The sequence below is a fragment of the Diadema setosum genome, chromosome 16, assembly GCF_964275005.1.
Source record: "Diadema setosum chromosome 16, eeDiaSeto1, whole genome shotgun sequence".
Classification (NCBI taxonomy): Eukaryota; Metazoa; Echinodermata; class Echinoidea; order Diadematoida; family Diadematidae; genus Diadema; species Diadema setosum.
The window spans coordinates 29236518-29308606 of NC_092700.1; the positions used below are offsets into that span (position 1 = coordinate 29236518).

General features: G+C 38.4%; 1 protein-coding gene across 1 annotated transcript; it reads right to left on the reverse strand.

Moving 5' to 3' along the window:
• Positions 1-10953: 10953 nt before the first annotated feature.
• On the reverse strand, positions 10954-36836 carry LOC140239793 (G-protein coupled receptor GRL101-like). The gene is made up of 22 exons (XM_072319612.1): positions 36692-36836; positions 34943-35050; positions 33817-33933; positions 31168-31290; positions 30478-30684; positions 28853-28993; positions 25823-25945; positions 25088-25222; positions 24290-24424; positions 23084-23203; positions 22396-22513; positions 21336-21404; positions 20643-20714; positions 19876-19947; positions 19030-19101; positions 18262-18333; positions 17412-17483; positions 16247-16318; positions 15039-15237; positions 13663-14322; positions 11797-11968; positions 10954-11207 (listed from the first exon to the last, which is right to left on the reverse strand). Exons 1-22 carry the CDS (start codon positions 36834-36836, stop codon positions 10954-10956), a joined length of 3258 nt encoding a protein of 1085 aa, XP_072175713.1.
• Positions 36837-72089: the final 35253 nt, after the last annotated feature.

Sequence of the window (72089 nt, forward strand, 5' to 3'; positions counted from 1 at the left end):
CTCATCATCACATGTATCTTGTTGATGTACGTCTATCGAAAATACTACAAATTTGTTTTGTTTATGCATTGAATATAATTTCTCCTGTTTATTTAATGGAAATGAAAATAAAGTTGAACTTGAACTTGAACTTGAACCTTATTCATCGATTTGAACAAAATTTAAAGTTTTCAAACTACAAATTTGTACTTCACTAAGATAGAGATGGCCTAATCATCAAACTCCATTTTGTCACCGTGTCTCTTCCTGGTGGACTGAGACACATCGCTACGCATCTGAGTGGGCTTGTTAATCTTCGATCGCCAGTTCTGAGAGAAAAGACGGACAGAGATACTGACAGACAGACAGACAGACAGATAGACAGACATAACAGCGAAAAAAATAGGAGAGAGAAGACGCACTATGCTCTCTTTCAAATTGAAGTAAGGCCAATCTCGTACTAGTAGCCTGACTCTTAAAAGCCCGGGTCTACGGAGTCACCAGTTTAATAGCAGTTAGGAAAGGGTGTATTGAAAATATTTAGAAAGGTACCTGGTAGACCCCTAGAGAGGCCTTGTATTGTAAGGCTAGATTGACATTGTCCCCATTGGACATTTGCTATTACCGAAATTAACGCGATCGGGCATTTTCGCAGAATCCCTCTTTCAATTACGCATGCGCATTAAGCCGACCGAACACACACACACACATACACCCACACACGCACACACACACACACACACACACGCACACACATACACACACACTCAGGAAAAAAGAACATATTATATAAGCTCTAACGTTCACCTGTGGCACATACGTCAGTCATTGAAACATGCACTCATATTAACAACAAACACAAATATAAGAAACAAATTACGATGATAAGTGATTGGTTTGAAGTTAATCTTTTGAATTTGGTAGTTTTATTTGGTTATTCTTTTTTTTTCTGTTCCCTTGCCCCTTACAATGTTTCACCGCTATTTTGATATTTATGAATGTGTACCTTAAAACCTGATTTATTTTCATAATATGCCTGTTTCATTTCGTTCTATTCCGTTTGTTTGTTTGTTTGTTTGCTTGTTTGTTTGTTTGTTTTTATGAAGTAAAAAAGAAGTCAAAGTGATGAGTATGAGTGGTTTCAAGTGATAGGTGACAATTTCCTCATTTCACCTGTATCTTGTTGATCACAGTCATGTCTACTGGCCGACATTGTTTGACGTACAGTTTTCCCGTGTTTTGTTTAACAAGTCATGTTCAAATGTTATCTTTAATGTGTTTGAAGTAATATCTGAAAAAATTGAATATACTATGAAACTGGCACAATGCATTTTCTGTATAACTGGTATTCTTGTATGTGAATGACCTACTTACTTCTCACGAGAGAGAGAGAGAGAGGGACAGACAGACAGACAGAAAGAAACCTCAAGTGCTTACTGAAGCGCTCTTTTTTTTTTTGAACAGTTAGCCATGACTGAGTAGACAATGTTCTTTTTATCTATCCTGTCTTCTATCCTTATGTGTACTGCATGTGTGTGTGTCTGGGTGTGTGTTGTGTGTGTGAGTGTATGTCATGGTGTCTTGTTTATCTACTTGACTTCACACAGAATTATTTGTATGTTGCCATTGTAAAGTATATAGCATTTTCCTGTGTTTAGTAGGCAACCTAATACAAGCACAAGATGCTTTCAAGGCTGCCTGGCTCTCATTATAAACGCAACTGTTATAATGTTTCTAGTGTTTTATTTTACCGAATAAATGGCCTAAATTGGCCTCAATCAATCAATCAATCAATCAATTAAAAAAAAGAAATAACAAACAAAGTTCCATTGTTTGAAAGTCTTAATAGAATAACCGTGCACGTCAACATATCGGATTAGTTATTATGTATGCTAACATATCAAAGTATAATGACCTAAAGCATTTTGAAAGTCTTCATTCATGTATGAGTCAATGACCTCTTGGTTCAGTCAAATATTGTTACGTGCTAACATCAAAGTATGATGACCCAAACCCAATTCAATGTTTTCGTTCATGTACGAGTCAATGACTTCTTGGGTCTGTAAATATATCATGCTAACATCATACATAAAGGGTGATGACCTAAACCAAATGAAAAAAAAAAAATGTCGGAAAAGAAAACCTGAAAAGATGACCTAAACCATTTTAAAAGTCCTCATTCAAGTAAGAGTCAATGTCTTCTTGGGGCTGTAAACATAATATTTCATGCTAACATTATACATAAAGGGTGATGACCTAAACCAAATGAAACAATGTCGGAAAAGAAAGGCATTGTAGACACTCGTTAATTTTTTAAAACCAAAATTGTACAAAAGGGGCTGTATTAAACGTATGTCTGACTGTGTGTGTGCGCGTGTGTGTTTGTGTGTGTGTTTGTTTGCGTGTTTGGAAGAGGAAGTAAACTTTGTGGTTTCCTGATGACTAACGAAAGTACCCATTGCTCTTCCTTAACATGTGTTCGTCAAAATTATTAAATGAAAAAGAGATTGTATGGATAGGTTAATGTGATACACATCTGGCGTGTGTATAACAATGAAAAGAACCCCCCCCCCCCCCCCCAACAACAACAAAAAAAGAGACATTCATCCCCAGTGGACGAAAGTGTCTTGAACGACTTTCTCACAATTTTCTCATAATCCGGTTATTTGGAATAATCTTCCGGACAACATAAAGTCATGCTCATCGCACCTACTTATTCTTTGAAAACTTCACTTAAGCGGTATTTGATACCATCATAATTATGTTCCCCACTCACTACGTTAAGATAACATATATTTTTGGTGAATGGTTTTTATTCAATCTCTGTTGTCTTCCTTCAACTGCGTTTTGCACCCACACCTGCATCTGCATGGCTCCCACCTGATCACTTAATTTCCTCCAAGAGTGCTTTGTCGCAGGATAGTCTTTTTATGAGGCCCCACCCTTTTCAAGCTCAATCGCTCACGATGGCGTTCTCATGCATTCAGTTATCTCTGTTGTTTACTGAAAAATACTGTATATTTTATTGTATGTTTCTGTGTATGTACGCTGATCAGTGGAATGGCTTATATGTATCTATTTGTGTTCAGTTATATTATCGTTTTATATCACCGCATGTACATGTTATTTTTTGTCCTTGTGCATTTGAAATTTTGTATTCAATTTGTATTTGATTGAATGAGGAAATAAATCAAATCAAATCAAATGAATCAATAATCTTACTTTGGGCAAATTTCACTGGCTACCAGTTGAGAAAGAAAAATATCATCTTTAAAACACTCATGATGTGTTCAAAGCAATGAATAAACTTTTCCCCATCCTATATCACAGAACTTATTCACCGGCATAGCTCAGCCCTTAGTGTCCGTCTTACTAAACCTCCTTTGTGATGGTAATCCATTAAAACCATTAAAATGTGGCAACATAGTCTTCTCAGCATCTGTCCTTGTTATCTGGAACTCCCTACCTACAGAAATAAGGAAAATACCTTCACTGTCGTTATCTAATACTGTTATTAAGACTCATCCATTGTCACAAACGTGGAATCTTAATGGAAATACTTTATTTAAGAATACTGTATACAACTGATATATGAAATGCATGCCATAACTTTCTTAATTCTAGAACAGTGAATTTTGTGTTTGTTATATAATTATCTTAATTACTACTTGTACGTTAAACGTATACAGAATTGCTTGATGATTATGATAATTCACAATTATCATGATCTTTCTTTTTTTTTAAATTATGTCAGACTTCATACACACAAACAGCACATACGGGCATACATACTTGCATAATTGTTACACACAGTCATCGTCAATCTATTAAGACACGACTACAGTTGCAAAGTAACGCCTATACTGCTCACTTTCGGTGACACCTTTCGTACGCCCAGAGCTCTGGCTGACAGCCATGCCATCTTTCCGTCGAGTCCGCTGAGGGGACTCCTGATTGTCACGGTCATTACACACTCTCTCAACATTAATTTGAAAAACTGTGAATCAGAATTAAGTGGAGGATGATAGACAGCTAACTACCTACCTCCAGATATCACTTAGAAAATATTATTCTATCTTACTGTGAGAGAGGAAATGAAAGAACAGCCAGCACTCGGAAAAAAAGAAAGGAGAGGGAAAAAAAACTCTCCAAACTAGGGCATGATATCCGTAGCGCTACCCCGCGCTGAGAGATGATTTGCACTTTTCATCACGTGTCCTTTAGCCCCACACTCTGCCCTGGGACTTGTCAAGCCATTCTGTTCACATTCAGGTCTTCTTTCGAACACATATACTAAATTTGCAGGTGTATAGTGTATATTTCCCAAGATGGGTTATTGTGACACTTATAGCGGATTCATGGACTTATCTTATGACCACTTTATGATCTGTTTTGGTTCATCATAGCCCTCCTTGTGGTGTATGCTTTGAGTACAGATTGGCGCAGAAAACCCCTTAGCGTTTTAAACACTGTTCTCTATAGTCCAATGTCCCTGGTACAGACAGAAATCAAACTTTTAAGGACGACGATATGATGCTGCTGCTGCTGCTGATAATAATGATAATAATAATGATGATGATAATAATAATGATAATGATAATAATATTATTATTATTATTATTATTATTATTGTACACTACTAGAGCGCAGCAATCTATCAAAGGAATGCTCACGAAGCTTTTAGGCCTATGGAAACTGAGTTCCTGATGTTTAGGATAGCTATAATATTATAAAACAACAGATCACTTAATTGTGAAGAACAGAGCAATAAGAAACATCTCATTTATAAGAAGAATCATGAGAGGAAGAGGGGTGGAGGAGAGCTTGGAGGCGTGAGAATGGTGAGGGGAGATAATGGAGGAAGTGCTAACAGTAAACTGCATGTATGGGCACGAAAGACGAAAGAACCTTTCCAGTAAGATTACTGTCGCGAAAGAATGCCTTCTCACCTTAGTCTGGCTTCAATCAATCTTACCTGTTTTGATGAACCCGTTTCATGCAAATGTCCGATTCTTTCGAGAGAGAACATCAATATTTGAACGTCTTTTTTTAACCGCGTCGTCTGCGGGTGTCCAATGTTTAGCCCACGGCTTAATGGAAAGAGACACTTCCCTGGTTAGGCAAGTCGACGCATATGGGTTACGTTGTGGGAACAGCACTTGTTCTTCGTGTTATTCACACCTTTTGGAAGCTGTAAAATGTAGAGTTGTAAAATGCCGTATGACTACCGCCAACCCTGTTGATATTGTCGATGTGTGCTGGTGTTTTTTGTTCCCCTTGAAAGAATAAAAAAAAAATAGTTACGGGCTCGCTCAAAGTTGTGCGAAACTTGTAGGGTAGATTTGCAATTGTTCCATTGTTTACACGTCCACCATTAAAGTTACGACTTATTGGAAGGAATTGTAAACCTATTAAGATAGGAATCAAGCGATTTAGGCCGTTTACCGTTTTGTTTATCTGTGCTACTTTAAGCACCTGATTCAGCAAGCAGGCCACACAACCACTAGAGCATTCATTTTGAAACAAGTCTTTACATTACTGTTCTTGTTGTTACAGCTGTTATTTTTATCGTATGGACTCAGGCTCTTCACTTAAACCACGTACTTGTGGCGCAGGGGCTAACGCCAGTTTCCTTACGTCCTGCAAATGCCTTGAGCACCCGGGTACTGCAGCGGGATGTTTACATTTATTACAGGTGTTCTCGCACGATTGTGTGACATAAGTGGTCGTCATGGTAGCAGGGGTCAGAGATCAGCAATTACAGATTTTAGGCCTGAAAGTGCACGCTCTAGACAAACAATATAGTGACCAAAAGTGAGCGAAGTGACCCGCTGACAGATTCTGTACCATTTATAGGAACAACGGAATCATTGTCCAAAGTATGGTTATATTCTGCGTGTTTATGAAATCACCTTTTTTTTTTTTTTTGCAAGTTGATTAGTGCAGCAACTTGCTAGTTATTGTAAGTGTAGACAAGCTTAATCAAATACTCAAAAGTAACTAATCAAATCAATCTTGATATCCTTTCCTCTGCTACATTCATATTACAATGTTTGAAATTATATTCAATGTTGACTCGATTTTTACTTTGCAATTGAAGGGTTCGGTGCAATATAGCGCTAACCCACACTTTTGTCAAAATCGAGTTACATGCATTTTCATAATCCTTAGCCTTCACTCTAACCTCCGTGAAAATATCATATTTGAATTCAACCTGTAAGATGGTAAAAAATGCATGCATTCATGTCTTATCAATGTACAATGTATGGACTTTCCAAACATTCAACAGCGATTATCTCAAAATGACTATTGTGTGGTTTAGCACTATATTGCACCGACCCCTTCAATTATATTTTGTATCTGACAGGAATTAAATTTTCCAATTTTATGCTCTTGGAAACGCCCATGTTAAGCGCTATATGTATTGTTGTTTATATTTATTTTCATTTGCAGTAGGCCTATACTGATTAAAACTCGGCAGTCCCGACCTCTTATTTCTATGTCCACAAACGACTTTACTCGTTACAACTCCCCAAGAATTCAAAGAAATGAACAGAAATCATGTCCCCCCTCCCCCATCTCTCTCTCTCTCTCTCTCTTTATAAAAATCTGCCAAACTGGAATTTGGACCCCTATGGAAATCAGCTCTGCTAATTAAGGTGTTGAAATCATTGATATGGAAATCAATTCAATTCAATGTATGCTCGCAAGCATTGGCTTGTTTTTCAACGTTGGGCGCTAACAGAAGTACAAGAGCGCCATCACCGGTTCAAGTCTATAAACACTCGAGACTGAGGTGATCGTTAATACTTATTATTTCCTGTTCTTCAGTTCTTGACGGTGTATTCTTTCCTCACGGTTGTAATCAGAGGTGAAAAAAAAAATGAACGTGTATTGAAATGAAATCAAGACACGAGAGCACAACCACTTAAACGCACACACAAACACAAACCCTACACGTGTATACCCAACTTGGCTTTTTTTCTTTTTGAACCTGTCAGCAAAAATGATTGTCATAATTCACACGCACACTTAGAACCAACAATCTGACGACACGCATACACTCCAACTTTGTGACGTAACGCAATTTTGCGGACTCTCGCGCGCATGCAAGCTATATTTCCGTTATTTGCTACTGTAGGATTTTCTTAACATATTTCATTTATTTCGAGACCGCCAACGCAGTCAAGCTTTGCTTATGATCCCCCTCCCACGCTCAACCACACACAAACGCTTGTTTCAGATTCTTAGAGATATCCTTTTTGAGGATGGATATGGGTTACGAATTTGACCGTCTATCATGGGCTTTTGGAAATGGACGCCATCAAAAATTAGCCCCCATCACGGGCTTTGGTAAGAGAAGCCAGCAAATTACCCCCTATCACAGGTTTTTTCGGAAGGGAAGTTACAGTATCAAAGCAGGATGACATACGTGTACAGCGCATTGTGGCGAAATGTCTAGCGAAAAGAAGGTTAGCCCGGCATGTTTTTGCAATAAAAACATGCACAGTTGATTGTAAAAAGACATTCGGGAGAATAATAGAAGCTGCATTTCCCCCCCCCCTTTTTTTTTTTCTTTTTAATACGTTTGATACCAACCCTAATCGGAACCCTACTTTAGGCTTGTTCGGGGAAGATTTGAAGACCGTCCCCATTGAAAAAAAAAAGTATATATTTCGAGATACAATACCAAAAGACCCTTTATTTCAACGATTTTTCTGGATTTTCCCCACGAATCGAGCCCCTAAAACGCCTTTCCCGGATATCAGCGGCCAATGGTGAATTCGTTATGATAATCTTATGGAGAAAATCGGAAACAAGCAAATTATCACATTTTTGATTGAATGTAGATATATCAACAGCACGCAGAATCGGCAGCAACAAAGAGCAAACAAGCAAGTAAACAAACAAACAAACAAAAAGAAAAATCACAAGCCCTCAATACAGCTACATTAAGGAGGTGACACAAAAATGCATTTAATTGGAACGGAAACAGGTGATGACTGCATAACAAACAAAACAAATGAAAATGCAAGGAAATACATTGTAAGGGCAACTACTATTGTGTGCGCCACACAGTCGGTTTTGTTTATAACAACACTTTATTCAATAAGCACCCCTTACTGACATTTATGGTTCTATTGCGAAAGGAAACGATAGGCTTTCCATATCATTCTTATTCTTTTAAAGCTAGTTAGAAAAGTGAAATTTTGCAGCACGCAATGCCTCTATGGAACGCCGTACCATTTTCCAAATACATTAGTCTTTTCTTTTTTATAAATCGTATTCATAACCAACTATATCAAATAACGTGTTTGCAAATAAATACTTTAAGTCTACAAACATTAGTTTGTCTACCATCGTCAAGCATAGGCCATCACCTCTGTAAATAAACGAAAAAAAAAATACTGAAAAAACAGCTATGCAATGTAGATCTATTCAGTATCGCCACCATCCCTCTCATTGTTTGTAGAATCCGTAATAATGGCAGAGCATGAATTATCCTACAAAAATATCGTTATCAGTATGTACATTGCAAACGTAGACATAGAAAGAAACAACGAGATAATAAGTACTATGCGTACCTCTTAAGGTAAATCGCTTCAGTAAATTCAGTCAAATTTCCTCTTCTTCCTCTAGAATTATTTCTCATTACTTACATTTAAATGTACGTGTACAGATATGCTATATTATTGTGCTCGACTATAAATATTTCTCTCCTAAAAATGCTGTTGTCTCGCTTTAAAATGTTGTGAGAAAAAAAGAACAACGTACACAGGAAGTTCACCGAGGTTGTCGATTACAGGAGTATCATTTTACATAAAATTGTCAATAAATTTACACTCTGTGAAATCGCCACAATCTCAAGTGGCAGTACATTATTTCTATCGCACTCTTTTTTTTTTTGTCAAAGTTACAAACATTCAGGCGCACATTAATGTGTCATTCAATATTCAATACAAAACTATTGCACGCTGTTTAAGACAATGGCAGAATTACAAGCTCTGCCTCGGTTCTATGCTTGCAAGTCCAAGCACATAGAACTTATTCAGATTTTTAACGTTGCTGAAATAGGCGTTACTTGCCTTCAACAACAATATCCACACATATTATGCCGGTCTCTAGTTTGCTTGGCACACTTAGTCAGCCTCAAGTACAAAGTGTATGCAACACAACATATCGGATCACAGGAAACTCTAGAAAATTGAGAAAAGTGAGATAAACGTAATGGTATTACACTAAAATTCATCGGCTCTATTTTTGTCAGTTTGTCTTGAATGCAACGCTAACATTATTAAACGCAAAGGCAATTGATATTTGATGCCATGAGTGTAGGCGTTTAAAAAAAAAGGAAGAAAAAGGAAACTTGTGCTAACCGTCCGTTTTGCTCATCTTACGTTGAGTAGGGGTGTTGGACGGAGAATAGCTCAGATAATGCCAAAAAATGGCGACGGATGATTTTTGTAATAAAATGGCACATGGCGCACTGACAGCGCATCAGTTCGTGAAATTCCTGCACAACTTCACACCTAAGGACCATTCTTCCCCTGGAAGGTCGCCAGAAGAAGTTGACTGTTAATCGCACGACGTAAGTTTCCATTCCAGTTTTGTGATTTATAATAATTTCGGAGTTACACTTCTACGGGATGAATGATAATCTACATCAAAATGGCACATGTATTTATAACCAAACTTCAATTTGACGTTTTCGCATATTATAAAACACACCTTCTGGTATCAACAATTTTGTCTATCGTGGGCCGGAAGATCACGAGCCCAATTATTCATCACTGACATGACGGGCTCGTCTTAATTCCCGCATGGCTTGATTCCTATTTAAAGGGGCCCTGAAATTCAAATGCATGTTGATTAGTGTTGATTTATGATACCCTCAACATCACTTTTGCGGTAAAACAAATATCTAGAAACATTTCATATATTTTTAACGATTTTTTCTTCTATTTTTCTTCAGATTACTTGGGAACGCCCACAAAAAAATCCTTCCAAACCAATATTCTTGAGATGACATCATCTGTCAATCATTGCTAAAGTACTGAAATGTTTAACAAAAGACATTGGAATGCACCTTCCTCTCGACTCAGCATAACTTGCATGTTTCTGTCATATTAATGTGACTAACAAAAGACATGGCGAGGGAACATGCAAATTATGCTGAGGTGCATTCCAATGTCGTTTGTTAAACATTTCAGTACTTTAGCAATGATTGACAGATGAGGCCATCTCAAGAATATTAATATTGATTAGTTTGGAAGGATTATTTTTTTTTGTGGGCGTTCCCAAGTAATCTGAAGAAAAATAGAAGAAAAATCGTTAAAAATATATGGAATATTTCTAGATATTCGTTTCACCGCAAAGGTGATGTTGAGGGTATCATAAATCAACGCAAATCAACGTGCATTTGGCATTTTGGCATTTGGATTTCAGGGCCCCTTTAAGATTGTCGATGCGAACTTGCGGAACATCTTAATGCACTAACTTGGATACGTCCGCTTGTACCTTTTACCCACATGATAGCGCCACAGCCAAAAATCCGGAGCACCGCCCGAGCTGGCGGTGCACTTCTCGAGGACAGCTGGCGTACGTAATCACGACATGGTGTATAGTCACGGCGTTGTAATGATTACAAATACATTATGGTGTCCGTGAAAATAAAAACGGTAAGAGACATCTTTGTCCATAAATATCACAGAAGTTTTCTGGTTTACCTCTGGCTATCTCTCTCTCTCTTTCTGTCTGTCTGTCTGTCTCTCTCTCTCTTTCTCCCTCTCACTCGATGCATCACATGGCACGACATTGCGTCGACAATAAAATAAAATAGATAAATAGATAAATAAATAGAGACTATGGTAGCTCTAAATATTTTGTAACGTCCGAACTCTATCACGAACAAGTTGATCTCTCGAATGATCTCTACTCTGCCATTCGTTTGTTTCTTCCATATCGCTAGAGGGCTCAGATATTATCTGATGTTCTCAGATTATTGTTGTAGTTCGATGTCAGTGCCGCTTTCTCGCCGCTGTCGTCGTCGTCGCGATGATGACGCTGGTGTTCGATGTCGTTCATCTTCAGCTTCTCCTTCGGACAGGGAGGAGGGAGCTTGGGCTTCACCGTCATCGAGATCGGCTTCGAGTTCGTCGTGGCCACCATGTTGGTCATGCCCCGGCCCGGACGGCCTTTACCCCCGGTCCTACTCATTTGCTTCCGATCTGCAAAGCAATGAACGATTTGATGCACGAGAACGAGAAAATTGTACTCTCTCATACAGTAAGAAACAATAATGCACACATCTAATAGTAATGTCTAATAATAGGAATTTTGTTGATCTGGTTTTGCTTTGATAATACAGTTAGGCACTAAGAAATCGGTGTCACTGCTCACATGGTTTTTATCAGATATTTTGAAAAGTTTTTCAATTAAATTTAGATGTGAAAATTGCCAAAATCAAGGCAAGTTGTTATATTTCAACATAAAAACTGTTGCTAAGTTGAAAGGAAGAGGGAAATTTTACAAAAATGCTTGACATGAAAAGTTAGGAAAGATCAGAACACCCGTCATCTTTATCACCATCTGATGTCCGTGTCTCATCAACATGATGTTCAATCTATTCTATTCAACTGTTATATAATCATTTCCATTTAACAAAAGGGTGAAACAAAGTTAAAAAAAAGAAACAAAAAATCTCCTTGGTACGTTTCATTATCAGGGAATATGCAGCAGTAAGAGTAAATTACATGCGTGCCGTGATAACTTATTATAATTATGATACGAGAATAATAGTTCCGATGCGCTCCATACCTGTAGAGTTCATTGCCAGTTTGTAGTCCGTTGAGTACGTGGCCTGAGACGAGATTGTGCTCCTGGCTCGGTTGAGGAGCGTACGTACGGTTGGAGCGCTACCCAGCGTGTACAGGACGGGGTTGACGGCCGAGTTGACAGGCATGACGAACACGGCTACCCACGCGTATACCTGCCGTCCCGTGACAAGATGGTAACAACTACCAGTTTACATTTTTGCCTCCGGTACCATAAAACATTATCATTATTGAACGCAGTGGTAATAAACGATTCACCTGAAAGGCTACGCGATATGATCCATTCTTCGAAATGACAGAAGTGACACGCAATGAAAACAAAATCATATAATAAATGGATAGATAGATAAATAACTATAAATTATTTGATATCTCATTTCAACGTTTTGTCACTTTATAGAACTTCTTTGGTTGTGATGTACGTTCTTTAATTTGGAAGATGCTAGTTACCTGAGTTTTTACAAATATTAGAACATAACATGAATTTCTTGCATAACTTGAATGAAAATAACAGCTATCAATCCTTGAAACAACAACAACAACAACAACAACAACAACAACAACAACAAAGGTTTACAGAAAGACAAGTTCAATCCAATTCAATGCAATTCAAATCAGTTCAATTCAATTCAAGTTAAGAATTTATCGTTCCTGAAATGTATTTCATTTGATATGTTTGCAAAGGTTCGGCAATATAATTTTTTCAAAAACTTCTTGCATGATTTTTTCTTTCTCTCTTGTGGAAGCGTTTAGATGGTGGTACACACATTACATTTATTCTATAGGAGTTGCACGTTGAGATGAGGATGTCATGAGAATTTCCTATGTCACATGTAATTATCGTATTCCTTTCAAGGGCCTCGGTATAGTGTTGTGAGGGTGAGTTCATGTCGATTGCCATATGTGACTCTGCACCTCAAAACAAACAAAAAGTCACCAGACATGAATTTTTTGTTAAGACCATATTCTGAAAGAGCAGACTTTAAGCTTTAAAATGATGTATGACTCAAATCAAATGGACTCTCCTAACCCATTTAAATATTGGAAAGAAAGCAAAAACTCAGGAAAGTGTGAACTGAGAAAAGAGGCTCTGAAGTACAGTGTCTATTCAAGCGCTTAATCTTTACCAAACCGTGCTGGCTGTGCGATGAATGGGACAAAAATCAGGAAGTAATCCACCAGAGTAACAACAACGAAGGGATTATCAGATTAAACTGAAATTAAATATGCTCCATTAACCTATTCTGTCCATAATTAATGCCAACTTTCAAAGCAGTAGCACTATCCTTTCAAAAGTTATTAGAGTTGAAAGTGAAGAGTGTGAACAAGGTTTTTCAGAAATGAAAAAGGGATTCTTAAGTCACACCTAATCCCACTATTCTACCAAAAATGTTCGAGATAAACTGCTAAAAAAACACACTTTCCTGCCCGTTTCATGATACCAAATTTTAGCATAATGTAAAAGAAGACCCGCTCTTTCAGAAAATATGAAAAAGTCAAGTTCGGCTAGGTTGACCCATTTCACTTATTTTCAGTCCTCACTCAAAATCAGTGTGTGCGACTTTATGTTCGTTTTGAGAGTGCACGGTCACATATGTGTGTGTGTGTGTGTGATTATGTTATGTTTTTATTCTCGAGTTATGTATTGATTGATCTTTTTTTTCGTTTGATTAATCATTGTTGACTGAATATTGTTGCATGCATTCAAGATTAATGTTTTGTAATGTAAAATCATAGAAATCTAATAAACATCACTGAAAAACACAACAAAAAGAGTATGTGTTTGTTTGTGTGTATGTGTGTGTGCGTGTGTGTGTGTGTGTGCACTTATGAGTTGCTGACAACTTACAGCGGGTGGTATAGAGGCGCCGCACAGCGAGGCCACGCCCAATAAAATGATAGGCATCCAGCAGCAAAAGTCCGTGAAGACGATGACCGACATCCGCCTCGCCATCGAGTCGCTGACCTTCGAGCTCAACGACCGCATCGCCGCCTTCTGCGTCTTCCGCGCCACGTTGAACATGACGCCGTACGAGATCAGTATCGTCATGAAGGAGACGAAGTTGATGGCGAGGAAGATGAAGACAGCGTACTCCCATCCGCTGGGCCAATCCGGCGTGATGTGCAGAGCCAGGCATACGCCCGAGCGCCCGTAGAAGTTGCCGAAGTACGCCAGTCCGCACAGCGGGAGCCCCGCGAGAAAAGCTACCAGTGCCCAGGACACGCCCATCACCCAGACCGCGCGCGTGAACTCCATATCCTTGATGCGGAACGGGAAGACAATGGAGGAGAGACGGTGGAGGGTGATGATGGTGAGACTCAGCACGGACAGCTCGCTGGAGAAAGTGGACAGGAACCCGGCGAACTGGCAGAGGGTGCTGCCGCGCCAGTTCTTGTCGTGAAGGATGTAGACGCCGCGGTAGAAGGCATCGACGGCGGCGATGATGAGGAGGTAGACGCCCATGAGCATGTCCCCAATGGCCAGGTTGGTTATAAGGAACGAATGGACCTGGGCGTGAAAGAGCAATAAGTCTAGGCCGAAATAATCAAGATGACATCTTCAGCTTACTCATTTTGCATATTCATGAAAAAAAGATTAGCAAATCTTCGAAATTTCATAACTTCCGTACTTTTAATCCGATTTTGACCAAAATTAATATATGTTGCATTGCAAAATTATCTGATTGACAAATTGCCCTACATCGACGTAAATAAGCACCGAATTGATCAGTGTTTTACTAGTTGCCATGATGAAAAATCATGGGCGTACATACTCGAGCAGAATTCGAACCTACGATGTCCACTAGACCACCGAGCTTCCATCCGACAGCAAGTGTTGGTTTTAATCCTTATAGCATGCAGCAGGTACTCCGTAATTATTCATATTCGTGAGATTCTTTCGTCGAGATGTTTTTATTGCAACTGATTGACAAAATATTTACGTCGATGTAGGGCAATTTGTCAATCAGTTGCAATGAAGACATCTCGACGGAAGAATTTCATGAATTTGAATGTATGCGACTTGTCATATTTTATTCTTTCTTCTCAGATTAACATTTAACTGATGCGGATTCCCCTATAGTTAGTCACTACGAGTAGTAATAACATCTATTTTCTTTTTTGACAGTTGAATTGGTGTTCAAAATCTCAAAATGAATAAATTCAGACTTGACTTCTCACATACACTGCCGACCCTGCCGTCACAACTCGGCCACCACTTCTCACCCGATTATCTCGCTTGCTGTTTATTCTCCAGGCGATGACGAAGGCGTTACCGACCAGGGCCACGATACCCAGCAGCCAGATGCACATGCGCAGTATGACGTTGGACATGAGGTCCTCGCACGAGGAAAACTCGTTGGGTAGAGGGCGGCATTGGGGCACGTGCTTGGCCATGCAGCAAAAGCGATACTCGTCCGTCAGCCTGACACAAATGATACACATACATTTATTTTGAAGGCATTATTTACCATTTGCAGATGAAACAAATACCCAACTTTAGTGCATAAAAATAGTTCTAAAATGTGAGTTAGGGATAGAAACAACCAATGTAAGAATGTTAATCAGTATAATCAAAGTATTGTTAAAAATGCAAAATGTTTTGAAATAGTTATAATGAAATTGTTTCTAGAATTAACCGTCTACAGTTATGGTCTAATGAGGAAATTAATGTTATCTCCTTATACTTTAGGCTTTATTGTAAAATGTTTCTATGGTAGGATGTTTTTGGTACAACTGATCTACACAAATGCATCCAATGTGATAACTCGAATATTTTTGTTTAAATCGCTGCTCCCTATATTAAACAATACCTCTAAGACATTTGAGGGTGATGTTGAATATGGCAATGATCGTCATAGCTACAAAAAGAAAAGCCAAGGGATAAATACATTCATTTTCTATGATAGTTTGAACGAGTTACCGGTGGGACGACAAACTATTTGATATCCGAACCCGAAATTTTGCTAATGAGATTTTTTTTTTAAATGTATACAATACAATACAATTAATACACTAACTATTACTGTGTAAATCTTTCTTCATTTTACGCATGTTACCGACATACATGGCTAAATTCGAAGTACCTTGAGCGAAAAATGAAATAAATGGTGGATTGCATTATTTTTGCATTGACAGCAACTCGAAAACTTTTTTTTTTCAACTCCATGTATGGTTTTTAATCATTATCTGATGGTGATAATGCCTTATCGTAGAATAACATGTTTCTATATTCTTGTTTTAAGTTTTACTAGACAAACGCATGAAAATACCTACATGAGCATGTATATATACATAAATACAATCACATATATTATTATGTACATAATTACGTACACAAAGGAAAGAATATAAGATGGTATAAAAAAGCGGTATCGTGATCGTAATGACAGTATTAAAAGTCGATGGCGTAGGTTTGCGTTATGTTAACTTACAGTATGTCAAGATGCACTAGTCCATTGAACGTTTTTGTAGTCACTACGTAGAGTTGGTTGCCGGTGATATCTCTAAGCAGAGACAAACATTTTTGAAAATATGAGAATGATACCTCGAAGAATGATGGTCAATTTCGAAAGACAAATGAAGATTAAAATAGCTATACAACACAAATGCATGTTGAGTGGATCGTTAATGTGTTCATTTCTAGTACTTTAATAATCATTACTTAAATATATATATATATATATATATATATATATATATATATATTATGTTTATATATTTATATTTACGTACCAAATATTATCATATACATATATTATACATTATATATCATAAAATAAGATATAATAATTTTCTGCTATTTTTGGTCCGATTACTTGGATACGCGCACAAAAAAAAAAACCCTATAACACCCACAATTTTGTAAATGACATTATCCGTCAGTTCTTGCTAATTTGATAATGAATAAAAAAAAAATTAGAATGCACCTTCCCCTAGACTAAGCGTAACCTGTATATTTCCGAAGTTACGATGTCTTTTCTTAATCACAATAGTAGTTGCACAGTGAGTGACCCATGAAGTAATTAACAAAATCTTGGTTTTAACGGTTTTAGTGGGCGCATCCACGTAATCTGAAGAAAAAACAAATAACAGAAAAATTACATATAATATGGTACCTTTTATATGTTCACATCGTATGCAGGTTATGATCAGGGTATTATAAATGAAAACATGGCAATGTGCATTTGCAATGCATAGGCCTTTCAATTTTCGTTGTCTTGTTCCCGTCATAAGATTGCACATTAAATTCACGGGCAAAATATGAAGAAAAAAAAAATACTCATCGTTTTAATTACCATTTTCCTGCTCTGTATTTCAGAAATATGAAAGAAAAAAAAAAGTCGTACAGTTTCCCTTCTCGTATGGAAATCTACACTATCGTTTTCATTTTCAGTGTTCATATAAAGGAACAGTTGTGTCAAGTTCTTCTTACAAATTGTTAGACATCTCAATATAATATTTGTCAAATTTATACTTCGAATTATGTATTACCTTTGGTTAGATGGATATCAAATATAATATAACATAATTAAATTGAATTAAATTCAATTCAATTGAAAAGCTTATCGTAGGTGTGAAGAAAAGAGCGAGACTCACAGCTTCTGAAGTTGTTGCAGACCGAAGAAGGAACCATCGGGAATTTCGATGAGATTATTTAATGACAGGTCACTGGGACAGAAAAAAAAAGAATATAACAGCAGAATGCATTAGAATTGAAGTATTATAGAAACATAGGAACGTACAGGCAAATAAAGCTGCACGTAGGATTTTACATGCAGATTATGCTGTTGTTGTTATTATTACTACTACAGTGAACTCCCGTTAATAGCGAAGTCCTCGACACTGGCAGTTTTCTTTCGTTATATTGAAGTTTCGTTAGTTAGATAGATATATAGATATTGGTTTATTTCATCAAAAGGAAAGTACATAGCAGCCCAGAGGCTGAATTGCGTGTTCTTGATGTAAATGTACAAACGAAACAAAACAGTACAGTACAATAATCACTCACATTAAACAGATGCAAGTGAGCCCTATTACATGTACATAATTATACTACAAAAACAATTCTCTTTCAAAATACAATATTCCATCAACAACTAATTACACATAAAGAATTACAACAGAAAATAAAAGCAATTGATTTAGAATATCAAAAGAGGCCGAACAAAAGAATAAACAATAAACAAAATTGAGCGGATAATATTGGGCCTGAATTTTTACTTCGCTGTGACCGGAATTTATTTTAAAAAAAATATATATATATATATATATATATATGTATATATATATATATATATATATATATATATATATAAACGTGTTCGTTATAACGAGAGTGCATTTTATTATCATTATCATTATTATTATTATCATTATTATTATCATCATTATTAGTATTATTATCATTATTATTATCGTTGTTGTTGTTGTTGTTGTTGTTACTTACAGGAATCTCAGCTGGCGCAAGCCGACAAACGCAGAGGAATTTAAAGATGTCAGATTCTGGCCACTGAGGTCGCTGTTTGAAAGGTAAAAACAACGGACAAATAAAATGACTAACACGAAATCCTCATTCCGTTGTGTAAATGAATATTATAAAAAACGGAAAGAAGACGACACTTACATTTTTTTTTTTGAGATACAATCAAACGACCCGTCCATCCTATTTAAGTATAATACAATATTATGTATAATTTTATGAATATTATAACGTATTATACATAATTATATCAAACTAGAATGTTACTCCACAAAACGTCTAATATTCTTTTCAAAAAAAAAAAAAAGGTTTTAGACTACTGCATGATGATACACAGAGAGTTTGAATAAAGGAAAAGAAAACCCCGCAAAAGCATCTTCACTGATTATTGTTTACCTCGAGCTTTCATTCACGATAGCCGCACAAGTAATAAAGGCGGCAGGATCAGAGGGTCGGGTTGTTAAAATTGTAACTACCTTGACAACAGGCAATTAGCTTACAGGATAAGCATCATTCTGTTCATCATTTGGAGGTTGATTATCTAGTACAGCGGCAGGTCCTTTTATCATTTCCCCCTTTCAGTCTCGTAACAAGTAAAAAGAGATGCACACACACGCGCGCGCGCGCACACACACACACACACACAATTACACAAAAGTCATGCACAAAAATAATTTAGACAACTACGAACGCGCATGCGCACATACACGCAAACACTCGACGAAAAGCACTTACAGCGTTGTCATTGACGCCAAGCCTATGAATGCATACCGCTCGAGTCTGCTAATGGCATTACCTTTGAGCTTGCTGAACAAAAGAAAACAAATAATAATACGAAATCATTTAGGGACGCCATAATGATACACGGCGAGTTATCCATCGAATAAGCAGCTACTGAATCTAAAATCGTAATGTATATCATCTGAAAGTTGAATCAGAGTACCGTTACGAGTCATCGACTATTACCCTTTTTCTCGCTTATTTTTTTTTCTCTCAGTACTGAAGTAATTTGGACAACTTCTTGACTTGAATTCATACATTGCCACATCATTTTTTTTTTTTTTTTTTTTTTAGGGGAGGGGTAGGGACAACATTCAATCCAATCATGTGCATAGATAGAAAAAAAGTATATATAATTGATGTGGTTCAAATTTTTCCCAAAAGAGATTTCCCCATTTACATGTCAGTTCCTAAAATGTTAGCTGTGTGAGTGGTTCACAATATACAAGCATTGCTCTTTAGTAGACCTCTTTTATCTGTTAATTATTTTTTTATCTTTCGCACATTCCAGTGTATTATATGCTTTATATGATATATCAATAATTCCTGATTTATTCTGTGTTATGTTTTTTTTGGAAGAAAAATGAAAATGAAAAAAAGAAAGAAAAATGAAATGTTTATTTTCTCGAGGGAGCATCAAATATATATGTTGCATACATACATAAATGTACATGATAAGTGCAGAAAATCAATGCTTATAATTTATACATTTTATTCACATGTTCAACATTTTTCTCAAAAAAAAAATCCAACTCACGAATGAAAGTTACTCGTATAAGAGGGAAAATTTTACCAACTTACAGATTCCTGAGGAGCGGAAGATTGCTGAATGTCCCTTCTCTAATGACGCTGATTTTATTGTACTCAAGACTCCTGTTAGAAGGATGAATTTAACAAAATTGATGTACAACATAATTGCAAAGCTAGAGTCGGTCTGTAGGTTTTCTGAGGAACCCCAATCGCTCGTGACTACATCGTATAAGAAGGAATGAATATATGGATCACTTTTAAACTGAAAAAGTACACTATGAATCAATTTATAACATATCTATCTGTATATGTAAGTATAATAATAGATCATACAAAAATAACATTATCTAAGAACCAAAAAAAAGAGAGAGAGAAAAAAAAAACAGCAGAAGAAATCTCTCCATATACAATGGATGTACAGCTACCAGGGTTACTGAATTATAGTTAATTTATCAATATTCATATATGAGACAATTTCTTTACACAATTATTATACGTAATTAGTCATATAAACATAGGCCTATATTCATATGAAGAGTTTGTTCGCAAAAACCGATAAGTCCATATTTGCCAAATGGAGATATTTGCGATTAAAGGTTAAGAAAAATAAAGAGAATAATAAGAAAATTTTTGCTTCTTTTGACCATAACTTCAAAAATGTAACTTTATATGTAGTGACCAATATATCATTTAAAGGGTTTTATTTTGTACTTAATGACGGAGACTGTACTTCAAAATCTTAAAAAATGGACTTATCGGTTTTTGTGAACTAACTCTTCATATATATTCGTATATTTATTTCCTCGCGATATACTTACAGGTCAATTAGTCGAATGAGATGAGAGAATGTGTTCCTATCAATGTCGGAAATGCCGTTTCTTGAGAGGTCTCTGTATAAAGAGACAAAAGTACGATGACCCGACCATAGTTAACTATTTACAGGAAGACCTATAGTCACTTAAGAATATTCAAATTGAAGTTCTATTCCAATCGTCAAAATTACAGGAAGCAGTAATTTCTTGGATCTAATTGGCTGATTGATCGAGTTGATAGTGTCAGAAGTGTTTCAATTTCAATTTAATTCAATTCAGTTGTGCTTTATTTTCATCCAGTAAAAGGTAATACGTACAAACTGATAATTATTTTACGTTTGATAAATCACATTGTCAACAATTGTAAGAAATACAAATAATATACTTTTATATAAGTTATACGAGCAAGTGAATATATTACATGTAGAAACAATACATACATACGTAATAACAATTTGACAAGTGTCTACATTTCTTAAAAAAAAAAAATAATGCACCAGCTTTAATAGCTGGACAATTCTGCCTTGAAATTACTGTACAGTTTACGTTTCTTCAGTAACATGTCTTGATATGCATTGACATAGAATGTATTGATTTATAGAGTGTCCTGCCAATTCTGCAAAATAGAAGAAAACACCCATGGATGAGAAAAGCCATTGCGGACTGTGTTTACAGGAATAGCTTGACGTTTATACTTACAGTCGTGTTACATGCGACATTCCTGCGAATGTGTCGTTTGAGACAGCTAGCCTGTTGCCGCTCATGTTGCTGTCCAACGTGAACAAAAAGTAAGAAACAGTGCACATGTATAAATACTGAATTATGCATACTTTGAAAGGTAATACTAAAACAAAATTACAGTAATTATGTTCGGTTTCTTTTTTATCCACGGTACAGCTTGTTCAGTATTGTCATCGCTCTAACAGAGGGCCTTATACTCAATTACACACCTGGGACGAGAGGGACATTGTGGAGGAAAAAATAAATTCTCCACAGGTCCAAGGACGAAGGTACTTGGCGGGATTCGAACTCATGAAAGTCGAGAGTCTTATCCACTACGTCACAGAGCTCCCACTGATCCACATGCTCAAAGTAATTCCAAAATGCAACAGCAGTTATCGTAGTTACATTACTAACACAGAGCAGCCTCATTGTTCTCTTAATGGGACACCATTACAATTTTCCCAACATCGCCATTGCCCCAACACATTCATACGCATGTCCCCAGATGAATGTAAGAGGGTAAAACGTGTATGGAAGAAGTGTACACTCATGTTCGGTTCGGACAGGAAAAGGTTAGAGTGAAGAGAAAGAGTAATTTTACTCGCACAACTTTACAGTGAATATTTGATCAAAATCGGATTAAAAAAAAAAAGAAAACAGGGAAGTTATGTGGGTTTTAGAGAATGGCAATTACCTTCTGGACAACCCCAGACCTATCCCCTGACCCTCACCCAACTCGAACCCTAAACCTAACCCTATCCCTAAACTTTACTCTAATCTTATCACTAACCAGCATTTAGCCGGGGGTAATTGTCCGGGGGGGGGGGGGGACGGTAATTGCCTTGATATGGTGTACAAACTCTGGAAAGCTTTCACTCATTTGCTTATTCATACTGACTGCGCTGAAAATGTTTTGTGAACACTAGCAAAATTTTACGATGTCATAACTTTTATTATTTTTATTATACTCTTTTTTTTAACATACTGTACATGACTTAGATAGAATACATGTGTAAAGTATAAAGCTGGCACTTACTAATAGGTGACTTTGTTATCCACACCACGAAACCCGAAGTGTTTCAGGCCCAGGTCGATGCAGCTTATGGAGATGTCAAAACACAAACAAGGGCCATAGTCAGTTGGGCACGGCTGCGCTGAAAAGAAAGAAAGAAAATAAAAGTATAATGCATATATGTATGTAGAGCAAAGAAACTCGGATACTCACGATAGTTATTCATTGTCTGATAATGACAATAAACAGCAACGACAACAATAAATATGCATATATCGATGTATGTTTTGATTCATCCAGGTAGTACAATAAAAGCGTGTAAACTGAATCCGTTCGACTGGCCTTACTTGTGACAATCACAAAGAGAACAGTTTTGTGGCTAGCTCAGTCACTGTCTGGCTGGCGAGCATTTACCCGTGACGGGTGAATAGGCGATGTTTCTGCCTTTATTGGGACAAGTAAGTCCAGTGGAACATATTTCATTTACACGCTTAACAATAAATAGAATTAAAAAAACCCACTCATAATGGTCACAGTAATAATGGTGATGATAGTACCGACTTTATTGATTATAATGATTATAACTGCCGTAATGGTGGTGACAATGATACTAGAAATCATAGCGATAACGAGAATTGTCGTTGAGAGCAAGTGTACGCAGTCATTCATAATGGACTTTAAAATGTGGCTGGAATGAATTGACTTTACTTACTGCAATTTAGCTCGTCGCTGTAGGAATACTTGCAGTCAACTTTGTTGTTGCATATGTCAGAATCCCGCACGCAATACGAGTTCCGACACTTGAACTCGCCGTCGCCGCACGACCAGTTGCCTGAAAGAACAGAACGTGATGGCGTGGTGATTGTAAACGACTTCAACAGCACACAGACAAAGATATTACAACACTGATCATGCATGTTACAGTCACTCTTACGTAAGCATGATTTCGCCAACGTCTCTATCTGTGCTCTTGAAATACCAGTATTTGAGAGCAGAAAAGACAAATAAAGAAAGAACAGTGCATAAAGCATAAAGTATAGAGTACGCGTTCTTGGGATTTTCAACAATATTCAGGGTGTTCTGTATACACAGCTATTGGCATTTCAGTTGGCTCTTTCTACCAACACACTAAATGCACAAAATTCTACTGAATTGCATGTACACCCACTCTTGAAGAACCAGAATGAGTGGACTGACGCAACTAGCCTTACCGTTTCAAAAATTTAGCCAATGGCGAGCTTGTATTCAAGTCACGTGCCAGTGTATTAAAGTCGTGCAACATGCACGTGGCGTAGCGGTCGCGCGGTTCATACTGAAGTCCATCCATTGTCGGTGCGTTTACGAAATGCAAATTGATCACAGCATACATATCATATCATACATGCAGCAGGGACGAAGGACATATTCGACCCCAATCCAGCTGCAGTTCCGAGATCAAGTAATCGTATGCAGTACATCGACTATTAAACAAGAAAGGCTTTTATTTATTTATTTTTTTTTTTATAGAAGTATTGTTTTGAACCAAATCGATGGACATTGATACGCGGTACTCGGAGGGTAAAACGTGGTGACACATACATTTTCATGGTAAGTGAATATTTCAAAGACAAGGTTGTCCTGTGAATCAAATAACTCTCAATTTCAAGTTCGTGATGTCGAGAAGATGTAGCGCACTACATCGGAGTATTCAGGCCTACACGTTGATGCAAACCGCGCTCCTAGCGCGGTGCGCCCCGTCCGTTCCGCATCAATTTGAATGCCCGTGCGCTGAATTGCTAATGCGCATTGCATTCCTGTGTACGGGTCACATCGCAATAAAAGGTTATTGCCATACATGTATTATATGTCTCTACACACACAAAAAAAAAGAAGAAGACCAAAGAGGGGATGGTGGAGATATCGAGATCGGTATGCTTACCACAATCGTGAAGATGGGACCCGTCCCTGCACCCCGTCTGGCCGAATGAGTCGAAGAAGCAGCGATTCTCGCTGGGAATACATTGATCGTTTTTGCAGCGGAATTCGCCTTCCTTGCAGGACATCTTCTTATAGTCTTTGCAGAAAAGAACGTGAGAAAAAACGTGAAACATCTCACATACTGAATATGATGGCCGATCAGTAAGTTATAGGTCAGTTGGATAACCTCTATTCACCCGAGTAATACAACTTTCAGCACCGTACTGTTTCCATGTAAAGTTGAAACGTAAAGAGGTCTTTACTTTCTCTGGCATAGATACGTCAACTACTGAAGAAATTCTAACCAGGATATAAACCTAGGTTGTGATCAAAGGCCTGGGACGGTTTTCCGATGAATTATTTTAAACAAACCAAACAACGAAGTATTGTCAAAGTACAGTGTGTATTTTTTTCACTCCGAACCATTAACACACATCTGACATAATATGTCAGGCAAAAAAAAAAATAAAAAAATAGATAAATTAATAAAAAAAAAGGGGGGGGGGGCTATGAATTCAAAGGGACTGTCGTTTGCCATTCAGGGCACCGTTTCATGAAAGTTGTCATTCCTGACAAGTTGTCAGTCTTTTTACAATTTCAGTTTTTTTGATTGGCTTGGTTTTGGTTGGCTGGGCAACTCAGGTTATTAACTGTTACTATGGTGATTGTCAGAGACTATGAGAACTTGCAGTTTGTCAGGGTTGATCACTTTCATGAAACGGTGTCCTACGAGTCACGGTCTCATACAGAATGCCTTTACCGCATGTATCCTCGTCTGAAGTGTCGATAGTAGCGTCTACGAAGAAACAGTCGTGTTTGTAATCACACCGCTGTGACATTGGTATACACTGACCACTCCGACATTTAAACGTGTTGGCCGGACACTCGAAAGCCTCTGCAACATAAAATCGACATGTAAAATTGATAAACAGACGAATGTACATACAAACATAACTTATAAAGATGTGTACACTGTGTATGAAACATACCTACAGTCAGTGCAATTATCTCACTGCGATTACCTTTTTCAAAGCTTTCGGTTTGCTGAGATTTTCGGTTGTAGGAATATCTGTATCTGATGAAGATCTATAACAGATCCTCCTTTGTAGATTCGCTTGAAGTGGGAAAGCATGGTACTGTGGTATTCTCCCATGGTGTATGTGAGTTGTGTTTTTTCTGCTTGTATTTCCCGACTGTCTTTTATCGGTAGAAGTAATCATGCGTTCTTCTTGTCCAGAGATGGCAGCGTCGGAACGTTAAGATATTCAGAGCATTTGAATAGATGATCCAAATTTCCTTTATTTTCACTAATATCTACAACCTAACGTTTTTGCAGTCAATAGATTAGCATAATGTATTTTGGGTAGATTTACCCTCCAGCGTTCACGTCCTGTGTTTTTACAATATCTGACTCGATGAAAGACATTAGGACCTACTATGATAATCATGTTCTAACAATAAATGTTTTCAGTATGATGATAAACAGACGGCCTACCGCAGTCTGTCTCGTCCGATATATCCAAACAATCGATCCTGCCATTGCATCGAGCGGCCAAGTCGACGCATTTGCCGTTTGCGCACTCAAAATGCACCGACGGGTTGCAAGATGGCAGGGCCGCTGGAAGAGGTCAAAAACAATAACAATTAACAATAAACGAGGGTAAGGGATGAGTTGATAGAGTATGAAAGAGGGAAGAAAAGGATGAAGAAAGAGAGATGGAGGCAGGAAAAAAATACACAAGAGAAAGAGGAGGGAAGTGTACATAATTGTAGGCTGTGACTTCCTGTGATGAAATTTATTACGATTGAGACTTACAGCAATATTCTACGTGATTACTGTAGCATATACACTCTTATTTCTGCGGCGTCAAGAATAACTCGGAAAGTGTAAAATGTGACTCGGAAATGGCGCCAGCTGGGAGTCAAATCCTTCCGAGTGAAAGCTACTCGGACTTCCGAGTCACATGATTTCACTCGGATTCCGAGTCACTTTCCGAGTCATTTCTGTGGCGTCAAATTAACTCGGAAAGTGTCAAATTTGACTCGGAAATGGGGTCAGTTAGGTGCAATCTATTCCAGGAAAATGACACGGATTTCCGAATCAAAAGGTCACAATTTCACTCTGATACGGTGTCGTTTCCCGCATTGTAAGTAACCCATTTTGGTGTAGTAATGACTCGGATTTGGTGTGCACTTTTCTAGAGGAATGCGGAATGGAGGAATATAGGAGTTTTCATCCGTGAATACCCACCTCATTCACAACACTCATATAAATAATTGCCTGAAACATGGTCTAAACAGTACGTCAGTTCTATTTAGGGCAAAATGAACTTTCGACACGGACACATTGACTGGTAATGGCGTAGCCGTAGGCGGCCGTACGGTAGCTTGTACCTTTTGTACGTAGCCCTGGGCTATATGCTACTTGTATACGTTAGAACCAATCTACAATAGATGTGAACCTACCTAGCTACACCTTCACTGTACATGCACGGAACCTACCCGTATGGTACGATGAAACTAGGCGAAGGGGGTGGATTGAAACTTATTTATTACATGTTATTAGAATAGGTAGGTTCACATGTTTCAGGCAATTATTTATATGAGTGTTGTGAATGAGGTGGGTACTCACCGATGAAAACTCCTATGTATTCCTCCATTCCGCATTCCTCTAGAAAAGTGCACACAAAATTGTCCATCTTGAAGACAAAAAGTTGCAAGACATCTCGCGACCGCGGCGGATCGTCGAGAAATGACGCTTTTTTTTTTGCGGGGGTACTACGTCACATAGGACACATGACATGTTTTGTCCAATTGTAGCGCGCGTATGTCATATACACCGCGCTGGGTATTTCTGATGTGACTCTGCGCAGGTGTAAAAAGTCCGATAACCAAAATGATAACTCGGATTTGAGTCAGAAGTACACGGTTGGTGTTAAATTTACACGGATCGGAGTGAAAAATTTTTGACTCGGATTCAGAGTTGAAATTTTGACTCGGCAGAAATAAGAGTGTAAAGGATACTTGATATACGTTCACCATTGAAAACAGAAATATAAAAGAGCAAAAATGTAACCACGTAGCCTCAGAGGTGAAAATGTTGTATATGATCAATGGAATGTTTACAAAGACCAGAAACATCTGCTTGCTCTCTCTCTCTCTCTCTCCCTCTCGTTGATGCTGAAAATAAGAATGGCGGGACTCTTAGGTCTCCTAGTCGATAAGGTTGATTTTTCAATGGGGGCTTGTCCGGGAGCAAAACGTAAGAAGAAAAAATAGGTAAGAGGCATCATTCTTGCATCTCTTACTGCTTTTATTGAGATGGTGAAGTATCTCCCTTGGAAATGCTGTCAAACACAGAACTAAATGAAATTTATTCGTAAGAAATATGTGCCACATTACAGATTTAATACAAATGGCGGGCAAGTAAGTCTTACCCCGTTCCTGTCATTACAATCTGGTGCAACAATCTGGTGCAAAGCCAATCCTACCCAACTATACAGACTATATACTATACAGACTAATTCATGTGAATAACTTGAAAAAAGAAACCCACAAAATGTGCATATTGGTCCGATGACATCAATGTTAACAATAGATCTAGAAAAAGGTTAGTGACTTGAAAAAAAAATGTGAGCAGAGTCTAACGAGGAGAGAAACACACACAAATATGCAATTGGCATATGAGACGTACACTTAAAAGGAAATGCACATTTGTATTTAATGCTTGATGTCTAATATTAAGCCTGATAGGTAATGCATGAATATTTCCGGATGTATGGGCCTATTCAGGGCAAAATACAGGTGAATGCATCGAGAGAGCAGGTCACAAAAATTAAGACAAGAAACATTTGAGGGAATTTGCGCAATAGCACAGAGTACGTACGACATGCCTGTTCATCGGTACCCCCTACGCAGAACGGTCGGCCACTGCAATACGCGGAGTTCGGCAAACATCGCCTATCGTTAGAGTCACCTCCCTCGTTGCAGCGTGTATGGTTTTCGGAGATGCACTTGGCTGTGTCGTTGCGATGAAAATGGAAAATAAACAGATACACAAGACGTTACTGCAAGTAAAGAAACACCACTATTATCACTGTTATCACATTAAACCGGCTCATACCAAGAGAACTACTGATATATGCAGACTGCATGATTATTTACATTTTTTTTTATTAATTCTAGATCAAATTATACAAATTTGCGGGGATAAACGAAAAGAATATGTTTAAACCTTGAATAACACAGCCTATAATAGCCATACACAAAAGACACAAACACACGTACACAGACAAACATCATAATTATATTCATGTGTGTATGTGTCCTATGTATTCATGCATTGTTGTCAAGTATGTACAAAAAATGTGCATGTGGCATTCAAAAACATTACCTTCATATGCCTCTGAAAAAGCAAAAAAAAAAAAAATATCCACTCAAGCCACACATAGATATTGCATTTCTAATAATGACTTAAACCTTTTTATTAATGGGTTAAACCATTTTTCTTTTTCAAACTTCTTACAGCAGTGGGTCTCGTCCATTCCTTCTGGACAGTCAAGGTGTCCATCACACACATACTGCTCTTTCACGCACGGTGCTGGCAGGCCATTCCTGAAGGAACACAGGAATCCATTCGTCTGGTAGTTGCACATTTCATGCTCGGCTGGAATTAAAAGAGATGCATAGATATGTATAGACAGATACGAGACAAGTCAGAATTCTGGAAGAAAGTCAGTACTTCACATTTTTCCAACGCTTCATGTTTCACTCCTCATAAATCTTCCTATATTACCACACTCTTCTCACTATAGGCTTGGCATAGTTTCCTTGTATTCTTCATTTTACATTGACCATTTTACTCAGTGGTCCCTCAGTTCATTCCAGAGTTAAATGGACTGTACAGTACTGGTTGAGGTGAGGATTCAGCTTGTAACGTTTTGCGAGATATTTAGAAACCACTCTACAAAATGTTGAAGAGCATATAATTCTAAGGGGAATCAAAAAGTTTATTTGATGAAAATCGGTTTTGAAATGACTGACATATCGAAAAAATAAGGTAAAAAAGATATCCTAATAAAAGTCGTGGTCTGTCAGTTTTACTATAGGATCGCTTTATGGATATCTCAGCAATTTCAAGACCAATTTTTATCAAAGAAACGTTGAATCCTTCTTGAAATTACACTTTCTTTCATATTCCAAAAGAGGTTTTTCATTATCTCACCGAAAAATGTCAAAAACCTGGTAATAAATCGCTACCAAAACTATATGATCCTTTTAGGTTCATTTTGTTGTTGTTGTTGTTGTTGCTTGTCTTTATCAATGAGCAAAGATAACTGTTAAAGCAAAGCTTCACATCAGAGGAAATGTTCCTTTCTAAGCACACTTAACTTTTCAGCATCAAGCCATTATCTGAATGAAAGTCGAATAAGGAGCGACAAATTTTCTCTTGTATTTCAGAGCTACTGGGCGATATATTAAACGGAGAAATAAAATCAATGTGTCCAAAAATACGTTCACCATTGAAAACAAATATACAAGAGCAAAAATGTAACCACATAGCCTCAGAGGACTGAGGCAGAGAATATGTTAATGTTTAAAAAGAAAAGAAAACTGCTTGGTCTCTCTCTCTCTCTCTCTCTCTCTCTCGTTAATGTTGAAAATAAGAATGGCGGGACTCTTAGGTCTCCTCGTCGATAAGGTTGATTCTTAATGGGGGCTTGTCCGGGAGCAAAACTTAAGATTTTTTTTTTTCGTTCGTAGTTAGCGATACTTGAAATAAGCCCGAATTGTACCATCGAAACAAAACAGTTGTATGATGAAATTGTTGGAGGTGTCTGTGGCGGTAGAACGTTGGGTGGTAGAAAACTTAACGGTGTACCACGTATTCTTCCTTGGGTATGTATGTGGCCCTGAAAAGGGCCAGTTGTAAAGCTAGATATCACCCACATACGTAATCCAAGTTGCTTTAAAGGAGCAAGCTCCCTTAATGTTTAGAAATGTTCTTTGATGTCAACTAAAAAGACCATTTCAGAAGGGCTGTTCATGACATTACTCATTATTGAACCATGCGTCTATTTACGTTATTTTCTTCAGATAAATTCCATCTGCTCATGCGCAGAACGTAACTCCGATCTATCTTCAACTTACAGCAGTCAACCTCGTCCTGGCAGGATTTGCAGTCGCAGACTCCATTACAGCGCACTGATGGACGCAAACACTTCCCGTTGGGGCATCGGTACTCATCTGGCGTGCATGTACAGTTCGTCTCATCCAACTCAGTGTCCGGACAGTCCACGTCGCGGTCACACCACTCTTGCCAGAACACCCGTTTGCCATTGCAATGAATGAAGTCATCTAAGAGACGGTACATTATTCAAGGTACTGTGAATGAGTTTATTTAGGCCTACATATTCGTCTTTGAAAAATCACATCTTTATTCATTTGCTTGGCTTACCTACTTAATGCATCTAAGGATGATGATGATAATAATTCTTCACGGCGACCGGTACTTTATATAACTATTCAGTTCGTTTTTACATATTTAACACATTCGTCGGCTTTTTCTACTGCAATCGGCACTTTATACGTGTTATACGACTAATGCTTTTAATTACAACTTCTCCCCTTTCTTCTCTTTCTTGAAAGTTTCCATCGCCTTTTTTTTTTCTCATCAATTTATTAGTTCCCCTCCCTCTATTCTCTTCAGGGTTCTTAAATCACCTTAAACAGACCGCCCAAGTGGTAATTTCTCAAGCATCTATAGCGGGCTGCGGGCTCACTGCGAGGTGCTCTCCATTGCTTTCTGCGCGTTCCGTGCCATATTTTGTCTCATCTTACCGTGTGTGCACCGGGCTTCGTCGCTACCGTCTATGCAATCGCGCTCCCCGTCGCACACGAACCACGTACTGACGCACTGCCCGTTCGCACAGGTGAATTCGCCTTTCCAGCAGCTCCGATGAGCTGTGAGGAAAAAAAAAACATAAACACCATCAATGTAATCACGTGACTCTACACTATAATGCGTTGGATACGCCTGTGCCAAAGGTTCAACACGTAACACTTGTACGATAATGCAGGTTCCAGTTTTAGGTGTTTGCACAACGGCAATCGTCCAAGAACTTAAAGATCCCCACACACATGTAACATGAAAATACAAGTGGTTTTGAATAGAAACAGGGCACCGTTTCACGAAAGTTGTCAGCGCTGACAAGTTGTCAGCGCTGACAATTACCATAGTAACAGTCAGTGAGAAGAGCGTCTCAACCAATCAAAACCAAGGATTTTGCTGAAATGGTCAGCGCTGACAGCTTGTCAGTGCTGACTATATTGATTAAACACCCCCAGCAGGTCACTGACGGTAGTGACAAAGTGATATAGCGGGTGTTTTTTTTTTCCTTCTCTTATAGAGGACATTGAGAGCGTACACATGGATGTGTAATATCCATCTTTCAATATGCATACGTATAATTATTATTATCAGTCAAAGTAGGCAAGTGGTATCATTCGTCAGGACATAATCTGCGCTTAGTTTGGATCACAGACATGACAGAGGGGCAAAGTTTAAAGGTCACTCCGAGCATGATATGGAATAGAAATTGAGAAAAACGAAAACGATTTTGGGATTTTGGAAAGTTTATTGAAATCACCACACAGACACAGACACACACTATAGACACATCAACGCGGCCGTCATATGGCAAAAGGGTGTATCTTTGCTCCGCACGGGGAGAAATAAAGTCGAGAAAAATCGCTCTAAAGTTTGGGCATTTACTCTTGCTCTAGAAGACATATAATTGGATGCTTGCTGATAGAGTTTGTCCCAGGCATTGCTATATACTTATAATATTATTTTCTGACATTTCTTATATTCTTAAAGTCTTTATCAGAAGAATTAGAGGCATTTTTAAAAATCTAGATACACCCTTCAGCCAAAAAAAAAAAAAATAAATAAATAAATAAATAAATTGGCCAGTGGCGCAACAATCTTCATAATTATGTCAAAGGGTGTATCTAAAGCTACACTATGCAAATCCCTTCTCCCGGCAGATTTCCATAGGCAAAATGGTGTATTATTATATTGATACACTTTTTGCCAGCAGAATACAGCGAGTGCTGCATTGGTCATGATATGGCAAAAAAGGTGCATCTCTAATATGGAAAAAGGTGTATCTTCAGCCTACTGTCGCATGACAGTGCGGCGTTCGCAGTATAGTTCGGCATTTACGTAGTTAGTACGTTCTTGGATTACTCAGATGGGGGGGGGGGGGGGAGGGGGGTTGTGAGGTTAGATGGAAAGAATCGGGGAGTATGCCATTAAAGTGACGAATGGCTAACTACGCGTGGCATAACCATTGCGATAATTAGAGGCCCCTGATTCAAGTTTACTGTCGTTGAGCAAAACGTAGATATATCACTTCGCACCGACCGTTGACAATAGTGGTAAGTATTCTCTCTTGACCGTCAGGATTAACAGATCCCCGTTACTTCCATTTCTCAATCGGTTTAATTAAAGTAGGCCCTCTTCAGTGAGTCCTTCTACCATTTGTGCGGGAGACAAGCCCGTCTGGGCCGGGAGGTCAAACCCACTGTGCTAATGTTGTTTATAAACAATCTTACTGATTGAAAGTCGGAGCGGGCTTGGCCCGTCCGACATGTGTTATTTTCGACTATTGAGGGCGATGTGTCATTTTTTTTTACAAAAGCGAAACAAAACAAAACAAAACAAAACAAAACAAAACAAAACAGAAGTTGGTTGGTCTGCCTGGAAGTATGTATGATAAAACAGATGAGGATAAGTAAATTCTTCTAATCATACAATTTACAACACAACTTGATCACCCCACTAAACCTGATTGTTTATATGAAAATTCTTCTCCTCGTCTTGTTACATTGTTACAAACAATCTTCCAGAGTGACGGTGACTCAACATACAAACATTCACCCACAAATGAAAATTTATGAATTAAGGAAATTGAAAATATTGTTTGAGAAACAAACAATACATGACAAATATATTAACACATGATAATTGATTTCGATGGTCCTTAATTCGGAAATTTTTATTTGTCGATAAATGTTTGTATGTTGATTCTCCATCATGGTCTGCCTGCAATGCGTTTTCTTTTTCTTGCTTCCCTTGTCCTTATACCTTTTTGCTTTCCATAGACTTCCAGAGATATTCACGATTTGCGATCATTTTCATTATTTTGTATAGATTCTCATCATCATCATACTCTGTGACCGATGTTATGGGCCCGAGGAAGAGATGGTGCACGGCAATAAACATGTCACACGAGTCATCATCAGCGATAACAAACAAAAAACTATCTCACCATACTTTCTTTCACAAGCATCAACTGAGCTTCATTCTTGCTCTCGAGTGTCATGTCTGTCCAAAAAGTCTCGAAGATTTTCTACCACACGTGGGCTGAACATGTAACACCTATTTACATAAATACATCGTCATGACACCGAGTAACTTACGACAGGTCTCTTCTTCATCAGAACCATCGCCACAGTCATCGATGAAGTTGCACCACAGGTCATGCGGGATGCATAAATGGTTCGTGCATTTCACATACGCCGGCAAACACGGGAAAACGTCTGTGTGAAAACGATTAAAAATATATATTTACATATCACTATAACCCCCCCTCCACACACACACACACCACACACACTATATATATATATATATATATATATATATATATATATATATATATATATATATATATATTACATGTATATTTAAAAATAATATATACATATATGATTTTAATATATCTGTGTATATAATGGATAATATTGTTTTTTGTTTATTTATTTACTTATTTATTCATTATATTCTTCTTTCATGAAGTTATTTCTCTAGAGTGGTTTGCAACTTTTCATTTCTGCATTCTGCCCATTTCATACACCTTTATCATTCAAATGTAATTTGTATTTGTTAAAAATGGGGTTACTGTCACATGCACACTGGAAAGTTACTTTGGAAATGAAATGTCATATGAATCGAATTTCAAACGACTATTGCACATTTCATCATTTTTGTGATTTTAGTTTGGTTTGGTCTGGTTTTATTTCTGCACTTTCTTTCTCTAAGTACAATGACAAAGCAAGACAAAAATGTCACACAGTGTGAAAAAAATAGAGTAAAACATACGAATCAATACAGGAATTGTAAATTTCGTCACAACATCGTCTCTAATAACATATGAATTAAAGTAACATTAAGCATACTGTGAATAAGAAGAATTCAATAGAGGGGACCGTCATCATAAGCCGAGCTTGACGTGGATGAGGCCCTGTATTAGTTTTATCATTCGAAGAAATCTTATCAGAATCGAATTATCATCAAAAAAAAATTTGAACTCTTTATGAGGCAGAAAAGGGGGAAATCAGTTCTTCAACCAACAGACTCATTGAACGCTATGTTTAGCTTATGTCTGATGTAACGTTGCACAACGGTGACAGTACCATTCGATTAAAAGGCAAAAAAAAAAAACCAAACCAACAAACATACAGTGTATCTGCAATATGGCGCACATTACTGTATATAGCGCCTCTATTCACTGTGAAAAGCTACGGAAATAATACTCATTTCACTGACCGCATCCCTTTGAGTCTGCGCAGTCGTCCTCACAGTCGCAAGAGAGATCGCACCTCTGCTCAATAGGAATGCAGGAGTTGGTACACTTAAACTCGTTGGCTGCGCAGTCTACAAACAAAATAATAAGCTTAATGAATACATATAATATAAAGATATAGAGACGATCGATGGTCTAGTGAAAACGACGCCTGTCGAAAGCAATCAGGTTGGTTCGAGCCCAACCCGAGTTTGGATGCCCTTTGCTTTTGCCACGGCTTAGCTGCTAAAACACTGAATAATTGGTGCTTAATTACGTCGATGAAGGACAATGTGTCAACTAGTTGCAACAAATGAATAGTATTTACATATTATGTGGTACTAATGCGGTTTAAGAGATGGAGTTCCAACTGGCAGTAATTATTCATAATAGTTGTCAGTTTTCTATTGATGTACAAAAGAATTCCACGGGTGCATTTGTGCTTTTGATGATCGGGGTTTGATGCCGCCGTCTGAAGATTTATTTTGAAAATTAACATATCGTTGGTCTTACTTTGCTTGTATTTTAGTAAATGAAATAAAGTCTCAGTTGATGATAAAGCATATAAAAAAGTCAATCCCGTCCAGAAACATGTACAAAGTGTAAATCAGTGCTGTATCCTTTATCACGTTTCTACTTTACAGTAGTAACTCCATTCTCTTGAATCTCCTTGATGACACACAGGTACACAAACATATATTCAAACGACATTATAATCATTTACATCAATCCAGGAATAGAGACTGCTTCTGGTGTAATAGACAGCGCATTTGAACATGAATATACATGGACAGTGGGCTATATGCATGTATTATTTATCATTAATCATTATCAATTCATTGGGTGTACTATATTTTCTTTTCTCTTGTTATACTTCCTTAACTCTTATCAAAAGAACACATGACATCTTTCTGCGAAAAGAAGACCTTTACTGTAATATCTAATGTCTTTATTTATGTTCAACTTCATTGAGACTGGAACCTTCAACCTTCTTGCCATGGAAATGGGAAAAGTCTCATACCCCCCCCCCACACACACACACACAAACACCATACACGCACGTACGCACACACACACACACTCAACTAAACGAAGCGAATCAGGTCAAACGACGACGGCGATTAAAGGACAAGTTCACCTTCACAGACATGTGGGTTGAGTGAATGCAGCAATATTAGTAGAGCACATCACTGACAGTTTGAGGAAAATCGGACAATCCGTTCAAAAGTTATGAATTTTTGAAGTTTCTGTTCAGACACGGCTGGATGAGAAGACTACTATAGCTTGTGATGTCACATGAGTACAACGATATAAAGAAAGTATAAAGAAAATTCAACATTTTTTCACTTTTCTCGAATAACAAAAGAACACTCGACTTCTCTCTTTCAGAAGGCAAGGGGAATAATATTTCCCTTAACATACGTCAGCAACGAGTCGAAGAAATGTGCACTCTATTCAAAAAACAAAGTTTTGTGAAATTCTCTTTTTATTTTCCTTGTACCGTTGTACGCATGTGCCATCATACACTGTAGTAGTCTCCTCATTCAGCAGTGATTGCGCAGATGCTTTAAAAATTCATAACTTCTGAACGGTTTGTCGATTTTCCCCAAACTTTCACCGATGTGTTCTACTAATATTGTTGCATTCACTCAATCCATATGTATATGAAGGTGGACTTGTCCTTTAAAGAGATTAAAGAGTGACATACGATCGACGACAATTTTCTCGCTTACTACAAAGGGAGATCGCCTCGTCCTGACCCAGTTCGCAGTCGTACACGCCGTCGCACGTTTGGTTCGACCGGATGCACACACCGGGCTCGCACTCGAACTCGCTGTTGACGTCGCATTTTCGAACGGTGATGCCGTCGACTATCATCACTGTCAACACTGAATAGATGAAAAAAAAAAAAAAAACACGATTTTAGATAAAGCAAGTTCTAAGGGTAAGAGCCCCTATTGATTCGTCAATTTGTATGATGTAATATGACTTAATATACATGATATAACAATGCCATACAGTGTGTTTAAGACGTAACTACTGTAGTACATGGTTCCAGATTTTAGCAAGTCCAATCTCAAGAAGAAAGTATACAAGGACATAAACACAAAGCAAAGTGCAAAGCTATGTATCAGCACACTGGGCACTGGGGCAAGTGAATTACAACATTTTTCATGAGTATGAGTGTGTTTATCGTACTGTGTAAAAAATATCCATAGCATCAACGGCGTAAATCCATACTGAGGAGTGGGGGGGATGATCGGCGATAGTCACCATCACCACGATAACAAGCCCATAACCGAACCGGCGCAGCCTTGAGGGGGACGGGGGGTGAGAGAAGGTTGGTACCCCCCCCCCCCCCACACACACACACACACTTTACAGGGATCGGATGTCTCACTCTTTTGCATGAAATATAAAGTGGGAGGGGAGTGATATATTTCTGACAAACTGTTACAAGCGAGCTTGAAAATGTTGATATTTTACAGTCCCAAAACTGCAGTTTGTGACTGTATTTTGTCCGCTTTGGAAATTATAAGGGGGGGGGGCACCGGGTGAAACTGCCGGCAATTACTGACAGCAACATCAAGAGAATGGCATAACAATTAAATGCGAGCGAGCGAAGCGAGCTTGAAAAGTTTGACATTTTACAGTAAAACAACTGCCGTTTTTGGCTGTATTTTTTCGCTTTGGAAATTAAGGGGGGCGCACAGGGCGCAACTGCCGGCAGTTCGTACTGGCAGCAACATCAGGAGATAAATGCGAGCGAGCGAAGCGAGTGAGCTTGAAAATTTTGACATTTTACAGTCCCAAAACTGCCGTTTGTAGCTTTATTTTTAGCTTTGGAAATTAAGGGGGAGCACGGGCGAAAACTGGTGGCAGTTACTGGCAGCAACATCATGAGAATGGCATAATGATTAAATGCGAGTGTGCAAAGCGAGTGAGCTTGAAAATTTTGACATCTTACAGTCCCCAAAACTGCCATTTGTAGTTATATTTTTCGCTTTGGAAATTAAAGGGGACGCACCGGTCACAACTGCTGTCAATCACTGGCAGCAACATCAGGAGAATGCCATAGCGATTAAATGCGAGCGAGCGGAGCAAGCGAGCCTTAAAATTTTGACATTTTGCAATCCCAGAAAATGTCGTTTGTAGCTGCATTTTTTCGCTTTGGAAATTAAGGGGAGGCACACCGGGCGAAAACTGCTGGCAATTACTGACAGCAACATCAGGAGAATGGCATAATGATTGAGCGAGTGAGCGGAGCGAGCGAGCTTCAAAATTTCGACTTATTACAGTCCCAAAACTGCCGTTTGTAGCTTTATTTTTAGCTTTGGAAATTAAGGGGGGGGCACGGGGTGAAACTGCTGGCAATTACTGACAGCAACATCAAGAGAATGGCATAACAATAAAATGCGAGCGAGCGAAGCGAGCTTGAAAATTTTGGCATTTTACAGTAAAAAAAACTGCCGTTTTGGGTTGTATTTTTTCGCTTTGGAAATTAAGGGGGCGCACAGGGCGCAACTGCTGGCAGTTCGTACTGGCAGCAACATCAGGAGAATGGCATACGATTAAATTTTACAGTCCCCCAAACTGTCGTTTGTGGCTGTATTTTCGCTTTGGAAATTAAGGGGGGAGCACCGGGCGAATTGAGTGCTGGCAATTACTGGCAGCAACATCAGGAGAATGGCATAATGATTAAATGCGAGCGAGCGAAGCGAGCGAGCTTCAAAATTTTGACTTATTACAGTCCCAAAACTGCCGTTTGTAGCTATATTTTTCGCTTTGGAAATTAAGGGGGGAGCACCGGGCGAAAACTGCTGGCAATAACTGCCAGCAACATCAGGAGAATGGCATAAATAAATGATTAAATGCGAGCGAGCGAAGCGAGCGAGCTTCAAAATTTTGACTTATTACAGTCCCAAAACTGCCATTTGTAGCTATATTTTTCGCTTTGGAAATTAAGGGGGGGGGGAGCACCGGGCGAAAACTGCTGGCAATAACTGGCAGCAACATCAGGATAATGGCATAATGATTAAATGCGAGTGAGTGAAGCGAGCTTCAAAAGTTTGACATCTTACAGTCCCAAAACTGCCGTTTGTAGCTATGTTTTTCGCTGTGGAGATTAAGGGGGGAGCACCGGGCGAAAACTGCTGGCAATTACTGGTAGCAACATCATGAGAATGGCATAATGATTAAATGCGAGTGTGCGAAGCGAGTGAGCTTGAAAATATTGACATCTTACAGTCCCCAAAACTGCCATTTGTAGCTATATTTTTCGCTTTGGAAATTAAAGGGGACGCACCGGGCACAACTGCTGTCAATCACTGGCAGCAACATCAGGAGAATGCCATAGCGATTAAAATGCGAGCGAGCGGAGCAAGCGAGCCTTAAAATTTTGACATTTTGCAATCCCAGAAAATTAATGTCGTTTGTAGCTGTATTTTTTCGCTTTGGAAATTAAGGGGAGGCACACCGGGCGAAAACTGCTGGCAATTACTGGCAGCAACATCAGGAGAATGGCATAATGATTAAATCCGAGCGAGCGCAGCGAGCGAGCTTCAAAATTTCGACTTATTACAGTCCCAAAACTGCCGTTTGTATAGCTTTATTTTTAGCTTTGGAAATTGAGGGGGAGCAACGGGCGAAAACTGCTGGCAATTTATGGCAGCAACATCATGAGAATGGCATAATGATTAAATGCGAGTGTGCGAAGCGAGCGAGCTTGAAAAAATTTGACATCTTACAGTCCCCCAAACTGCCATTTGTAGCTATACTTTTTGCTTTGGAGATTAGGGGGGGGGGGGGCGCACCGGGCGCAACTGCTGTCAATCACTGGTAGCAACATCAGGGGAATGGCTTAGCGCTTAAATGCGAGCGAGCGGAGCGAGCGAGCTTTAAAATTTTGACATTTTACACCCAAAAGACTGCCATTTTTAGCTATATTTTTGCGATTTGGTTTGTCCCACTTATGGGGGAACCATCCCCCCCCCCCCCCCATCGACGCCTCTGCATATGAGGGAGCTTTTGTTAAGTGAAAGATATGCTGCACACTCTTTGACAAATTAGGGAAATATACGTCAATCTCAACAGTGTGCTTATCGAAAGGGATCCAGTATATAGCGGAGCTTTTGCATGTTTATGATTGCAATTCAACGATTTGGTGCATAGTTCTGGCGGTATTTGGACAATAATTCCATTAAGAAATTTCGAAATTTGTCCTCATCGTGGAAATTGCTTGGGGGATAAATGATTTGCCTGCCTAAACACTTTCGTAGGGGCGGGGCAAATGCCCTTTGCCCTCCCCCCCCCCGAGATATTTTCGACGCCCCTGATCTTCCCTGGGTATACCCATAGATGTATCTTGACTGAATTATCAGTCACTGTCGTTCCTCATGAATGATTCAGGAAATGGAGGGGTTCAATTATGGCAATATAGTTTTGCTATTGTTTGTTTGTATGTTTTCGTACATATTTTGCAGATGGTCCCAAGTTACTCTCGTCTTAGCATGTTTACATGTAGGCCTACACTATTTGACGTTGTCAACGTCTGAGCCATACCTGACAGTGTACGTCCATGTCCGCGAGCGAGCGAAGCGAGCGAGCGCTTGAGAAAATTATGCATTCGATTTCCTACAAGATAGAATACTGTTCAGCTCTGTTACCTGTCTGAAGGCCGGCGTACAAACGTCATGCAATATGCCAAAATTGATACAATCACATTTCTGCTTCCTCCATTTTTTTTCTTCAAAATTCAGGGGGGGATGATTGTACAGGCCATCCCCCCCTCCTCCATTTCAGGGGGGGATATATCCCCCCCCCCCATCCCCCCGGGATTTACGCCCATGCATAGCATATACATTAACACTGCCTGATTTTTTCCCCCAAGTCTATGCTCACCAGACCGACCGACCCCAGTGCGTTTTTTAATACGCAGTTGATTGGTCAAATGTTTCTTCATAGTTGCAACATTATATTTCAACCTTTTGCATCTTCTTCTTTTTTTTTTCTAACCATTTGAAACATGATATCACAAAAAGTGTTGGTTGATTGTAGGCCCTATGTACAGTATTTTATCCTTTTTGGTTTGAGGGCTCCAGCCACAAGCACAAATTTGCTTCTTAGGAGTCCTGGCATGTATTTGTTTCTTGTTGCATATTGTATATTGTTTTATATTTTGTCAAATAAATGAAATGAAATGAAATGATGATGCAGCTCAGTCCATTCGGTTTGTTTTCTTTTCCTTTCCATTTTGAACAACATCAGTGTTAATGAAAGAAAGATATTATTCTGAGGGGTGAAGGTTAAGGTGTGAGTTTCTTCAATTTGTCTCCCTATACAAATCAAATTCGTAAAGATCGCAACTGCTGATCTGTAATTAATAAACATGTCGGAAAAAAGGAACCAGTGGGACTCGAACCTGTCATCTACGGCTTTACAGATCAGCAGTTGCGAAGTTAACAAATTTAATTTGTAGAGGTAGACAAATTGAAGAAACTGACACCTGAACAACAGTGTCAACAGTGCTATTTCAAATGTTCATTGTTATAGACAGCAAAGAAATTAATACCCGTTTACAGAGAATCATAAACTAGGTTTATTTGTCGATCTGCCAAAAAAGTAATGTATTAGCCATTGTTACCATACAATCATTATCATGATGGCTACTCGGCGGCGTATAACCTAACGGAGTGTGAGACACGCATATAGCATATGAAAACATGTAGTAAAAATGGTTTGCATTTGGTGGATATCATGGGGATGGCAGATAAAGACAAAATTTGCCACAGAAAATAGAAGAAAACAGACATTCTCCAAAAGTCACAAAATATCACGACATATTCCATACTGCTTAAATGATGTGTCTGAAAGTGTTATATATATATATATATATATATGTATATATATATGTATATATACATATATATATATATATATATATATATATATATATATGTATATATACATATATATATATATGTATATATATATATATATATGTATATATGTATATATACATATATATATATATATATATATATATGTATATATACATGTATATTATATATATATATATATATATCCCTAGTTGGCACCTTAGGGAGACAACTGGTCATCAAGGAGACAATTTTCGTGTCTCCATTGCGTAAACTGCCATTGAACATGTATTAATAAATTTGCATATAAAACAAATGGAAATGTCTTCCAAATGACCCATCTAGGAGTATATATATATATATATATATATATATATATATATATATATGTATATCTTATATATTGCATTTCCACGCGTTGCTCGGTCTTTGCCTTTCGTCTACATAGCATGAAGCGGAAAGGTAAAACCACGGCCAGTGAAGAAACCGTGTTACACAGAATAGAGGAAGCAGATCCCGTGGGACGCGCGTTTCTATATTTTCATATAATATTTATGATTAAAAATCGTCTTAATACAGGTAATTGCCTCTCTTTCACACAATATGAATGAAAAAATCCCAGGGCTGCTCTGAAATAGAATATTTGAGCTGTGCTGGATGGGATGCTAGCGGGACTTTGGCCCAGGGGCGAAATGAACCACGGCTTCAAGCGCTCACAACAGTAGAATGGGGACGGATTTTTGCGTTGAGCGGCCTGGCTTACACCGCTGATTTAAAGGAGGGGTCTTGAATTCAATTTCGCTCGGACATTCTCGACAGGCAATTTGATATCACTGAAAGGAATTATCTAGGGTAAGCAATTTTCCGGTGAGATCCTACAAAATATGTATCATATTTATTCTATCTATCTCATGTCGGCTTACCTCAGGCATGTCAGGGTACAGTACATGTGAGTCAAACTTTTTAGGTAAGTTAAACTGACCATTGGAAGTGTTAAATCTCTCTCTCTTTCTCTCTAAGGGGGAGGGCGGTTTTCATTTGCAGTTCGAGCGGATATCTGGGAGTGTCATAGGGATAATAATGGATATACACTTCGGGGAAAAAATGTTTACACTACACCACACACACAAACACATGTAGGCAAATGCACATAATATAAACATATGACAAGAAAGCGAATTCACTTGAATGGCACTCAGTATTTACGAACTTCAGTGCTTAGACCCTACTGGGTGTTTCGAAGGTGCGACTTATCTAAAATCAATGCAACATTGTCGCCATGCAGGTCGTTTTGATTCTCTGCCTTTCAATACGGTGACTTCATTTAGTCATTTACTTTGATCTTTCCAAGCCTTTACACCGTCATGTTGTCAAAAGTGTTTGTGGTGACGTTACATTCCTGTAATCGAAGACGCGCGTAACTTCTTGGACTCGCGTACTGCAGTACACGTGATTAAACCAGCGCGATCAATAAGGATCTAACTCTCGCATCGGACACATCCGGACTATCAACATGTCATTCAGAAGACTTAATCGGCAGGATGCGAAACATGATATTGAACACCCTTATACTTACGAGAAATAGAGGAGACCTCATCAACAAAGTGACAGTATTTCCTTACAGTGGCCCCATAGTCCGAGATGTCTCACCCATGTTTCGAGTTATGAATAGAAAAGCGGGGAACAGGTGTTAAATTCGCACCAAAAGGGCAGACCCCTCTTTTCTGATTTTTTTTTCTTTCTTTTTAGAAGATGGGGGGGGGGGAGGCTTCAAAATGTACTATTGATTTTCCATAGTCCATGTTCCGTCCAACCAATCCTGAAAAAAGTAATTCATGAAATCGACACACGCTTCCTTTGAAAGTAACACCCATAATTCGTTTCACTTTTGCCCTGGAGGAGAATGTTCGCGTTCATGCTCCTATTCTTGTTGTTCGAAATGCAGCATTCTCCTAAAAGTGCGACTCATCTGTTGAATACAGATCTTTCCGTTATCACGTGACCCTCATTAAAGCTCGGACTATAGTTTATAGGTCTCAGGAATTTCGCAAATGACATGATTTGGTTTTAATCGATATAGAAGAAAATCAGGAAATCTAACTTCTTTTCAAGCATCAGACAACATTTATCTAAAAATAATTTTGAAGTTCCCATAGAATTATAGGCAGTTCCGTATCTTGAAGGTGGTTTCTGAATAGATTGCAGAAAAGTTAAATTATGAATACACTTCCATTCCTGTAACTATCTGTTCTACGGATCTCTAAGTGTATAAAGAATGATTGGAAGTTCTAACCTTTCCTTCTTTCAGTTAAGAGTAATACATGTATTATGTACTGAGCGTTGTATTCATTAAATTGAATGCCCATTTGTGTAAAATGCACGAGTTGCACGATTGACTGCGGTGAGTGTTGGCAGTGAGTTGGCTCAGTCGGTAGCGCGTCTGCCTCACGATCCTAAGGGCCCGGGTTCGAAAACGAGTCTAATGGCTGAGCAATGTTGTGTGTAATCACACCGTCCCCTCTAGTACGAGGCAAAACACCCTGTCCCTCGGATGGGACATAAAATGGAGGTCCCGTGTATGAGAGAGTCACAACTCATGCACGTAAAAGATTCCGCTGTGGCATAGTGGATAAGACTCCCGACTCCCGATCGGAGGACCCGAGTTCGAATCCCGCCCAGTGCTTACGTCCTTGGACAAGATGATTTTACCCACTGTGTCCCTCTCGACCCAGGTGTATAAATGGGTACCTGGCAACGCTAGGGTAATAATAATAGCAGGGCCCTCTGGTAGAGCAGTGGCAACACTGAAGAGGCTACCCTGGGTAAATAAGACCTTATCATCATCATTATCACTCATCGCAAAGAGCAGGGTGTTTATAACCCGAGTGAAGACTACTGGTCCCACCTCACATCCAACTGGACCCCATGGAAGACCAGCTTAGTGTAGCTGAATATGGGCTATCCAGCCATCTTCACAGATGGAAAATGAACAATAACAATAACAATAACTTCAAGTTGCATCTTAAAATCCAGCTTCTCCTGCCTGTGTTTATCTGATAGTGGGCATTCGCCTATTTTCTTCTATAAAGGTTTTGGGAGGATAAATATTACACACTATAAAATTCGGAATATGGATGCTTGGGTTGGCGATACTGAGATGCAAATATCTTCAGAACAGAACGCGATTGTGATTGGATTAACTTGCGGTGAGGCAAAATACGAAACACTTGTACGAAACACTTCATATAATATTGTATATATATATATATATATATATATATATATATATGCATACATTCATACAGACGTTCGCACGTTCGTTTGCCTTCGGTACGCCTCGTCAATGCGTTGTTAAAATACAATGTTTGGAAAAAGATTGCATGTCTACATAGACATACATATTCTTTATTTATATTTGCATATATATATATATATATATATATATATATATATATATATATATGCTAGAGTGATAAAGATGAAAAGAACAAATGGAAATTATTTTTGCATTTTACCCCAACAATCAAACTCAATACGATCTGACGATCGAATAATTTGCGTGCTACTTAATGCCAAGGTTGATGATTCAAACACGAGACCGAAATATACGAAAGATGTGTGCCTATTGTGCCCGCAAGGTGATGTTTGTTCAATACTACAGTCATTTATTCTTGATCACACACTGTAATTTCTAAAAAGTTATTTTTGAATTTCCATCACTCTCTGCAGGGACTACTTCATTCCCTAATGTATTTAACGGAACGAAATAATCAGGTAAGGGCCCCTTTAAATTCCAAAATGAATGATCAAACATAATTTGCTATAGTTGGCGCAAGTTCTACGTCAATTTTCTCCCAGACAAACACACATTATGATTGTCATCGTAACATATCGGTGAGCGACTAGCAGTCCGACGGTTACTCTCCGCCTCGCTAGCTCCGTTCCATCTGCTATGTGACTTGCTTCGGTATTAGAATGTTTGCTCAAATCGACTGAAAAGCACTGGCTTTTGGCGCACCAGATAACCCACCACTTTCTGGCTTAATCCAAGTCCATATTTGAAGAGCTCCCGAATGCAGAAAAAAAAATCCAATGCGATGTTTGCACAAGAGCATCAATACCGCAAAAAAATACGATCATTGATTAATAATCTAGTTCGATTGTTCATGCAATGTACATTCGCGCCAATTTGGCCCGCGTGTGCGGACTGGCGCCGAACTATGAAAAGCCATGTTTGCACGCATTAAAAACAACGACGAAACACTTCCAACTTGTCGTATTAAAGGATTCCATTTATAGGGCACCGTATTAATAGTCGTACGATGTTTGTGCTCCTGATATCAGGGTATGGGAGGAGTAAGAAAATGTTTACTTTATTAATTGACTTAAAGCTCACTGTCGGTGAAACAAGTAATCCACTTAAACAAAACGACCTTGCACTCTTTTCTGAGCAATGGGTAATCGCATAGATTCGCGTAAAAGCATTCTAGATCAGTCATTAAATGCAATTTGCTTTAATTTCTGAAAAGAATGTAAGTATATAATTATACACATGAAAATATACAATGTAAGCTGAAGGACATGCAGAAGGGTAAAAAAACAATGATTTTTTTTTTTTATACGATAAATTTAACATCCACGCCACCTTGCCTATTATGTCGGGAGTACCCAGAATATCTGCGAGAAGACCACCTTGAGAGCAGTAATTGTTTTTAATCAAAGCAGAGTTTCGGGCTATTTTCAAGTGAGCAGTGTTTCAACATTTAGTGACCTAGTTTTCTAAGGTGAAAGTCAAGGCATTGATTCATGGCTAGTAAATACAAATTGAGGACGTTTAGTCGTTTACCCTTTTTTCTTTCTTTCTTTGTCATTGTCATTTCCGAGTCAGGTGTCTCTTCACTTTTTTTGTTTTGTGTTCGTTTCACAGATAAACTTTGAACACAAAAGTGAGATTGCTTTGCTTAACGACTGTTTGCTTGTGATATTGCTATTCTTGCTATTGTTGTTAGTTGTTTATCACATGGGAGCTAATAATCTGCGCATGCGTGACGTATATAGGGTAAAGATGTCTGGTCTGTAATGCAGTTTTATGGCAAATTCAATTCAATTCTCAACACATGTGGTTGTTTTTTCCAGCAATCATAATTCACACCCGGCATTAAAAAAAGAAAAGAAAATATAGATGATTTTAACACTGACATTTAATTGGTCATATATTACATACATTATCATTTACCATTCCTGCCATTTTATGACAGTGGCGGAACTGTTACTATCTGTCTCTTTCTCTGTCTTCTGTTTCTATTTTTTTATTTTATATCTTTTTTTTTTTTTGCTCCTGTAATACTAGATGGCGTGTTCATCCGTCACACGAAAACACATTACATACAATAATGACATGTATACTGCAGACAATTTTGCAGAGTTCCACGCCGGCTTACAACAAGGTCAGCTGTGGAGTTGATAGAGGTCGGCTTGTGCCATTTTTGACACCGTTACGTTCCCCGCGAAGTGAATAGACGTAGGAGAGCAATTACGACTTTTTACTGTTCTCTAATTGTTTGCTGATGGATCGGTTCCATCTCATGATTGGCATTTGATGGAATGTATCATCGTCGTAAATCCGTGGCTTGGTTCCAATTACGCATGAGATAAGACATGAGAACATTGTAGCCATAAATCGTTTCATTTTTTTTTTCTTTCGTTGTTATCGTGGGCGTCCAAAATGAATGTTGTCTTGCTACATTATGCCTGTTGCAGAAAGGGAGCCTTATCAGGAATGGCTCACAGCACGGTGTGTGTAAGTGTAAGTGGGTTTCGTGTGGTTTGGATCAACACCTCCAACTCTACCCCTTCCCCTCCCCCTCCCCCTCTCCATCCCTTTACCCTCCTCCACCCACCGCCGCGATGTGCAAATCTTCCCGCCTCAAAATATAAATATTCATCAGTTGAGATGACTTTGGGGTTTCTTTTCAGTGAAACGGTCATACCGAGGGTTTGGGTTGAGGATCAATATTTAAGTAGTCACCACGGAAGCTATTAAACTGCTTTTCAGTGTAAAGCCATGGGACCAAACCAAAGGATATCAGCCTCTTCCATTTGTTTCATATTTATATTAAGACTCTATAGGAGGAAAACAATCATTAGTTTTAAAATAATAATTTGCCGATAGATTTCATTATATCGTCACCTCGTTAATTTTTTCTTCCTCTGACAAATGAAATAAAGTTTTTAATTGAAGTGATGTGAATCATATATGGCAATATCATTGACGATGCCATGTTATCTTAAGTGCGTTCGGCTGTTACAGCTTTTAATAACTTATTTCCTTTTCCAAACGAGTTTATTAAATACTACATTTTAAAGTATTATAAATACAGACATAAAAGTATATACATCTACCTCTATGACATATTTTTTAGACATATATGCTAATGAGACAGCAATTGCTGCATGGGCTTTACTATTAGAGTTGTTTGTAACATACCATGTAGGGATAGTTAAAAAGGTTAGCTTGTATTTGAGTCGTAGCACCATAATTATATCATGATATTTATTGGTCATAACGTTCTTGCAATAAAATTACCCAACCTTTCCATTCGTCTTGTTCTTTAATAGCTGTGCGATAATGACTTCAGACTACAACTTGCATCTTTGATGAAGCATGTCCCCAGAAGGTATTAGAAGTTATAAATGATATATGCCAAACAACGCAGAGAATTCCTGGTATTGCACAGTATAATGGTTATGTGTTCAGAGCCAGAATGATGAGACAAAAGCAGTTCATCACGTCGCCATAGACAATTTATTAGCCATCTACGCATCGTGGAATTTTTTCTCTGGCGGGAAAAGAAAAGCCGTCTGTTGTATAGAGAATTGGTTTCACAGCAAGAAAACCACACGCTGTTATTATTTGATGTTTGAATGTGTGGGGCAGTGTATGCCGGCATGTTCTTTTGGAGTGTGTCTGTCTATTGTGTGGTGTCTGTCCATGTATATATTAGTATAGGGTATGTTTGCGCGTGTTTGTGTGTGTGTTTGTGTGTGTGTATTATACAATGGGAGTAGAGAACTCTTTTCGAGCACTGTTTGTCACGCTTCGGAGGTTATTTCGGCGGGGAGAGCAAGGCGATCGTCAATCCGAACTGTCAAGCAGTACTGTGGCATATTTATTTTCGTAATGGCGGATGGCGGACAGTCCTCATTGGCAGTTACTGGGAAGTTCGACTCTTGGAAAAACCTCATCCCATCCACGCACCAAAAGGGAAAAGGCGACAGAAAAGAAATCCATGGCGGAGATGGAGCTGTTTATCACGGATGGAATCGTTGTTGTCACGTCTGCGAAAGCCGTTAAGATTATCATAATTCTGTCGCTTCTAGATGTCTACTTTATTCCTGGTGACAATCCTGTAATTTCCTTTGTTTTTTCATATTCCCTTGAAACAAATTTAAAGCATGTGAGTAGGAAATAGCCGTCTACGAATTATGGTCCTTCATTTTATCAACTTCTACAATTCAGTGTAAACCCTAAAAGAAATCTGATCGAATCGGACGCGAATCGCATCGTCGCAGACGGATTAGGTCTCGTCAGATCTCGTCGAAGTCTCGTATTTCACGCCGCACCACAAGTGACACCTCGTAAACAGTGGCAGTATCCGACCATATGCCACGGATGACGTCACACGTTATGCTATCTTCGACAGCTTAATGTGCCAATGTGCATGCCGAGATCACGCTCAGTCACGTCTCAATACCACTGCCCAAAGGCTAGAGAAAGTTCCGAACACAGGGCTCAACATACACCATTGTCAGGGACATTCTCTGTGCTCACTATCATACACTTACTGAACTTAATAAAAAAAAAAATCACTTAAAGGGATGGTACAGTATTGGTGGAGATGAGAATTGGGCTTTTAACTTTTTGCGAGATACCAAGAAAACACTTATGATATAGTACAGAGTATAACATTTTAAGAGGGATTCAAAGTTTATTAGATGAAAATCGCGCTTGGAATGACTGAAACATCCAAAAACAAAGTAAAACAAAGCGATCGTAATAAAGTGTGGGTCCCACACTTTATTAGAATCGCTCTGTTTTGGATATCTCAGCCATTTCAAAACCAATTTTCTTCAAATAAACGTTGAATTTTCGTGGAATTACATGCTCTTTCATATTTCATAAAAGGTTTCTCATTATCTCACCAAAAAAAAAAAAAAAATGTCAGAAACCTGAAATTAGGTCTCAACCAAAACTAAACGATCCCTTTAAAGCTAAAATTGGATTGTTTCCGAATATTACCCACTCAGTTCATACTCGTCATCGGCACAATGTTTAACAGAATACGCATGCGCCTATAATACGCACAACAAACAACAATGAATTTTCAGTTCCAGCAAAGTCCATTAACCTGAGCTAATTTGCGTCTCAATCAATTAAAGTGTTTTCCCAGCGGACTTTTGGATGCATAGACCTTCGTTTCTGCAGAAACGTGACTGTCAAACATTGGTGATTGGTTGTCCGGGAAGAGTACTGTATCTGTATAGCTCAAAACCCTGAACGTTAATATTATATGTATGTTTCCGTTTGTTTGTTTTGAGAATGAGGGAAATTTGAAGGAATATTTTTGTATGTAAAATAAAAAGCACAAGTACACTTTCCCAGTTTTACGAGATAGCTTTTATGTAGGCCCCATTATAATATTTCTGTTACTTCCTGGCCTGTGTGTGAGAGAGCCACAACTCTCATGCACGTAAAAGATCCCGCTTCATTCATTCATCGCAAAGAGCAGGGTGTTTAACCCGGTGAAGTGGTCCCACCTCACATCCAACTGGACCTCATGGAAGACCAGCTTAGCAAAGCTGAATATGGGCTATCCAACCATCTTCTCTGATGGAAAATGAACAGAAAACAAACAAACAAACAAACAAACCTTTATATAACCATTATCATTTGTGTCCAGTATGTTCTTTTTTCTTTTTCTTTTTTGCTGCAATCAAAAGACATGGTTGTATACATTTTGTATTCTCACTTGTTGTATATACTGTCAATGATATTTATTGTTATTTCTTTGAGAAAAAATGAAAATGACTTGAACTGAACTAAATCACCTTTCAGAGTACAAAGTATAGAAGATAAGCAGCGAGAAGGAAAGGAAAGACATCGTTTGAAACAAACTTACCCAAGCTAAAGAGTGCAAAGGCGCTCTTCCATCCAAACATGATGAGGGTGTGTTCGAGACGTCTGTTTCGCGCGATCGATAAAGCGAGATCCTCCGCGAGGGGAGACTGGTCGGGTCGACCGGATGTCGCAGAATTTAAATGTTGTGGGTTGGTAAGTGGCTTGTTACCCGCGCACTCAGATCAGCTGGAAGTAAAGAGGAAAAAAAAAAGATGTCTTGTAGTCAGAGGAGAGACGTCGAATAGGCAGAAAGAAATATCTGGGGAGGGATATGATTTTATACTTATTAGGTGCATCACGAACACAGCGAAAAAACACAGTGATTTGGCAGTTGACTTTAATCAGCAATCTATGCAAATAATTACAGGAGTCCTACTAGCAATCGATTCTTCTTCTACGAATCGCATGAAAATGGAACACACGCAGTTTCTCATTCAACATTGAGTGAACGAAAAGATGATTTAAAAGGTTACTTGATAAGTATAAAGACACATGGACTAGTATTCTGCAGAACTTTCCCCATTCATTGGTTAAAATATTTTATCTTTATCCCCACAGCGTTCGACTTCCCGATATTATTACATGCGCATAGATATTTTGTATTGTGATATAAAAAAAAAAATGTCTCCTTGGCTGCCCATAACAAGATGGCGATACTCGGCATGAATCGCAAACTCGCATTGGCGCACAGTCCAAATGGCATCATACAAGTTGCCAGAGATAGTTACTTGGGTTTCACATCATGACAGCGGCAACTGATCATGAACAGCCATGACAGCAGCACCTGAAAAGAACACGGTAAGAATTCTTGAAAGAGAGAATGCTGTATGTGAATCGGGAAATGTGGGGCGCTGGAAAGTAGGGCGGAAGTGAGAAGGAAAATCCAATGGCAGACGACACTCGAGAGTACAGGTTACATACATGTAGACGCGGGGCAGGAGCGTCAAGTAGGCCTAAAAAGTGTCACATTTAAAGATCAGTACATTAATATGAGTTTCGGAATTGTTGATCGAATACAGGTTTGTTTAATGGCACGTACATAGGTCCACTTCATGACAAAGTCTCTATTGAGATAATTGCTACGCATCTATACATCCGCCCCGACCCTTCCCCCATAAAAGATATAAACCACAATCAAAATTTTGAAAATTTTATTCTAAAAAATTGCAATATGATGCAGTATTATATGCTGTAATATACAATCATTATCATTTCGTCACATTAACCATAAAACATAGCCTTTGACTAAAACAACAATAACAACTATACTACTACTATTAATCCTACTATATACTACAATGAGTCTACAAGTATACTTCTAATGTTACTATCATTAGGCCTACTACTACTACTATATTACTACTACTACAGACTACTATTACTACTACTTCTACCACTACTATGACTTACTATTCTTAAAATTACTGCTACTTTTAACATTCTTCCTGATACTTTACCACGGTATGAAATACTGTTCGTAGTTGTGAAACAGATATCTTGTTTAATTTTCCTTCCATATTGCTTTACTACTGCTTCTACAACACTGCATCGGATTAAATGATAATTTGACCAGCTAGGTGCGATGATTAAATGAAATACTATTAAAACAGTATGAAGGGAATGTTGCTAATAATCAAATGCAATTATGATAAAACTGTACGCAGAGAGACATCTCTGCCATTAGAGAGCGAAAAATCATTATAACTCTATACTGAGTGATGACATCCTTGAGTCATGCGTATTCGGCGAACGAGATAGACACATATGTTTTGGAGAAGTAAAAGATGATAACAGAAAATAATTTCATCAAACGTTTTACGTCAGGGGTATCGTATTAGCATCTTACACGATACCCCCATTGTAGCGAAGTCCTCGGGACCGGCGGATTTCTTTCATTATGACGAAATTTCGTTATAACCGAACAGTGTAGTGCATAAAGATAAATTATATACAGTATAGATGATAATGTTGGGACTTGAATTTTTGATTTCGTTGTAAAGAGAATTTCGTTGTAACCGTGTTAGCTCTAACCAGAGTTCACTGTATGAAGCAAAATGGTATCATAGTGTCTAAAAAGAGATGGGAAAGACTATAAACCACGAAATGAACGAAACAGAGATTGTATATCATTGTCAGAGTTTATTACTCATGAAAAGGGTTTTTCTTGAAATCGGACAGCTCGATTGTGCAATGCATATTTTCACATTTCCCCTTTTAGTATTTGCTGATAATAACTTCTTTAAAGGCATGATTTACCATTTGCAGATGAAACAAAAACCCAGCATTAGTGCTTTGAAGTAGTTCTAAAATGTGAGTTAGGGATAGAAACAACAACTGTAAGAATTTGAATCCGTATAATCGATGTTAAGTAATGTTCAATACACAAAATGTGAACAATAGTTTGAATGATTTCAGACTAAACCGTCTACAGTTATTATAGATGGTTTATTGAGAAAAATACTGATATCTACTTATACTTAAGGTTTTATTGCGAAAATTTTATATGGTAGGATGTTTTGTAATACGACAGATCTACACGTATGCATCAAATGTGATATCTCGAACATTTTTAAAATCACTGATCCCAAAGGTAAACTGGACCTTTAACCCTATACCCTGTATCTACCTTATTTTGGAAATAATGGATGGAGTCAGTAAAATTTCTGCGAAAAAAAGAGAGTTTGTATGCATGTGCGTGCGTGTAATAACGTCCATGTCTGTGAGGAATTGACGTTGCTTACGCTATACATGTCGGAAACACAGGATTAACATGCGAGGACGAGCTCTCTGAGGGACTGGACGTGAAAAGGAACCAAAAAAAGAAAAAGAAAAAGAAAGGGAAGAAGAAAGCAGCCAGTGAAGAAAATAGAGACAGGATAAAACAACAACAACAAACTTCCAGCCAAGGCACTTTCGATACGCGCGGTGAAATGGGTCATGCCAATAAATCAGCGACGCGTGGCAAGACTTGGAACAGCCCCTGATGTGTGTATATGACCGACAAGTTTGCATGTTTCATATCTACCAGCTCATATCATCATCATCATGTAGCATCGGCAAGGTGGTCTTTCCTTTCCACCCGCTGGAAATACACACCATAGCATCTCTACCGCGGTGTTCGTCTAAATGATATTCCCTATACGCCCTTGCTCAGAGAACTCCTGAGATATAAAACCGTTTTTATCTATGTCTTCATAGATGTTTATTGAAATAGACAAGAAAACTCGTTCATGGAAAAAAAAAGAAATAGCGAAGGAAGCTGTCTTGTTATGGTATATACAATTAGGCATATAAATCCCACATTACATGTATAGCATAATACAGTACAGATTAATAATGCGCATTTCACGTGTACAAAATAGTAAAGAAACAGTCATAAGGGTGCACCATATTTTGTGACTTATCAGGAGTCAAACCGAACAAAAAACTAAATGACTGTTTTGCTGACCATCTTATAGGAACCATTGCAGATGTGCAACCTCCCCCCCCCCCCCTCGTCTGCTTTACCTTTTGTTAGTATTTCCGTTGATGATGCTTTTCCCTGCCATCAGGTTCACTATGTCTGATTGCTCTTCACAATAACAGCATTAAAGCAGTTTCTCCATGCATGCAAGTTTTTACATCCCGAAGACCAAAGTTTCTTCGAGTTTAATCATACGCTGCATTTATTGTCCGGGACTCTCAAAAACACAAAACTAGAACAGTAGCATGAATTGCTAAGTAACAATTGCACGATATTGCCCCCCCCCCCTCGCAAAAAAGAAGGAAAACAACAAATATACTGATATGGTAAACCAATCAACTCGCTTAAATTGAAAAAAAAAAAAGAGTCAAAATACATAGTAATCCCTCTGGCCTCTTCTGCTACCGGGGACTGAGACGAGCATATTACCATAGCCGGCTCGCCTCATTTCAGCGACGAGCACCCTCGAACTGTTCGCACTCGAGCTCGATGTCAGTATCGCATTGCTCCTGCGAAACCCGAGCGCGATCTTGACTTTGAGTAGAGCCCGCCGGAATTCCCTTCGTTCACGGCACAAATTCTTTCATTTCTCTCCCTCTCTTTTACAATTGTTCTATAGCCCTCGATACTGCTGTCTAGTAGTCTTGAGGTCGCCCCTTTATTCTCTCTTACCCCTGAGAGCTCTTATCAATTTGCGATATTCCGATGGAGCTGTGATATCTTATGGCATCGCTGTACCCCTCCACGATCTTGAACGAAACAGAGAGACCAAAAAAAAAAATGAAAAAGAGAGGAAGCTTCAAATTATCTTATACCTGGCGCGTCAGAGATTAAAAAAAAAGTAGATGATAAATATCGTCAATCTGTGCATCACCAAAGGCTCGGCCTTCTTTCTAAATTCTGCGAAATCATGAAATGCGTTCTTCGAATTACAGATGCTTTGCCTCATTTTGAGGTGATCGTCAACATCACTTGATGTGGAGACAAAAGAAACAGATCCGGTCTTCCTCTTTTTTTTTTCTTCCTCCTGGGACTATCATTTCAGTGACAGTATAATGGTCTGTAAGGAAACACTCATGTTTAAAACCTGGAAAACTAGTTTATGGCTTGGACCACAATCAGGGGCTGGCTTCGATTGCAGACGCTGAAGAAAAGATGGAGCATGCAGATGCTGATGATGATTTCTTTTTCATTAATCAAGGATGGGCAGATATATAGATATTAATATTATTGAGGAAAGCAATCTTTTAAGCAAGTTTTACTGTTCACCTGGGCTAGTAAAGGCGGGGGGGGGGGGAGAATCTCTTTATAATTTAGAAGAAACAGAAATTTCCGAATTTTAAAGCTGTTTAAATTGCGTGAGAAACTGAATGAGAAAAATAACCCGACCAACACAAAATAAAACACAGAAAGCACACACACACACACACACACACACACACACACACGCACGCACACACACACACACACACACGAACACACACACACACACACACAACACACACACACACAATCACTTTAAAATCCAATATCGAACACTGACGGGGTTTTTTTCTCATTTTGTTCCCCCTCCTAAATGACTGGGTTTTTTTTTAATGTTATCTCACGTCCGCCTATATATAATATGATAATTATACATACGTACCTTAATAAAGCTCTGCGAACCGCGTAGAGTATACCCATACTTTTCTCCCAGAATTTTTTTTATGATTGTTTCCATCGTAACAGAAGCTGCATTGCTATCATTATTCATTTTCAAAACCTTCAGTGTTTAGTTTGTGTCACGTTACCTAAATAATGTGAACTGTGGAAATTATGAATGTGAAATTTAAGTGACATTGTAGATGGTCTGTGTAAAAGGCTCTTTCATCAATTTCGGGGCAGTCCCGAAATTTGAAACTCGCTTTCATCACACGCACTTTCAGCTGGCATTGAGGTAAACATCTTTCAGTGACAGCCGTCCTATTTTCTTGCATTCGAATTATCTGGATATCGATATTTGTTTTCTCCTTAACAAGATGGAATTATTTTCAATCGTACTCGAGGAAAAACGTGCATTGCTTACAATACGGTAATGTGGCTTTACGCACGCCGGAAAACCCCCCGGAGGAAAATATTCAATGTCTAATGAGGCCTTATTGAGTGTCAGCGGTAAGAAATTGACTTTTCGCCTGTAGTTAAAACCCTGCCAATTTTTTGAGTATACTAGTATTCTTTGGCTTGCTGACAGACGAAATGAATTGAGGTCGCGCACGATCTCACAACGCAAGCATGTCTCGATCATTACCATCGCACGCACTTTGAAAGGAGCACTATACAGTTTAAGGTATTAATGCCGAGGAAATTACATTTCATTTCTATGGAAAGCCATCTCCAGGGAGGTTTCATGGCCAAACTGTATTATTTTTTTCTTTATAACTCGGGAACATAAACTTGTATGATGAGAGGGACAGGTCATTCATTGCTGCCAGAGTTAAATTGACTTACCCAAACCTCCACGGAAATTCTAAGTGAATTGTACTCGGAATATCATGACGTGAAAGGAAAGGAAAAGGATCTACCTGAAATCTAATTTTCGTCCTTCTCTGTAATTGTGAGTAACTTATGTTTATACTATTCCCTTGGCTTCTCTGCATGTTGAAGGCGGAGCGGACAAACTCCAACGCACGTACACGAACACACGAAGGCGTATGGATTGCAAGCAACCTTTTGTTAATAAATTTTCAAATTCAAATGAATTAATCTGCATCGAAAATAATACAAATGAAATATAGTCGTTTTTTCTTCAACACAATAAGGCATACAGTGTGAACATCCGAACATAATTGAAATCTAAGTGTACAATTGGCTTTTTCGGGAAAATTGTCTCACAAATTAGAACACCAGCTTCTCTGCAAAATGGTAATGATTGTCTTTTCCCAGTGGAAAGTCGTTTCAATGAGCTTCATTGAATTTAATCTTTAGCATTCAACCTGGAAATGAAAAAGTGTTACAACCATGAAGCATGCACGCCCTCAACATTCTTGTTAGGAAATCTCTAAAAACAGTCACGTCACGCACGAAGTAACAAGATTTTTTTTTTTTTTTTTTTTTTTAGGTTTCCGTGGAGACATGCCCGCAACTCATGGGATTAGAATTCCAACTCATTCATTGTCTCAGTTTCGTAGTAAAATCAATGATGGGCAACGTGGAGGCGTGATGATGAATTGTAAGTTTTCACTGAATCGCTGTTTGATTTTTCCTTTTTTAGACATTATAGTTAGCTCCCATTTTGTTGTAAAATATGAGGGGCTCCCTCTGCCAGAAGGATGAACAGTTTACAATATTTTACATCTGTTATTAATTTTGCAGAAATAGAGCAGAGAGAAATAGAAATGTTGGCATTAGATTTATCTTTTGCACCTTTTTTTCTGGCTTTCTCAGTACCGTCAAGAATGGGATATGGAAACGATGATGTTAAAAGTAATCTGAACAGAATTCTGAAATAAACTGCATATGCATGCATGTTTCTGCAAGATAGGTCAGACAGCTCGAAAAAAAGAATCAGAAAGTCAGATAGTTTAAGAGTACATGAATATTGAAAGCTTTCGCGTGTCTCATGCTGGCGGCGTTAGTCTTCGTATCGAGCGGCGCCTTCTTTTTGAGTCAAGGCGCGCGATTCCCGAACAGTGTCGATGCCCAATGATCGGGGTCGCACACTTCCGACAGTATAAGAGCCGTAGCTATATCTTAAAGCCATCAGTAAGGCGTTTTTGCCGCGGATCTCTGCGGATTCCTTCCTCTCGTAATATTGCACACTGAAAGTTAATACCATGTGCTATCGACTAGGATGGACCCGTCACTGCCAGGAAAGATCGTCATCGGAGTACTTAACCGCGGGAATCGTCTACGCGATATCGATTTCAGTAAGAGAGCGGAGGGGGTGGGGGGGGGGAATAAAGAAATGCGTAAGTCACGTAAGTCTGGCCTTGACGTTCGCGCGTTGTTTACACACAACTATACACCCTTGGCCAGCATACAGAGGGGTGTGTGTGTGTGTGTGTGTGTGTGTGTGTGTGTGTGTGTGTGTGTGTGTGTGTGTGTGTGTGTGTGTGTGTGTGGTGTTGTTCATTTTCCATCTGTGAAGATGGCTGGATATCCCATATTCAGCTACACTAAGCTGGTCTTCCATGGGGTCCAGTTGGTTGTGGGGTGGGACCACTTCACCGGGTTAGACACCCTGCTCTTTGCGATGAATGAATGAAGCGGGATCTTTTACGTGCATGAGCTGTGACTCTCTCATACACGGGACCTCCATTTTATGTCCTATCCGAGGGACAGAGTGTTTTGCCTCTTGCTAGAGGGGACGGTATGTTTACACACAACATTGCTCAGTCCAGACTCGGGTTCGAACCCGGGCCGCGTGATCGTGAGGCAGACGCGCTACCGACTGAGCCAACTCACCGTGTGTGTGTGTGTGTGTGTTCCACCTGTTGCAATGCTACTGGCCCTCGTACAACTCTGTGTATCCCTGATTGTGATCTGACGAAAGGAGGGTAATTCCTCACCGATCGATATCCAACTGCGTCGAGTGAATAGATTGATATCGATACCTTCTCTCGATTTTTTTTTCTCGTTCGTAAGACAAGGGCCTCCATCAAGCTCAAGTCGCGATATCGAAAGATACATCAACGACTCACTTCGAAAAGATGCGCAAACATATCTAACAGACAGAAGACGTTCGCAAGAATGCGAGATTGGATCCGCATGACCACACAGCGGGGGTGTTCATTAGGCCTAACATCGACTTTGAGCAACCACAGAAGCAAAATGGTCTGTCTCGGGAACGTCACGCCATATCGTATAGAAGAAATCACACGACTTTGTTTTAACCACCATCCTTAACGATTTTATTACCTTTGAAGCACGAGAGATTTAGAGCTTTGGGTAGGCCTACTATGCAAAAACATAGTATATTAAGTACAAGATACTAGATCCTATTAGTATGGCATTTGTATGTACCAAACTACTAACATTTTCAGTTGACGCTCAGGCACCAGAAATAGGAAAACCTCAAGCATTTGGCGTGATGAAGAACAAAAAAGTGGGGGGAGTTTGGAAGTAGATTGAACAAATATGCCGGTGTTTTGTTTTTGTGCAAGAAGAGTAAAAGAAAAAAAAAAACAATGATCAGATAATGGCAAAGATGATAATATGATTTTCGCAATTATCATTATGACAGTGGCAAATGATATGTCGGCATTGAATACACTGATAAACTTAAAACAATCGTTGGATTGATATCAAACTCTAGGTATCTTACTATTCTGGTAGCCAATTAGAGCCCAATTTGTGATTTACCCGAGCTTTCCGATAAAGGTTCTCGAAAAGATATTGTTTCAGCAGGTCATTGCTAATCCAAAATAGTTTTCTATGTTTACAACACGGTTTTCGACCAAAACATTCACTTCACCTGGTGCACCAAATGTTGCTGAAGATCTTGTTTGTGTGTCTTGGGCGAATGATGTGTTGTTAGTTTAATATCATTAGATCTTAGAAATTCCGGGCAATATTGAAAAAGCATTTTGCTTGAATAGATCATCATGCTCTCGAGGGACATTGGTCATTCACTTTTCATTCCTTTATTTATTCATTCATATAGCCATTCCTATAAAAAAAAAACACATACAAAGACGGATCGTTCATTGACATCCACATATTATTTTGAACGCATATCAATGCAAATGAATTTTTCCCCATGGCACTACATGGTACATGGGCAAAACAGGGTATAGGTTCATTCAAAGTAGTGTGGCGAGTATCATTAATATTATGACTAAAATGGTCACAAATTAATTCAAAAAGACATCTAACTTGATATCAGTGTAGTTTCAACTGATTAGATTTCACGTGATTATGCTGCCTTGATATGTATTTCCGGAGAAGAAAGTCAAAAATATATGTGGTGGGTTAGTAAAACAACATAATTATTTCTACTACGAAACTATATGGATGTAGAGATGACCGTTCTATATATAGCTTGCTACAAGAGCTGTATAGCTGTCAATAAAGCGCAGAAGTTTTTCCGCCATTTCAATTTTATTGAGACATCATTTTGTGAGAACCTGTCAAATGAGGACGTATCAGCAATACGGTCAACCATCATGATTATTATTATCTTTTTGAAAGAAAGAGAGGCAGAGAAATAGAGGATAAAGGGGGAAAATCCACCAGCAGTGCCACCCATGACAACAAAAAGGAAATTCCGAAAGTACTAATGAACGGCTTTGGCTGAACGCTTTTTCTCAAACTGCTTAAGTGAAATGGCCTATGGTATTTCGCGTAATTGCTCGTTGCAGGCAATAGATGCATGCGCATTCGGGGGGAAAGAGAAAGGGTCGAAGATGTCTGGGCGCGCAAAAAGGGAAGGTCTTTAAAAGATATAGGGTCATTATGACGAATTTCTCATGATCTCGAAGTGCGAGGGGAGTCAACGAAATTCGAGCATTCGTGCATTCACACACAGGCACACGCACGCATGACAGCGGCGACGGAGACAGACAGAAACACACACACATACATACACACATTATGAAAGTATTTAATTTGGACAAACTCGATCTTGTAAACACACGCACATATACAACGCACATAACCTAACGATTTATATGTTTATGAGTATTTCTTCAATATGAATAAACTCTTAGGCATTTACACACACGTATGCACCCATACAAACACACAGACAAGTGCCCTACAGTTTGACACTTCTTTTATTGACAAAGATGGTTATTTCGATGTTGACATTGATTTATATTTGCACAGTATTGAATGTCATCATCTGTGCGTGTGTTGATAACTAACGACAACACATGTCAAGCAGTCATCTATCCTAGAAAGCATGGCTGGGAAATAATGAGCCTGATTATGGTTTCTTTATGCTGGCACCCATCTCATTATCTTTCTAGTCCAAACACATGAAAAATGATCTTGGCAGAGAGCAGTATTTTACGTTGAGCCTTCTGTGTCCACGCGGAGGTCGACATACATTTTAGCGGTATCCAAACAATATAAAGGATTAACCTTAAGCGCAAATATGTGTGTATGTGAGCGCGATTTTTCCCCTAGCGATAGAACATTTCAGATAATAGTTATTCTTACGAAGAAAAAAAAATGCGTCATATTAATCTTACAAATGTAATCATAATGTTAACAAGTGCAACTACGATATATTTCTTAATATTATAACACATCAGAAAAGCACAAATCCAAAATTCGGATCAATTCTCCCAATAATGCATGTTGATCCATCTTTAGTGGACTTTTTGCGTGTTTTGTTTTCTTCAAGTGATAATACGACGCCTTTATAATCGACATAGTCAGAGAATGTGTTTTCTATTTCTAATTCACTGTTGAACCTTCAATGAGATCAACTGTCTTTCAAACTGTTTGAGTTTTTTTTTTTTTTATTGCATGTGATATCGGGGGAGCCATCAGATCCTTATAAGCTTGCAACAAATAGGAAAGAACCTCGTTATCTAAATGAAGTGCAATCTAGAAGTTCGAGTCACGGACCTTAGAGGGAACCCAAACTCAAAGAGCAACGTGGATTGAGTGAAAGCAGCAACATTAGTAGAACACATCAGTGAAAGTTTGAGGAAAATCGGACAATCCATGCAAACTTATGAATTTTTAAAGTTTTAGTGTTGGAGCCGCTGGATGAGGAGACTACTAGAGGTTATGACGTATGAGTGGACAACAATATGTTAAGAGAATTCCACAAAAAATTCAGTTTTCATGAAAATTACACATTCCATCACCTGGATACTGACATATGTTAAGGGTAGCAATTATTTCCCCTGCTTTCCGAAAGCGGTTAGTCAAGTGCTCTTTCATTATGCTAGAAAAGTGAATTTTTGTGGAATTTTCCTCAAACTTTCACTGATGTGTTCTACTAATGTTGCTGCTTTCACCAAATCCACATTGCTCTTTGGGTTTGGGTTCATTTTACAGGGGATTGAAACCCAAATATACCTTTCAATTGACGGAATGAAGGCATGATTAGTAGAACACAACATGTTCCAGGGGTACATCGAGGCTATAGGGGAAAGACGATAGATTCTCTATAACAAGGGGGAATGAAACCCAAATAAGTGAATTGTGTGGGAACGCGGCAATATTAGTAGAATACATCAGTAAGGTTTTTCAGGAAAATCGGCCAATCCGTTTACAACTTTTGATTTTTCGTCTTTTATTTGTTGTTGTTAGTGCAGTAACCGCTGGATGAGAATACTACTGTAGTCCGTGACGTCTCGTATGTACAACGACGTGCAGAAAATAGAGAGAAATCCAAATTTCTTTTTTAATGAAAAGTACATAATTCCCTCGACTTGTTACTGATATAATGATAATGTTACTCCATTACCCCCTTCTTACAGAAAGAGGTAAAAGTTAAGTGCTCTTTCAGTACACTAGAAGAAAGGTGAAAATATGCTGTATTTTCTTATCGTTGTCCATACATGCCGTCACAATGAGCTGTAGTCTTTTTATCAAGCGATGGAAGTACCAAAAGCTTTTAAATTGTCAACTTTTGAACGGATCGTCCTATTTTCCTCAAACCTCTCTGACGTACTAATATTGCCGCCTTCTCTTAATGCACTTATTTGGGTTTCCTTCTCCTTTTTAAAGGTATAGAGAATCTATCGTCTTTTCCCGTAAAGCCTCAATATATACCCCTGGAACATGCATTCCACGCAGGAATCTGCCTATCGATGGCACGTTATCACCTACTGGAGCGAGACCATTCCGAGAAGATATTTCTTGCAAACGACAACCATATTCCGGATATATTCCTATACCTCCTCGTGGTGGCCTCTATAGTCTCACAGTGCTGTTATTACGTTGGTCCAGTAAAACCTAAGGGCAAACAACGACGGCACATTAGCGTTGAAATCAAGAGATAATGAATTCCACATCATTCCTCCAAACAGGTTTCTATGAGACATACTGTCACGGTGATACAGATAACCCGCCGTAACCTTTTCTACGCTCTAAAGTACTGCCCACTTGAATTTTGGAAGACACATCCGCAAACATTAAGATCAAAACAAAAATAAAACCAAGAGAAAGAAAAGTAAGTATAAAGCAAACAAACAAACGAACGAACGAAACTGGGTTGCCGCCCACGGTCTGCCTATCCAAATCGACATGTTCAGTATGCACATACCTCGGCCTTTCAGCCTGTGTGTGTGTGTGTGTGCGCGCGCGCGTGTGTGTGTGTGTGTAAGCGCGCGCGCGCGTGTGTGTAATTGTGTATGTGACTGAGTAATAAATGAAGCCATGTCTATCACGCTTTAGAAAAGTGAATAGCTGGCAAACAAACGATAAAAAAATCAGTGAGGTAATGATCTCTTATACACCTATATAATATATCATGTTTTGCTTTGGTGTCTGTTTCTGGCCAAAGAGTCTTATCCGAGTCTCATTATGCAAAGGAATCCTCTACTCGGTTTGGATGGTACTTAAAATCTATACTGATGTGGGGAATGATGGTTAAAGCTGAAGAGTCCACATCAGGGAGGGTGGGGGTATTTCTTATTCTTCTTATTCCTTATTGCGCTTGACACCACGACAGTTAATGCCAACTCAGGAAAAGCAAAGACACCATTGAAAGCCGCGAAGTCAAGACCACATGATGTGGCTTCCGTGCCCTCGGGAAATCGCCCAATTCAGGGGATTTGATCCGAGCTAACAGTGCGTGACGAAGGACTCAATAACTTGTCACGTATGTTCCTTAATGTGTCATGTTTCAAACCTATCTCCCTCCCCCTCCCCCCCCCCCCCCGCCATTCCCTCAGTGTGTTAGTGGATGTTATTTTCTCTTTATTTTTAGAAAGAGTACTATTAAAAATACACCTTCTATTTTTCCCTTCTGGGCCTTTAATACCTCATCCTTCATTTTCCACAAATAAAAAACTCTCGCTTGCTCCCAAGTCACATAAAATGAGAAGTCGTTTTTTAAAGGGATGGTGTTGTATTGGTTGAAGTGAGGATTTTCCACAAATAAAAAACGCTCGCTTGCTCCCAAGTCACATAAAATGCGAAGTCTGTTTTTAAAGGGATGGTGTTGTATTGGTTGAAGTGAGGATTTGGCTTTTAACTTTTCGCGGAATACCAAGAAAATACTTAAGAAATAGTAAAGAGCATACCATTCCAAGAGGAATTAAAAGTTCGTGAAAATCGGTTTTGAAATGGCTGAGACATCAAAAAACAAAGTAAAACAGGGCCCTCGTAATAAAAAGGTGGGGATCTTTCATATTTCATAAGAGGTTTCTCATTATCTCACCAAAGAAATGTTACAAACCTGAAGTTAGGTCTAAACCAAAACCGTACGATCCCTTTAAGTAACGCATATCGTTCGGGCTTACCGCAGTTGTACTGATGTCGCTAAAATAATGACATGACGGGGAAACGTCGCCTTTTGGGTACTAGAATGACTTTCAGGGTAGCTTGTATGATGGCGATTACAATTTATAATTGTTACTAAACCTCAAGCGACTAGTACTATATATCATAAAGTCGACAATGATTAACTGCTCTTAAGGAAGAAATGAATAATCTGAAGAAGAAGAAAAAAAACAAGAACCATACAGGGTATTAGACCAACATGGGTAAATGAAAAAAAGAATGTATTGATACGACGCTATGTGGAGAAGATACGCTACCTCTCTAAACCTCACGGGAATATAGAGACATGCTTTAAAGCTGAGAAACTTTGGATGTAGAAAGATTTCTCTGTTTTTTATACATATTTGTATGTCTGTGTACAACCCATTTAGAGAGATATGTAGATATATAGATAGATTGAGAGAGAGAGAGAGTTATTATGTATAAATAAAATGTATTAATATAAAAAAATGTATTATTATCCGACGCTATGTGGAGAAATATACGTGAACTATCACAACCTAGCCGTAATATACAGACGTACATAAAAGAGGAGAAATTTGGAAGTAGAAATGTTTCTCCGTTTTCATATTTGTATATCTGTGTATATAGTGATTTTGAGAGAGATACGATATAGAGAGATGCTACATGCATTTATTTATCAAAAAGGTACATTTATACAAATACACATATCCATATCTCTATATATAGACATACATATACATGTAGAAGTATATATTATATTAAAATTATGTATCGTGTATCGAGTCATGAAGAGGAGGTGTCTGACGCACTTTCAGGTGTGCAAGAAAACCTTTTATTACGTGACATTTGAAGTGCAGTGACAGCTTTGTTGCGCCCCCCCCCCCCGTATTTCACGCATGATTTCTGAGCGCGAGTGTGTTTCGTGACTACGCTATTCACGGGTTGTCTGCCATGCTGATGTTAATCTTTTGAATTACGTGTGAAGGTGGATGTTTTAGCGTATATTGGCTCTCGTGTATTATAATCCGTGCTTGCTAAAAGTGCCAGAGGTGACACATACAGAGAATGTATTCTTCCTGACTTCATTCACAGTCATGCATGCAGCAATAATGGTATCAGTAGTCATTCCCAGTGATCTTTGTAGAAAAAAAAGGTCATTCATCAAGGGGGAAGAGCAAAGAAGACCAAAAACAAAACAAAACAAAACAAAACCGAGAAACAGACAAAAAATAGCTGAGAAAAACCACATAAACAACAACAAAGATCGTTCTCTCACTTGAGACGGGAATGGACAATATTGAAAGAGAATGTTAAGGTATGGTCACACTTATTCTTCACGAATGGAGATTTCAAACCTATACAAATAAAAGTTTCCTTTACTGCTACAGTGATTGATATAATCAATGCTGGTCATACAATATAGGTATATATATATATATATATATATATATATATATATATATATATATATAATATATATATATATACATATTTATATATTTATATATATATATACATATTTATATATACATATATATATATACACTGTGTGTGTGCGTGTGTGTGTGTGCATGTATTTTATACATGTATGAATTCACTGCATTCATGGAAATAGAAGAAACATGGCCACAACATTGGAACAGCTCTCCTGGAATCAACAGCAGCGTTACAAGACCGATGGCGCGTTTGAGCCTTCTGATTATCGCAATGTCTTTTTGAACAGCTTTTTCCTCCCCATTCACACTTACTAGGTGGAGGATTCACACGCATCTAACGTTACATTCCCGGCAAGCGCCTCGGCGTTGCGGGAATTCAGAAACAGTTCGTGACGTTGGCTCGAGTCGGTAACACGAGTGGCGGCAACTACGGTTGAGATCAATCAAACTTTAGAAGGCGGCGGGTCACGGACAGCTTTTGTACGCCACAGACTTATATAGCTGCAGTAGATTTACGTCTTCCGTGGATATGAAGTTTGCACTGTATGGGGAGGCTTACTGACCCGCACTGAAACGATTTTGAGGAAGTATTCCGTGGCCTGCGTACTTCACATCTTGCACAGACTAGACCCACGCAGCGGATGTTGCTCCGATTGTTGTGATGTGAAGCGACTTGTTTCGTCCATCAAGACATTCCTTACCAAATTGTACATAAAGACACAAACAAAACAAACAGACACACAAACAGACAAAATAGACAACTGGTGATATCAACCTAATCACGAGTTATAAAACGCCATTGTATTTCAAACATCTCGCAGATTTGGTCATTTTTAAAATCTTATTATTGATTTAACGGAATGCATGACGTTATTGTTTGTTAAGGTTCATTATTTTCAATGTCACTCTCATCAGATTGCATCTTTAAGGTACATGTATTACGTTATAATGAAATCATATTGGATTATATTGTTTTATCTTACTTCGTATGAATCTTTAATCATGTCATAAAATACAAATGTGTTTTATATACATGTAAACATATACATAAACATTTCTTATCAGTTAAATCTGTTATAAGTTAAAAATGCTTCTGCATTCTTTTCTTTTTTTTTTCATATCAGTACTTGGAAAGGGAATAGCGACGGTAATTTCGTTGCTCAGCGAAGATTGCCCAGATCGTCTGGTCAGGTGGCCAAAATGGTCAGTATTTGGTCTGAATGATGTCAGTTCTTATCCAACCCGATGCAGGATATGCAGAGTGTATGTAAGAATACTAGTAACAGTAAAACAGCCAAACCCAAAAAACTGCTTATTTACAAGTAGATTATCTCCCCTTCCCCTCTTGATGTTAATTGGTTCTAACGCTGACGAGTTATCCCTACCGCAGACCTGAGGAGATAGTACACTGCAAAAAGAGCGTTGTTAGATTTAACACCATGGGTGTTAAATCTGACACCAATCAATTGTCAATAGAGGACCACACCGACAGGTGTAGAAAGCATGTTGAGATGGTGTTGAAAAGTGCTCACCTAGCACTTCGTGGTGTTACTTTGACACTGTAGCTAATGGTGATATTTTAACTCGGCGCTGATATTAATTCAACAATCATGACAATGACACTACATGGTGTTAATTTGATATTGCTGGTATTGATTTCAAAGGTATAACACCCGCCAAGCATCAATAGGAGACCACACCAGCTGGTGTTACTGTGGTGTAAATGTGTTCACAGTGTTTTGTTTGTTTTTTCAAAAATCAAGTTCTTGTTCGCCTTGTTGATGTTCAAAATCAACAAAAAAATAGTAAATAATTTCCTATCTAAAACGAAAATATATATATATTTTGAATGGCACCCGAACGTGTTAATCATATATTAGGATGTGACATATTTCTACCCAGTGCAGAGCAGGGAGCATACAAATAAAAGTAAAACGTTTGCTAAAATTCAAAAAGGTGCCACTGAGATAAAGCTGTTTTATATTGCTGCGATCTTCATCATTGTGACTGCGTCAACTTGACCCTGAAATGTTAAATCAAACCAAATTGGTTCACGACTTTAACTTACGTGGAGGCACACAGCGACTTAACGGTGGCGACCTAGCATTGGCTGTATATCAAACTAAGCAACTTTTTTTTTTCTTCAAAGGAAGAAAAACAATCCATGCTCATTGCTGATGGTGATGATATGCACTATGCAGAAGAACATCGTAACAAGCAAATAGAGTAACCACACACGGAAAGCACAAAACAAAACAAAAAAATAAACAACAACAGACGAAAGAACGAAGAGCGGGAGATACGGCTGAGATTGCTTTTCCCTTCCCAAGGAAACCCCCAAGTGGCGTAATTCCATTATGAAACGCTAATTACGTGTCATTTGCGCCTCGCTTTAATTAGACGCAGGAGTTCGAGCCAAAGTATTAGGGTTCAAACACCGTGCAAGAGTGCCCTGAACATCGACTCTCCCTGTTCTCCGCACTTTCTAAGAAATAAAAAAAGGGATAATACAAATCAGAGACGGAGAGAGAGGGGGATAGAGAAAGTGGTAGAGAGAGAGAAAAAAAAAAAGAAAGAGAGGGAGAGTGAGAGAAGGAGGATATATGGACGCCTGACCCTCACGTCACGGCTGCTGATTCGCTAACATTTCCATATGGGCACTCCTCCATTATTCATGTCGCTTGGAGTCGCGTTCCTCCTGTCTTTGTTGGATGATTGCGGAGTAATGCACCGCGTACTTTGGGGTCTCCGTTTGCCTTGATTTCTTTTTTCCTTTCTTTATTTCCCTCTCCACACTGATTGTTTCTCGGTTAGTGCTCATCAGTCCTGAACTTCCATAATATTGAGGGATTAGAATCAGGGGGCCCCATTCTCCTCTGTGTACAGCTCCAGGCTATAACGGCTTTGCCTAATTACAACAGGTATCCCATGTCAAGATTTGAGGGCATAGGAGAACGATCTACGGATGAAGTTTGTCTTTGATATTAATAGCAACCGTGCCTGACTTTCCAACACTTAATTTATTCATCCAAAATTTCAATCTTAATGAAGATCTAATAACACTTGTCTCCATGTTTGCATTACTGAGTGCAAAGAGCTTGAAAACTTTTGTATTTTATATTTTCTTTTTTTTTTCTAACTGTCGGAGGAAGAGAGTATGGAGATAAGAACTTAAATGTTCCTGTATGAATGAGTTTGAGGCCTGAAAAAATGAACAGACCAAGTACTTCAATTACAAAATATGGCACTACTTGCATATCAACTTGATTATTTACTCACAACCTATTGTCTTCAAATATTCATTACACACCAGACCTTAAATGTTGCTTACAAGTGCACGAATCCACAAATTTCTTTTGAACCTATTTCTGTTTTCTTGTGGCAAGGTGAATGGATGAAAAAAAAATTAACTAAAGGCATTAAAGGGATGATACAGTATTGGTGGAGATGAGAATTGGGCTTTTAACTTTTTGCGAGATACCAAGAAAACACTTATAAAATGGTGACTGAGCATAACATTCTAAAGCGGAATTCAAAGTTTATTTGATGAAAATCAGTTTTGGAATGTCTGAAACATCCAAAAACAAAGTAAAACAAAGCAATCGTAATATAAGGTGGGTCCCGCCTTTTATTAGAATTGCTCTGTTTTGGATATCTCAGCCATTTCAAAATCAATTTTCTTCAATCAAAATAAAAAATGTTGAATTCTTCATGTCGGAATTACATGCCCTTTCATCGTGTTCATATTTTACAAGAGGTTTCTCATTATCTCACTAAAAATGTTAGAAACCTGAAGTTAGGCCTCAACTGAAACCATACAATCCCTTTGAGGGTCAGATGTCTGTGGCAACCTACAACATATCCCGCAGCATTATAGATGGTTTATCAAAAAAGTTTAAACTTTCCATTATTATTTACAACTTCATAGATACGACATAAAGTCTGTCTATCTCTCCCTCTCTACATATATATCTCATTCTCTTTCGGTAAATCCCTTTTCATCCTACAAACGCGTATCATATAGAAAATTGCTTCATGCAAAAAGAATAAAAAGAAACCCACATGACAACAGGTAATAGTAGAAGCCGAGGCCAAGGAGAAGGTTAAGTGGGGTTTTCCCTTTTTAAAAGATTGATGTCGGTCCCGGCGTCTATGTTGCCAAGAGGTAAAATGTAAAACATTGGGCTGCCAACCGCTATACGGTGGACAGTGTTGATATAGCACTGGCACTATAATGGCACCAGCTGGATTCGTCCTCAATAACTGTCTACCATTTTGTGGCGTCATTAGGGTTCCTTCAATAAACATTCAATAATGTTCACAAATTATTTTAGGAAAAATATAGAGAGTGAGGGTTCTATGATTTAAACTCATAGCAAAACCATGTAATCCCACCATATATCATATTTCACTCCACCGTATAACACATTTATGTATTTGTTTGGTAAAGCTGATGACACAACGGTTGGTTGTTGTTGTTGTTGTTGTTGTTGTTGTTGTTGTTGTTGTTGTTGTTGTTGTTGTTGTTGTTGTTGTTGTTTGGTACGGTTGTCATTTTTGGCTTTTGATCCTTTGTGTGCCATGAGTGTCGATTGGCACAGAAGACCCCATACTATTGTTCACACTTTCCAAAGTTCTTAGCACAGTTAGGGCTAATGGGGATGGCTAGTAACTGATCAGTGGGAATCAGTGAGAATGCTGGGGGATGATTGTTCCAATCCTTGTGGGATTCATTTACGAGTACATTGTATATCTATTGTTGGGTGAAAAATATTTGCTTCGGAATGGTCTCATATTCAAGTAATGTGAAGTTTAATGTTAACGGTCGCCCCGTCACTGTACAAGCATGCGAACAACAATAGATACATAATGTACTCTTAAATGAATCCCACAAGGATTGGAAAAATCATCCCCCAGCATTCCCACTGATTCCCACTGATCAGTTACTAGCCATCCCCTTTAAGGTAGGACTTTCCTTAATAGTTTTATACAAGGGTATAGTCACTCCCACGTAAAGGACAGTGTTGGACTTGTGTGCATATTGTCATTTTCACTTTCCAATACAGGCAGTTTAGAATTATATAAATATCAACAATATTTTTGCATAAAACGTGTCCTTGAGTATATTGTAACGTCATCTATTGTTCGTTTTGTTGTTAACGATCTTAGTTGTGTAGGCTACTTTATAAATCCGAATCTTGATGTAACTTTGAATAATTCTGTACTTGACAAATAACTTGATGAACCATTGAATATGCCATGAATTGAAGAAACCTGAAAATGATATTAGAGGCGTTGGAAAAAAGCGATTACTTATTACGTATAGATATGGTCGATCACTAAATCCTGGCTGCTTTCACGTCTCTACACAAGTTTTAGGGACTTACTAGTAATTCATGATCAAGCATGTCAAGGGCTTACAGTCTGAGCAGGATTTCTGATGTGGGTATTAAAGTATGCATGGATAGAATCTAAAATTCCTAAATTAATGATCTTGTATGTGTGTAATGTAAAGTGTAAACCCACTATGGACTGTTTCTCATGCTTAGGCTTCAATATATGAAGTAAACGAATAATAAAAAAGAAATCAAATCAACGATACATTTTCCTCTTTTTAATAATATTAGAAACTTTGATTGCAGTTTATTTTTACTTTCCCCTTTTATTATTATTTTTTTCGTTTCCTTAGTTTTCATTCAGTTCATTACTTCTTTTTTTCTTTCCGGATTCTATGTTATGAAAGCTTCAAGAAACTATGTCTGAAGA

Excerpts from the sequence above, each read along its gene's own strand:
- LOC140239793 (XM_072319612.1), bottom strand. The coding sequence starts at position 36,836 with ATGATAGTCGACGGCATCACCGTTCGAAAATGCGACGTCAACAGCGAG. Across the intron at positions 21,405-22,395 it reads GATAACAAAGTCACCTATTA|CAACATGAGCGGCAACAGGC; the intron begins GTAAGTGCCAGC and ends CACGTTGGACAG. Across the intron at positions 19,948-20,642 it reads CTCATTCGACTAATTGACCT|GAGTCTTGAGTACAATAAAA; the intron begins GTAAGTATATCG and ends TCCTTCTAACAG.